The sequence below is a fragment of the Cryptomeria japonica genome, chromosome 7 (assembly GCF_030272615.1).
Source record: "Cryptomeria japonica chromosome 7, Sugi_1.0, whole genome shotgun sequence".
Lineage (NCBI taxonomy): Eukaryota > Viridiplantae > Streptophyta > Pinopsida > Cupressales > Cupressaceae > Cryptomeria > Cryptomeria japonica.
Window position 1 is genome coordinate 183,960,705 of NC_081411.1, and position 72,089 is coordinate 184,032,793.

Here is a 72,089-nt window from a genome sequence, read left to right on the forward strand (position 1 = left end):
ACAAAATTACAAATAATAGCTCCTCTTGAGAAAACTTATTAAATACTAGATCCTTTCGAGCACCAAACTAGAAACAACAATTTGAAGACCAAGGGTCACAACTTAGAAATCTACTTTAAACAATGTGACAAATACAACCAATGGAAGACCAAGAGTCACAACTTAGAATTCTACACAAATGTTGATGAATAATGATGAACAACAAATACCCTAATCGGTACTAAGAGGCGTGGGGTGAATCAGGACATACAAAAACTTCTCAACAACTTATCAAGTTAAAACAATGCTAACCGGTTGTCTTCATCACTGAACTTAACCATGGCAATACTGGTTAAAGACAGCCAGACTTTAGACAGCTAAACCAGTAAAATTGAATATTATAAATAATATTCAACACTTGATAATATTTCACCAATATACTCATGCATGTGTTGTATCAATAATACCATAACCATTAGCTTTGCATGCATATTCACCTAAACAAAGACTACTCAATCATCACATGAAAAATGCACAACTCATGACACACATATTTTTCACTTGGAAACCCAAATGGGAAAAACCATGTTGGGGATGAATACCCACAAGCTTGTTTTGAATTGTTTTGAAGCTCGCAGCTCTGTTAGGAGCCTAGTCCAGTTAAAGAATTCACAATAAGGTTTTGTTAGGAACCGATCCTGTTAAATATCACCAGGTTAAGGGATGGCTATATACCCTATTAAAGATTGAAACCCTGTTAAAGGTTACCTCGCTAGAGGATTTGAAGAACTCAATAATCTTGAGTCACCTGGTTAGAGGATTTGCAATAAGCCTGTTAAAGCTACCCGGTAAAGGGATTTTCCTACTATTGAAATGGTTAGAAGACAACAGGTAAAGCTCTGATCTGATAACAACACTACATGCTAAGGCATATCCTTTTCAGCTCCTCTACTCTGAAATCACACTCTACAGTTTTTCACTCACTGGTCTGGCAAGTATCTCATCACTCGGATACAAACACAACATTTGCCAACATAAACAATAGAAAAAATCATCGACTTTATAGACAACAATTAGGTCAGTAGCATAAACCCTAAACCCTAAACATTTTAGGTTTACAATTACAAGTGGTCTAATCTTGACCATTCAATCACTTTGCATAGAATAAAACAATCTAAATCACAAGTCATTCTGCATCATTCATTCTTCACTGCATATGGAAATCAGTAACCCATCAAGCTCTCTTCACATACCGCTAAGAAGAATGTTCATTCTCGAGGTAGACATTTAATGCAGTCGATCTTCACATGAAAGATCCTCAAGGAAATCCTTCACATGCAAAAAACTAATGTGGCATCTTGATCTCATCCTTATCTCTTAGCTAACTCATCACAGAATGTCACCGGTTGCATTGTACAAGCTAGATTGCGAAACCGGAAACCCTAGAGCTAAGACTACCAATTGGTAGTCACGCTTAATGAAACCCTGACACTGGTCCACTTCATCCCTTCATACCGGTTCACCTACACTTATTGACATCAATGAAAACATAAATTATAATCATACCGGTTCATCATATGCCAACAAAGGTGTCCCTCATGGGAGTTGAACTTGGGTCTCCACATTGAGAACTCAATGCTTTAACCAACTAAGCTCAACCCCTTGGAATTTATTAAGATTCAACTATGAAAACCCCATTTATAAATCATCAAAGAAAGTATTAGAAAATCTATTTGAGGTAAATTATGCCAGCCTTAACTAAAACCACTATCCTATGGATCTTTGTTATATTCAATAATTTGAAGACTTTAATAATGCTATAATAATTTTGGAATTAGGTAAACTTTTAATGTTGTTTTTAGTTGTGTTTGTCCCTAATTATAATTGGATGTGCTTGTCCCTAATCACATTTGTTGGGTGATAATGATTGGATATTTTTATTTTTAATCATATTTATTGATTATGATTGGATGCGTTTGTGTCAATCATAATTTATATGAATAGAAGTGTGTGACCTATTCAAAAGTAATGATAGATAGAAGTGCTTGCTCCCATCCAAAATTTGTGTATGACCTCAAATAGATGTTTTTATCCCTATGTGTGGTTATATAATTATATGTGTTCTTCCCTATCCTTGGATGAATTCTAGTTAGGTCAATTCTATTAAGGAAGTGTAGTGAGGGTAGATCCACTATTGCTTGTGACTAATAGTGTATTTTTTATGAACTAATGAATGTTTCATCAAGTATTATTAGTCCACTTATCCCCATTAGAGAATGATGTAATACTGGAGGTATTTGGAATATCACATCATTTCCATTGGTTTGTTGGTTTGTCATAAAAATATTTTTTGAGGAGTTATTTCTTGTATTATGATTTTTAAACAACTCATCTATTTTCCTATAGTATAGGAGATAAAAATTGAATAATTGAATAAAAGTACAAGATTTCTTAATATGTGTTGGGATGAATCAACACATTTACCTAAACAAAAAATAAACTAGCCTTCTCTGAAATTGGGACCTCAATCACAAGAGCCCAACACCTTAAGGTAATTTCCATTATATCATTGGAACATTGAATCATTTTTAGTGAAGAGTGTAGTTCCAAGAAATAACAATTTCAAGAGGGGCAGAGGAAATCCTAGTAATCTATAACTTCCAAATTAAAGGAGGAAAATGGAGGATTGAAAGAAAGAAAGGGTGAGTGTAGGAGAAGATATGGGTTTGATGATCTTAAGGGCTCCAAATATTTAATATTATAAAAACTATCTTGTTATGCTACTATGTATGATGGATTTATTTCTAATCAATAAATGTAGATGTTTACTTATGAAAGAGAGTGTGGCTTGTAAGTTTTCCAATTGATACCCCTTTTATGAATAAAGGAAAATTAAGGTTATATTGAGTTTTGGGTGAGGTGACCATTATAGATATAGTAAGGATTATAGGATATGAAAATGCTTTCGAAAAGTCATATTTTAAAATTTGAACATGGACATGAATTCCCACCCAATGCTCATGTCCAAACATAAGCACTATTGTTCTTGAGGATTTACATCTTTAAATTATTAGGGAAGACTAGGGTGGAGTTCATGAAACTTCCTTTCCATGTCATATATTTTTGTAATCAAAGAAAATGCCAAAAAGTGATTTGAATAATCTCAAAACATGACCAAGAAGATGGAAACCAAAATGTGTATGTATTTATGAGTTGAAAGTTGTAAAGTAGTTTTTTTAAAAATCTTTACACTTTGATAATCCTTTTTTAATCTTAGACTGCTCGCTGCTGATATCCTAGACCTTCTTATCAAATACAATATCCTAGATGTCCAATTAAATTTTATAAGCATGCAAGTTGCTAGGCCATGAATAGAATTTCCAAGAGGACTTGTTCAATAAGGTAGAAATATGTTTTTTGATTTAGGAGGGTGATGTCACAAATGTGATTGTATTTCTAGGACACAATTACCCTTGTAGTTTTGTCTAAACTACTAGAATACAAGTAGTTAAAATTTGGTCCAAATCATTGGAGATTCAAATAAGATAATTGAGGATTAATTACATGATCACGGTCACTCATAAACAAAAATGTAGACTAAAATAATATATTTATGACAAAGCCAAAGTAAATCTAAAAAAATAAAATAAAATTTTACTTTATATAATTGTTAGTTACAATATTCACCATGTCACATCATGAAAACCCCAACTATGTAATAAAGGAATAAATTAAAAATAGTTATCTATCAAATCATTTTTTTTATAATAATGGTGAAATTTGCATATCCACATTGGTGTCCACTTGTCTTTGGACCATTTTGAGAGAATGTCTTAATGTGCAATTAATATCAAAAAATAATGCACTCTTGTACAAAGTTGCGCTCATTAACCTATGTCACTCATCCCCATTTACACATTCTCCAACATATGGCTTCATCTTATTTATCTCTATACATATTCCCATATATTGAATGTTCATTATGTTTATTATTTCTCACCATTCTTGTAAATCCATTCCATGCATGTAGATCTTATGAGTTCCATGTATAGGCCAATCTTATGGGCGTGGGATGAATCTTGCACCAACAAATCTAATCACCAAAATTTTAAAATTCAAATTCAAATTTTGGTTCACTCTTGCTCGTTTCCTTCCTCTCATGAATTGATTTGGTATGCATTTCATGCAATTTATTAGTATATTAGTATTTAAAATTAATTCACACTCATTCATTTAAATAACAATTACATCCAAGCATTATTGGCATATCATTTATATTTATTAAAGGAAAAAATGTTAAGAGCACTTCAACTAGAGTATTACAAAGAACTGAAATCTACATCATATCTACATGTTTGAAGTTCTTAGTCTATATTATTTTTTTCACAATCATAAAATTGGTTCTACCAAGGGGTTTGACCTATGAGGACACAACCCTTACAATCTAGTGATCTCCACTAGGTGTTTGTAAACACTGCCAATCCTTGACATTCAAAAAAGAACAAAGAAGAAATCAAGAATTAAGAGTGCACATTATACAAATCAAATCTATAAACCACAATTCTTATATATTCCCATAGAAAAGATCTAGAGCCATAGTTTCAACCTTCCATAAAGTTGACAAATTATGTAAATCTCAAGACAAAGTACAAATAGAAAAAAAGAATTCAAATATCGAGACAAGCAAAATTCGGAACATCAAATTCATTATTACTTTATTTTAAACAATCTAAAATATATAACCTACTTTAAACAATGGAACATAAACATTGTTAATTTTGCCATAAAATTCCCCCTAATCCTAAAACTATTATAAAAAGCAGGACAAAGCACTACTAATTTTCTATCATGCTTTAAAACTTAGATTAAAAATTATAATCCAATTTAAATATTGCAAACTTTCTTAAAAATCCTAAACTGTGCACAACCAAAATTAAGTAGCAAAACATTGATAATTTTCCACAATGCACTATACTCCGTTGCACAAAAATATTGCTAATGCCCTAAAATTTATGTAAAATCCATAACCTAACTCAAATAGAAGGGCAACATTGTTAATGAGGAAAAATATAATGAATCAATAAGAAAAATTGAAACTCCTACATAAAAATGTTTAACTCATAACAATCAATTCAAAATACTAAGATTTGTCACTACATCAAAATCGATATGTATTAGTGAATTTCCAAAACAACATCTTCATCTAAACAAGATGAATGCCCAAAAATATAACATCGAATTCAACCAATACATAATAATCACTCAATCCGAAATACCCACTTACTAACTTCTACACAATCTTGTTCTTGAGTAAGAAAAGTCTTCAACTGTTGTCTTGAGACCACAATCTTGAGTGTAAAACCCTTCTCTACATTAACATCCTCTTCTCTTTTCTTGCCTCTACAAATACCAAACATCTGCAGGGACGGTGAAAGATCCAACGTAAGGCTGGTTTTTCATGACATCGATAGTGGAGACTAGAGAGGTTGCGAAGGAAGCAGCCATGTCGCCTATGGCCTTTGATTGATTAGCAGTAGCTTTCTCCATGGCAGAGATATAAGCACCAAGAAACCTTTGATTGGCATCGTCTTGAATCTTCTCAAGCTCGGAAGCAAGGAGAGTGTTTCCATCAGTGTCGTTCACAGAGATTTTCGGCAGCTTCACTCGAAGGTTTTTAGGCTGCGCGCTGGTCTCTGAGAATACTTTAAGCTTCCGAAGGAATTCAGACGAGCGATCAACAAGAAGATGTTGTCGTTTAAAATCCTTTAACGTTGTGTGAACAAAAGAAGAGATTGTTGGGGGATAGTTCTTTGGAGGAACTTCTGGGAGAGCAGCATCCGGTTGAGCTATGGACGTCGGTTGATCAACATGCCCAGAATTTTGAGTGGGAGTTTCGACACAAAAAATGGGAGCCTCGACATTAAGAGCAGGTTGAGCTGCCAAAGATGGAGCTGCCGAAGATGAAGTAGGTTGAGCCGAGATATGTTGAATGTGCGTTGCCACAAGAGGAGTCGTTGTATCGATAGAGGAGTCAGAGAAATCCCAAAGAGCTCGACGGATCTCGTCCAGATTACAGTCGATGTTATTCTGATAATGCAAGCAGGCATTCTGCTCACGGTCCAACAGGTTCGACAACATCTACAACTGATGCTGAATGCCATCAAGGGCGGAAATCTCCGAAGGAACAACAACAGAAGGAATAGCAGAGGTTGCACGTGAATGACCAGCTGCTCCCTTCGGATTGCTATTCCTCAAAATGAGAAACTAAAAGTATGTTGGGCGGGACAGAGATTTAAAATATGTTGGGTGGGAGAGTGGTTTTAAAATAAATGGTACAAAAAGATGAGCCGAAACATCCGTCCCTGCTCATGATTGTGACCCTGAGAGTGGCTGGAAAATGTTAGCTGTGTGCAAATGTTTTTCGTCAATCCCAAAATGACAATATACTTCCATGTTAGCTAAATGGTGGGTCCCATAATGTGTCTAATGACATTATGAAGGGCATGCAATTTTGGAGCCGCATCATAGCATGAGCATGTTTTTTTTGAGCCAGAATAGCTACAACCTTAAAAACCTATGCTATGAGCTATCATGAATATCAAGAAATATGGGTGCAGTTGTTGATGTAAGTGCTTTGTATAATAAATATATATTATTTTACTAGTAATAAGAAAAGATAATTAATTTGAATAGTAATGTCAACGTACAAAATAGTAATTTTTTTCGAGAAAAATTGAATTATTTGCCTACAGAAATTGATATGGAACAATCAAATGATAAATAATTTATTTTTAAAATATTTTTTGTTAAAAATTTTACATGTTGAATTTTGAAAATTAAAAAAACTTATTTTAATTTGAATGATTTTTAAAAATGATTGGTTGATAAGGACAATTAGTAATAACTATTTAAGCAATTTAAAAACATTATGAATGCATAAGTATCCTGCCATGACATGAACTAAAAATAGAAAAAACGATCCACAGACATAATTTTTCCAGAATAGGTTGAGTTTTTGATCCACTAGATTAGCTTGTCCATTTTAGACAAGAGACATCTTCGGTGTAATTCTATTTACTTATCATGAAAAAGAGGTTTTCCAAGAGGATGTCATTTGATGGTCATAGATTAAGAGTTTTTATTCTATAAAAATTATTAGGATATGTTGTTTATTTATTTATTTATATATCGAATTTAAATCATGGTGTATGGCATAATAAAAAAATATACTATTATTTTTACCAATTAATTAATTGAACTATAATATACAATAATCTAAACTTGACTAATAATTGAAAAGTGTAAAGTATTTAAAATAATAATGAAAAAGATTTAACACGAAGATGTTTCACTTTATTCCTTTATATGTAGACAAAAGCACCCTATTATTTAGAGCCTTTCCATTCCTTTAAATATATAATTTAAAGGGGCATAAACATAGGGTAAATTGAAGAAGTAAATTTATTTTGAGTCTTCCCTTACCCTTTGAAATTTGTAAAAAAATAGTTTTCTAGTAGATGGATATCTTCGTTTGTTATGTTTCACATTGTTATATGTATTATATGGCTAATCTTAGGCTACCATCCAATTAAATATGGCGGAGTATATTTGAATTCAAATTTATCCATAATATCTTGAGAGAATATAATTTAAGAGAATAATTTCTTAATATGCTAAATGGAGTAATAATTATAATTGTATTAAGATTGTAGAGTTCTATATATTAAAGTATGATATATAAGAATTTGAATGTACATCTCATGTTTTAATAGAGCTACTCTTGTAATCTTATATCTTCAATTGTCCATGATATTGATGAATAATAGAGAGTGGTGTGAAATGTTATAGATAAAATATATTAATTTTTATAAATTTTTCTTATCCACTAACATAAATTTGTCAATTTATTTCATATTATTAAAAAATTATTCTCAAAAAAATAAATCTATAACTTACACATCAAAATATTTTTTAAATATATTCTTATATCATTACATAATTTATTTCTTTTTAATGTAATATTTTTAACCAATAATTTTACTTTCTTATAATAATATAAATAATAATAATAAATATGTAATAGTTGAAATATTAAATAATATTGCCACCAATATTATTATCTGACATCCTTTTATACAACTGAATTTTAAACTATTAATCAATAATTTGCCACAGAACTTTTTTTTAAGATATAGATCTCTATTACTAAATAAATTTAAAAAACAAAAATAAGTTATTATCTAAACTTTTTTCTCAAACTTAATAGTCACCTATGCCCTTAACACAAACACACCACACTTACTGCTAATGATTGGTGGACGCGTCTATTCTGGCTCCAAAACGGCAGTACGATGTACGGATTGATTATCACGCTGTACGAAAGATCTGTTTTAGAACAGAATAGGTTAAGCCTTGGTATTTAGCCGATAGGCTATATATGATGGCAATAGCCACCGGATTTGTCTACTGCCAGACGTGGGGAAAGAAAAACGTTCATAACTTGCCCCAAAAAAAACTTCCGAAAGCGTGTCGTTTTCCACGAGAATTCTTCTTGGGCTCTTTTACCACGTTGAATAGACGATATGTTCTCAAAATTTTACATCAGCCTTTTTCATTTATTAAAGCAAAAGTATTACGCTCACCTCTCCGCAATTAACAGCTACAGCCGCATAACACCCCATACCCACTTTCCCAGCTTCTCAGAGTGTCGTAATCATAAGTCTAATCATTTATACGATAGACCTTGTCCAACAAAAAAATGTGGAAGTATTCTAATTTGGAATATTTAAAAAATGTGGTCAATTGATCATCCACGATAGACCTTGTCCATTCTTCCCAGCGGTTATATACTCTATTCTGCAGAGCCGTATGTCGTATCATTTAAACACATTACAAAGAAGCGTGTGAGTTGGTGTTGAAGGGATTAGCAGCAGATATTTGCCATGGCAACAGAGTGTGAAGAACTCGGCGGAAGCTTCAATCCTGAGGCGTTCAATGCTGCAGTTACAGTTGCAGTAAAGCATTCATGGATCCATCAAAAACTCTGTCGAAAAACTGAGGGACGCAGCCTTAGAGAAATTCTATCCGAAAGGGAAAGTACTCTTTCCAGAGAAGTTCTCAGTAGTGTTACACCCGGTGGGGAAAATACTCTTCTCCATTTGGCTGCTAGTTTAGGAAATGTAAGATTCGTTCAAGAGTTCCTGGAACTCAACCTTAAACTTGTGGACAATATCGATACCGAAGTCCAGTCTCTGCTTGTGAAGGCTACCAATGCCCAAGGAAATACTGCGTTGCACTTGGCTGCTCAGGGAGGTTTCTCCGACGTCGTTGAGGCTCTACTCCGACAACAAGAAAATGGTGTCAATGTCTGCAACAAGCTTGGAGAAACACCTCTGTTCAAAGCTTACGAGAGCGGGAATTTAAAGACAGTGGAGGCACTGTTCGCCAAATGTCCGTCGAATCTACTCTCGTTTGCCAAAGGCACTGTTTGCAATTTAGACCCAAAGACGGAGGGCAAGAGAACCTGTTTAACAGTTGCAATCAACAGAGGAGATTCAGGTAATTTTGTTTACAATTTAGTCTTTCTTTGCCTGTTCATTTACAATAGTATCTGTTAACTCCTCTGTAGATGTAAGTTATTTTATAAACATCGTCGATAAAGTGGGACATGACATCTCCTAATTGAATGGTTCAAGTTGTAACACCAATTTAACAAACAATTACTTTGAACCTTATTATCATTCTTTTCAGGAAACAAAATTCATTCTCTCTCCAAAATTTTCTTCACTTCAAATGACACGAGCGTGACTGTCTTTCATGTTTCAGGGTTTATACGTTTTATAAAGTTGTTTTAATATGTTCTTTATATTTTACTTCAGCTTTGGTTTCTTTACAGTTGATAGCCTATATATATGTGTTATTTTTTATGTTCTTATTTCAGTTGAGTTTTTTTTCGCACCAAGAAACATAAATTAGCCATTCTTTAAGAACATCTTTCTGACTTGAGGGACTGATTTTGGATGCTTATTTTACAGATCTGGTGCATCATATACTAGAATTAGATAAATCAGGTAAATCAAATTATGCAAGGCAATTAATCCAAGAAAGGGACGAATATGGCAACACAGCTCTGCATATAGCTGTTGGAAGTAACTACAAGGATATAATAAAGAAGCTGATAGATTTTGAACCCAAACTATGCTATTGGGTTAATGACAGCCAAGAAACTCCGCTTTGTGTGGCGGCGAAATTGGGGCATCTGGAAGCAGTAAAAAAGTTGATAAAGAAAAGGCCAGATGCTGTCGAAATACGGAATAGTTGTGGAATGAACGTGCTACATTTAGCTGCCCAAGTTAACCAAGCGCGAATTGTTGATTGGCTGAATGAAAGGGTAGGCTTATCATACTTGGTCAACCAGGGACTTGACAATCCTCCAGAGGAAAAGAGTGGAGGAAATGCAGATCCGTCTGAAAAAAATGATCCTTTTTCAGAGATAAGTAGAGGAGACACACCTCTGCACATTGCAGCAAGGAAGAGAAGCTTGAATGTAAGTTTCTTTCTATTCGAGCATCTAGTTGTTTCCTTGAACCAGCTATTGTGTTGAAGCATACGTTTTGGATTTGTGTAGATTCTTACGTGTATCAATAAAGTCAAATTAATCAAAGTACTTCAACGGGAGATAGGCACTTAAATTTATCAAGGAAACAACTAGCGTTGGAGAAACCATTAAGCATAATTATTTCCAATGGATTATTCAAGTTCTATATACTAATTTCAGTGTGCATTTTGTAGATGGTCAATTCGTTGCTGCGTATAAAGGGGATAAACAAATTTGCCGTTAACAAGGAAGGCTTAACGGCCCTCGATATTGTGAGAGAGAACACAGAGTACCACGAATCCAACAGAATAATTGCAGTGCTGTCTAATTATCCTTCCAAGCGCAAGCCTTTCCTGTACAGCTCTCCAAAGGTTTGCGCACAGAAGTACGAGAATGCCATTCAAATGGTGAACAAAGCATATGATGACAGGCGCAGCACAGAATTAGTGGTGGCAGTGTTGTTAGCCACGATGGCTTTTACGGCGGCTTTCACTGTCCCGGGCAGTTTTGTATCGGACGATGGGAATGGAAATAAGAGTTTAGGCTCGCCGATTCTGCTCGGATTGCGCTCCTTCAAGATTTTTCTCATCTCTGACTGCCTGGCATTCTTTCTGTCGCTCTTCGTGGTACTGATGTGGCAGATGAGTACACCAATCACCACAGGAAATAAGATATTGTTCGTCTGTATTACCAACCTATTGGTTTGTGCCACGTTTGCCTTTACGGCCTATGGCTTCATGGCCGCAGTGTATTCCATGCTTGCCAACGACGCTCCCAAGCTGGCTTGGTTCATTCTTGGGGCGTGCTTGATCATCTGCTTCTGTGGTAATTTCACCTTTTTGTACATGGGTACAAAGTTTTTCGTGACGAAGGCCCGATTTAACCACCTGAATGGTCTAACTCCTCTATTCCCTGACCGTGTGGGGAAGTGGGTATGGAAGAAACTAGAGAGATGGGGGCTTTTAACCTTTCTGCGCCAGTCGGAAAAGAAGTGGCTGGACATCTTTTACTTCTGGCGTACCCAGGACAAACATATAGCTACGATATAGAACACTTAGTGATTAATAAGGTTTGAAAAGGTTGCTTTTACATTTATATGGTATTTCTGTCAAGTTCCCCACGTTAAAACGTCCCGGCTTTGTGCCGCAAGGTGAAGTGTGGATTCTGTGGTGCAGCTTCTTATTAGTCCCTGCCTATGATCTTTTCAATTATGTCTGAAAATATGAATATTTGCAAATGGTTACAAGTGTACTAAATATCTATGTCCGTCTTACACATGCAAACCAGATGCATGCTTCAAGATGTGATGTTTGTGTGTTTCAAGTTGAATATAGATGTATTGTCAACAATATTTTGTAAATTATCTTTTAAATTATAAATAAGTTTTATATTGTATTAAAATAGACTAGTTATGGATTCATGGAAGAACCTCACAATTATTAGGATATTATATAGTTTTTTTAGATATATAAACTTTTAAAAAATTAAATATTCATAAAAATAACACATATCTTACAAACCAATCAATTAGGATAATTTGTCATACAAACATATTTACAAATCTAAAATAATGTTCAATAAATTTGAGATTACATTCGTGAAAGTCAAAATTTGTTTATAAAATTACACATTCAAACATGCCTTTTTATAACAAAATTTAAAAGAACAAAATTTAACCTATCATCTGATTGAGAAATTGTACCAATATAAACAAAGACAACATTTTGATCCTGCATTTTTTATTTTTATTAATAGATAAAAAAATATAATACATTAATATTGAAAAGAAAAAATATTCAAAACAAAAAATACAATTACTTTTTATAATAAATAAATTGTTCCATTCTTAAAGATAAGATATATTGGAGAAAACTGAGACTATAAACCAATTCATTGATACATGAATGTCTTGTATTACTTGTTAAAAATATATTTAATATAACTAAGAACCCCTCCAAAACTATTATTGCGTTATCTACACAATAGACCTTTAATAAAAAATTGAAACAAAATAATAAAAAATCCATGTAAAGACATTTTTCATAAGAGGCATTTTAAAGGTCGAGAAGATCCGTTATGTATGTAATTGCAACCTAATTGTCCTATGAGAAAACTGCGAACAACAAGGTTCTAAAGCCTTCTCAATGAACACATTTTGTTATTATCCTGCAATCAGGGCGTTTCATTAGAAAAGTATCCTTTGAAGCATTGAGGCCATTCTATCATACAGTTCATATGCCTTGTCTATGTTTTCACATTTTGCATATCCTAGACTAGTTAAGTCATTCCATTAGAATAAATTTGTTGGAGGCATTATGTTAAACAGTTTAGGTGCCTTGTGTATGCTTACACATCTTGCATACATGTTTGCCAGAGAAGTTGTAGCTACAACATCTGCAAAATTCCTATATCGTTCATCATGTGATGGGTGATGGGATTGACAATTATTTCAACACTAGTATATTCCAAATCTCTTGCTTTTTAATATGGTTCATCATGATTAGTTAATGTCACTTGAATGTACTATTTATTTGACTTTAAAAAGAAAATCTTATTTCATGAAATCACAGACCCTATGCAGACGGTTTTGATAAGCTGATTCAAATTTTTCTAAAATTTTTAAATTTAAATTGTCCTTAAGGTCATGCTTTGTTTTTGGAAGAGAACTCTTTTTGAAGTAACAAGCGACGTGAACATGATTTCATGGTTCTAGATAATAAGAGTTATATGTTGTTTCTCTTTCGAAAGAAAAGAAAAATGTTGTCATTTTTTCATGTTAAAAATGTCTAGCTAGAAATAATAGTAATCCTCTTTAATTGAACAAAATATTTATTGATGAATGAATAGAATAATACACAGTTCACATAAATAGATAGCAACAATAATCACCCGTCAACAACACCAAAACTCAAAGACAACAAAAGCAAAAACATTGCCTTTAACAAGTACATAACATCACAATAAGAAATACCCATGCGTTTCTATGCTCTCGCATTTTTGCATACGCTTTGATGGATGTCCACACCATGTTCCAAAGCTCCCATTTTGGCACAGGCCAGGAGTACGCACGTAAATGAAAACTATTCGAGTCAAAACCTACATATGGAGATCTTGCGGGCACCAAAAACAGTTTTAAACAATCTAATTTTATGCGAGTAATGGTACATCGAAGGAGAACGCAAAGGGAATGGGTTAAGAGGCCCCACACCAGCCATCTAAATGATCATTGCTTACAAACTGTTGGTTAACTTTACCAATCATTTATTTATAATTTATTAATTTATTAAAAAAAAATCAACTTTAAAAAGGACGTTACTGATTTTTTTTAAAATATGGTAAAACGTTTGTTTTCACTTGTCAATGGGAAATCTACAAGACGACAATCGTATTTGAAGGCACAGAGTTTACTGTAGTTTAGTATTGATGTAAGAGATGCGAGAGAGTTTTGATGGAAAAGGAGCAATACGACAAAATAGAGAGTCATATGGTTAGTCATTGGCAAATGTAATAAATATTTCAAAGTTGGAGAAGAGCCATGCACATGCAGATATTTCACGTGAATAGTTACTTCCTAAACCTTTTCCACAAAAAAAAATAGTCACCTATAATTTGATGACTATGTGATGACTACAACAAGCGAGAAGTTATAATTTGTTAAATTCTAGGTCAGCTTAATGTGGTAAAAAATAAAATTAATAGATTGGAAGCCCTCACTAAAGTGGATTCTATAGCTTGTATTTTGGTAATGAAAGATGTAAATATTAGAGGTTTTGGGTTGCGACTAATGATTTAGCCAAAAATATTGATAAGTGGGAAGGAATGGAGGAGGAACTAAAGCGACTCTATGATAACATTGACCATAAGGAAAATATGAAGGAGAGAATGAAGGCTAACGAAGTGTTGTACAATGACTGTGTCCCTTAAAAGGAAAACAAAGGAAGTAATGGCTTGGACAATGAAATGTTTAAAAATAAGTTGTTATTTCTATCAACCATTGAGGAAGAAATTGACAAGAGGCAAGCAAGAATGAAGTGGTGTTTCCCCTACTATTGGTTTAGAGGCATTGATGTATAGGGTAAAAGTGACTTTGGAGTCCCTTGCTATTTCATCTAGTAAAGGATGAAACAAGAGGTTCTCCTTTGATAAAGTGAAGGCTATGAGATAGGACTTAAATATTGAGAAGCCTCCCACTAGATAGGCCATCGATTTGTGCCTTCGATGGGGGTGGGTTTGTTAGTTTTTTTCTTTGTTTGTCTATAGTCTAGCCTAGTCTTCGGATTTTGTGGTGTATAGTTTTGTGTGCTTGCTAGGTTCTATTCCTTTTTGGCTACTAGTACTTAGGTTTTGAGTTCTCACTCCTCGTGAGTCCCATGGTTTTTATCACTTTTTTAATGTAGTAGTTATGTAATGGTTCGAGCCTCTCCTGGTTGAATCTAATCAAAACATATTCCTTCCACTTGGCATAACCTTATTATAATTCACTCAAAAAATTAGTTTCTCCACTTTGGTTCTATTATCTCCAGTTAAATATTTATTATGATGTGTCATAGCATACATCATAATTTGGCCAACAAGTGTATTACCCTATTATATGTTGGCATTTGGCATAACTAATGCAAATCAGGTGATGCAGTTGAAGTTGGATGATTGCACCGGTAAAGGATAGAAGTCTATTTGTGATGAAGAGATTGAGATTCTATGAATAGATGACATGATTAGTTATTTGTGTTGTTATTGCTGACAACTGATGTTCCTAATATTTCTGTTTGTCATCTAAATGATTTGGTTTACCGAAAGATAGGGTATACCGACAGTGAGCTAAAGTTTGTGAAATAAGACTTTAACCGGTAAAACAAAGTTATTTGATTGGATCGGTTGATTGGCGATGATTGGTGATTTGCGGTTTGGATGGTGAACTTGTATCATGGAAAGGTATCTATGATCGGAACCGAAACATGAGCAAAAGCATGAACAAAAGCATTCAAAACTAATAAAATGATTAATTATTAGAACAAGATTATATGCCATTCTCATGAATAGAATACAATAAAATAAAATGAGTATAAGCTGTCAGTTGAACAAGAAGCATCTTCTTAGCCCCATCTGTAAAAGCAAGAATCGAAGGAATCTGAAAATGTCTTTGCTCAAACCAAAGGAAGGTGTTTTAATTCTATTTTTGACAAGTCCCTGAATTCTGAAGTTAAATTCTTTCTAGGGGAATCATAAGATAGTCTAGAGATGTCATCATGTTTGTTATGGCTTCACCTTTGGTACCCGTATATATATTCTGGACAATATTCCTCCAATTCAAATCACATGATGCATTCACATCACATGAGTTTCAGTTTACAACCAACAATTCTTTCATGGATTCTGCTTCAAAATATACAATTTAAGCATCAGGCATGGATATTTCATTTATTTGTTGCAATTAAGTTCTTATAATCAAATGATTGATTAGTTTAGTTTAAAGATAAAATAAATTTTATAATAAAATTTAAAATAATAAAAATAAATACATTTAGTTAACATTAGTGTTTAATAGATAGTTGTCTAATGTTTTGATCTCATATGTGTGAAAGAAGAATGATGAAATTTTAATTAGGTCATTTAAAAAATTTAGTGTATCGATCTAACACATTGTAAAATTGATCTAAAGTGTTATGGATCAAACCTTTTAATCAGAGTAGAAATGGCATGTTTTGCCTCAATTACTAATGTTTCAAGATGTGTAAAGGCTATCAATATTTTAAAATACCTAGGGAAAACCACTAGATTGCAAGAGTCTTATTCTCCTAGATTGACAACCTTAAATAGATTGAGGTTGGAATTGTGGAAATGATCAAAGATGTCACTCTTCAGTCATCCATCGTGAATAGATTGAGATTACAATTGTAGAAATGATCAAAGATATCACTCTTCAATCATCCACCTTGTCATATGATATTTTGATGTAAAATTATGTTACCTTTAATGATAAAAAATAAAGTGCTTTTAGAATGATTCTCTTCTCAATGCATGTAATTTTGAAATATTAATTGCTTGTAAATCAATTTACATTAAATATCTTTAAATATCACGACATAATGACTAATAATGTGTCAAATAAACTCATAACAAATATAAAATATAAAAGAGTCAATAAAATTTTAACAGCATGGAGAAATATATAAAAGTTCAAAAGCCATTCTGTAAGTCACATTCTAAGGTTTTGAAGAAAATTTAAATCAGAACATTTGCATCCAATCCACGTCAACTTACACGTAAAAAGAAAGCGTGATTCCAACCAAACAGAAGTAGGGAAGTCGAATGTCAGAAGTGAAATCAAGTGTCTCCTTACAAAATTAAAGCATTCTACCGTAACACATCGAGACTCACATTGCCACTGTGGGTGGAATCTCCTCACAACCTCCTTTTGTTCATTTTATTTATCTTTGAACTGAAGCTATCTATTGTCTTTAGCAGTCAGGGCAATATAACCTATTTTCTTCTGAAGACATGGCATAAAACACAAGTCGAATTATTTAGTGATGTTATAAAGTAGCGTGTTGGCTAGCGTTGAAGGCAGCAACACAAATTAGTCTAGGGGACTAATTAGTGAATATCTAAATGAGTTATAGGTGTGTGGATTAATAAGGAGAGGTCATGTGTCTCTAGATGACATGTTTATAATCTGTCCAATGTGTCTAGTAATGAGGCCTATATTTACTAAGGCATATAGCTAATATAATACAAAGGATGCTATGCATTTGCTTTCTATTAGTTACAAGTATGAAGATGTTCTATAAGAACTCTTATCCTCCACTCATTATATCTCATAGAATGCTATAATGATAATTGATCTTTCAAGGTCTAGTTATAATTAATATAGCGCATTGATAATTAATAGAATGATGACATCTACAAGTTTCTAACATAAAGTAGTGAAATTTAGAATTATTTTGGTAGGTTTGTTTATAGAAGATGAAGCTCAAGGTGACCAAGGTTCTTTATTATCATTGAAGGAGTACATTTAGGTAGCTGTTATGGGGATATATTAAGAGGCCATGAATAGAATAGAAAAAAATTAATCTCTTATGCTATTATTCTTATCTACAGGTAGATAGTGGGTTTAATGAAGAGAGAGAGAGTCCATTATCTACAAATTATCTATGTATGTATATATATGTATGTATGTATGTATGTATGTATGCATGTATGTGTATGTGTATGTGTATGTGTATGTGTATGTGTATGTGTATGTGTATGTGTTTGTGTATGTGTATGTGTATGTGTATGTGTATGTGTATGTGTATCTGTGTATGTATTTGCACACACACACACACACGCATACATATATAGATATATGTATATATGCATATGTATATGTATATATGTATGTATATATATTTATATGTGTGTATATATATGTACATATGTGTATGTGTATGTGTATGTGTATGCGTATGTCTATATATATATGTATATACATATACATATACATATACATATACGTATACATATACATATACATATACATATACATATACGTATACATATACATATACATATATACATACACACACACATACATATACATATACATATACACATACATATATTCATGTAGTGCTTTTTGGCCAATCAATTTTATATTTTATTGTAGTTATATTGATTGAAAGTAAGTATATGTGGAAATTCTCCTTACACTAAAATTATAATGAGAGTATGTTACAAATCTCAATATTTTAACAACAATCGAAGGAAGATGTATATATAAACATTAAATAAAAATTATATCATAACATAAGTGTACATGAAGAATATTCCTTTTACAATAAAAACTATGTACTCCAAAATACTCCAATCTATCATTCAATAAATGACATATTCATAATACACTTGTAGAGAAAACCTCCACAAGTTTATAAAAAGCTAAAGACATATCAATTCTATTAGTTTATTAAAATATTTACAAACTCTCACAATTTCCATCCAAATCATCTAATATATAGGAGATATAATACATGAAACAACCCAATAGAAATTAAGAAACCATTACCTATAAATACCCAAAAAGTGGCACCCAAATCCTTAGCTTAGAAATCCAACTCTCAAATCTCAAAATGACCCCACCCACTAGAAATAATATATTCCTTCCAATTTTCATAACATCATTATAATCCTCTCACCAAAATAGTTGTTCCACTTTGATTCATATGTTTCCAACCAAATATTTTTTATGATGTGTCATATCATGCTTATAAATACATTGATCAACACATGTAACACCCCCTTATAGATATTTTATGTGTTCATAATTTTTTACATTTCTTATTTGAAATGACCAACTTTTAGAGGCCATAAATTTTAATATTGAAGTTTGATGGAGCTATTCTTTTTTCTTCAATTGGTAGATCTTGAAGAGACCTACACAACAATACCTACTTAGAAATGGGGCCAAACAACTCAAAATATTGATTTCGGAAAAAAATTTAATGTATAGCCTATTAATTAAATTTTTTATTTTATAACTTGAAATCACACTTTTTATAATTTTAATATTATGAGATATTGGGAATAAAAGTAAAGACACTGCAAAAGGAAATGTGAGCATAATTTTACAAATCTTAAATTAAGTCTTACGGTCAATAAAAATCCATTCATCCAAATAATACTTAATTTGTACAATTACATAATGAGATTATTGAAAAAAAATTATATTAAGAGAAATTAATAACACAATAACAACATCATATAATAGAGTATTTATCATGTAAAAAACATTTTTAGAAAAATAAACACTAACGAAAAGAAGGCATATATTATATTATCTTCAAAACAAGATTATAAAGCAACAATCTTCAATTTTAGAACTGTTTATTCAATTTGATAAAATCTATGCACCTATGAAAATTGCATTTGAATGTTTCCATCTCAAAATCCTAATAGATAGGTTAACGAAGGCCTAAAATATCACCATAATCCATTAAAATGGGTTAAAAGAGGTTCCAAGATACCATGGTAAAATCTGATAGAACTCTACATGTGCTAAATATGACCTATTATAACCTCTTACAACTTATCATAAATGTCTAATAACAAACATTCTATCTTGTGTGTCTAGATTGTCATAGAATACCAACAATAGTAGATTCTCTTTCAACATGTCATAATGGACTAAAAATAGGTCATACAAAGATCCCTCTAACTTGACATAACATCTCAATAATGTCCACACCAACTTGGGCAACATGATTAACTTTCTCAACCATTGATGTTTTCATAGTAAAAAATGCCTCAAGTAAAATATTTTTTTTGGTAAATAACTAATTATCATTACCAATAACATATTAGTTATTTTACTTGTAAAACTAATTACTCCTATCAATAAAACCATCATCCCTTATCAATGCACTTACAAACAACATTAAAAACTATTAAATACAAAGGATTTACGAGGTTGATGCCACCTTAAGCCTAACATTATTCTACATTAACTAATAGATTGTGAATACCTATATAGAAAAACATAAATTAATTTAATACATAAAATAATGCCCATGATTTCCTTGAACTAGTGAACATTTCTAAGCTCATAGGTTTAGTAATAGAATTTACAACATTCTCTTGATTTTCAATCTTCATCAACTCGATATATGTATTTGTAAGAAATTTATGAACAAATTGGTGCTTAACCCCCAAATAATTATTTTGAGCATGATACATAAACTTTTTATCCAAACAAATTACTCTCTAACTATCAAAACTAATCTATATTATTTTACAATAAAATTAATAATCGCACACAATCTCTAAAATGAAACTTCCTCCTTAAACACATGGGGTTAGTCATATAATCTGATTTGGTTGTGGATAAAACAAATATGGGCTGCCTCTTACTTGTTCAAATCACTACACTTAAACAAATAAAAATATATGTATAGTTGGACCTTTGACTATCCAAATCACTAGCCCAATGTATAACAACAAATGAACTAGATATAATACATATGTAAATATATAATAAAATAAGATGCGGTAATTAAACATGGGATATTGATACCATCAATAATGGTTGTTTGGTTACCTTGACACTATGGGAAATAAGTGGTTATGATGTGGCTCTTAATAGCTAGGCACACTAACATCGACATTTATAGTAGTAAGATAGGTATAAGAACCCAATAGGCATCCTAAGTTATGAGCACACGAATGTATAGAAAAGGGGGTGTATCTCTAATGAAAATAGATCAAGAAAAGTAATTGTGCAAGAAAGAATGATTCTCTAAAAGTTAAATTTATAATCGTGAAGGTGGAACTCGTGAAGCCTCTACTATTAAAACTATGCCTTCATACCAGGTTAATGAAGACATAGTGTATAAAGGGGAAGCCATGATTTTCCTAAATACAAAATTTATTTTCATGAAAGAGAAATGCATAAAAGTGTAAGAATCAATTCTCCTAATATGAAAAGTATGTCTATGAAGGCCCTTCTATAGTTTGATTTCTAAGGTTATCAATACCATGTTAGTCCTTCATAACATTAATTCTTCTCTTGGTGGATTGCATGTGTTGAACCTTAATGTTATACTTCGTTGAGCCAAGACACAAAGTTTATATAGTGAATAGCCTTGCATAAGATTTCAATGGAACTTCAGTATACACAAGTGATATTAATCATGCACAATGGATTATTTATTAGATACACCTACCCAAGATATTATTTTTTCACAATGACTCTTACCATAAAATTAAAGATTATCATTTAATATCAAAATAGTCTCTAAAGCTACTAAGGTAGAAAAATTAAAGGTAGTCTAATGTTAGATAACAGTATTTCATTTCAATGCGGATATAAAATATTCAGTGGACTTGGCATATCCGAATGTAATGGTTCAATTTATAACACCAATCTAGCTAGCCAATAGTTTAAATCTCATTATCAAACTATTTACAAAATTATATCATTCTGTGTCTAAATTTTTCTTCACTTCAAATGACGTGAGGATGATTGTGCATCATTTTCCAGTTGTTTTTTTAATTTTTAAAGTTATTTCATTATGTTGTTATTAGTATATTATTTCACCTTTGGTTTCTTTATAGTTGATAGTCTATATATACTACTTTGTTTATGTGTTTTATTATTTTTTGTTTTCAGGGAATTAGAGTTGTTTTCAATTGTTATTTTAGTTTAGATTTGTATCGCTTCAACAAAGGTAGATGAGAAATTCTTTTACTCTTATCCTTTCTTGAAGAATATCTTTATCTAATTTATTGGTTTGTGTTACCTTTGCCTTTATTTCCTATGGCTTCACGACTAAAGTGTATGCCATGCTTTCCAACGAGGCTCACAAATTGGGTTGGGTCATTTTTGGGCCATGCTTATTCCTTTGTTGCTTTTATTATTTTACACTTTTATACATGTCTGCAAGGTTTTGCATGGAGGAGGAAGAATTTATCCACTTGAATGGTTTATTTCCTTTTTTCTTGACAGTTTTTTGGAGTGCGTATGGAAGAAAGTAGAAAGTTGGGGGGTTTTGAACTTCATGTGGTGCCAAAAAGAAAAGTGGCTTGCCATCTTTTACCAAGAATCCTCACCAGAAAGATATGCCTATGAGTATATAAGATAAAGAACAATCGATTATTAAAAAGATTTGAAAAAATTGCTTCTACTAAATCTATGATATTTCAATGTAGCTCCCCACATTAAAAATTCCCAGCTTTATACGACAAGGTAAAGCATGGACACAGTGATGCATCTTCTTATTACTACAAAAATATGTGATAGTGACTAAGTCTTGGTCGAAGTTTTTCCCAATAACCATTTCATGAAATGGAAACAATCTACCCTAGTCAGGGTCTTTTCACACACATTCTTTCCACTGATAAGGGAAAATAGGAAGCATAAAAGGATAGGGAGACTCTTCATATGATAATTCTCTCCAACGTTCTTCAAGTTACATATAACAATTTGTAGAGGAACATGGGAACTTTTGTAGATTATGAGATATGGCTTGTTTTTTTCCTGCACTTATTCCTTTTAGGTTGTCCTTTCTTGAAACCCTAGCGTATTATTTTTGGTATTTAAACTATTTTTAACCTGTAAGTGTCAAACCCTGCTTGCAAGATCACTAGAGCCCCACAACATTTCACGATTTGACATGCACTTAATTTGTATACTTAATTAACCGTGTTCATAATTCAATTATGATTTCATGAATGCCATTCACCATACCATACCATGATGTCCTGTATCTTCTCTAGACCCTATCCGGGCACCAAAATAGGGTAGCACAGGGGCATGGCACCCCTTTCCCTCCTAGAACAAGGGCGTGTTTCCTCTGTGCCCCTAGGATAGGGGTGTGGCTCCCCTGCCCCTCCTAGAACAAGGGTGTGTTGCCCCTATCCCCCTAGAATAGGGGAGTGGCTCCCCTATCCCCACCTCTTAGAGTGGTCTTATGTCAAGTCTGCTCGATCTCCTATGCACAATTTGTCTCTGGGGTTTGTAATTCCTCTTTGTCGGCCTTCAATGGTTGAAAATTAATCCTTGAGGCATGTATAAAAGGAAATTAAATACCCTCATTCATGGATGGATGAAAAACTCATGATAGGGGATAAGGAGCATAAGGAGAAGATATAGGATTTCAAGGTCATCATCAAGCATTCAAGCATATGGACATTTATGGTTACTTTCAAGAAGTAAAGCAATTATCATCAATAAGTTGCAAATCTACAAGGTATACATCTCCATTGTTTACATTCAAGCATTTTCAATTACTTTCTTTCTATGTTGATTCCTCAACCGGGGTTTGACTGAGGCAAACCTCTATCCACAACTCCCCTTTCTTCTCTTTTATGTGTTTAGGTTGGATGTGCACATCTGTAATTGCAAGTTTGGGCTTCATTTGCAGAGACGAAAGAACCCTTTTCATTTCGCGGATTTTGTGGCCGACCATGTACATTCTCGTCATGGTCCTGACAACTTTTCTCCAAATTTGTAGGGTAGATCCACGTCAGTTTAATTAGTTTAGTTCTGAAGTTACAACGCGATCCCGAGTTGGTAGCACCTCATTTCACTCATTTCCTCTCTCTTTTCCACATAGTCAACAAGTCAACTTTCTCATTTACAAAAGAGGGTAAATCATACTTCAATAGTTGCAATCCACTTAGAATTCACATCCTTGTTTCCCTTGGATTTGGATCTAGTAGATTCAAGCCCCTCTTTTAAATGTAAAGTTTCTCCCAAGTGAAAATCATCCTAGTGGCTTCCTTTCTCTCTCCCAGGTGAGGAGTCATTAGGATCCAATTTTCCACTTTACATTTTGGTGAACCCCATGTTTTACACATTAATTTTTATTTCTCATTATTAGATTTGATTAATTGCAATTTCAATTTCAAATTTTTATTTTCAAGTTTGATCTATTCGCAAATTTTAGAGGTTAATTGCATAAAAACCCTAATTTTTTATTTTGTGCAAATTAAGCTTGTGAGGTGTAAAATTTTAATTGCTTGTTACAGATCTGATTTCTATTTCAAAATAGTAATTCAAATCAATCCCTTTGTTCTAAAAATTCAGTGGTTAAATCATAAAACCCTAATTTTTAAGATTCTTCTATTTTTGACCTTTGATTGCAATTTTGACCGATCTACACATCTCCAAATCGGTTGTTTTTTTGGATTCCACATTAAAATCATAATCTCTATCATTCTTGAAAATTTGAAAAAGAGTTGGTCGGACCATGTGCATTCTCACCACAGTCCTCGACTTTTTTCCCGAAATTTTGGAAGACAAAATTGACTATATTTTTTTGCTCAAATCCAGAAAATGAGCGTACTTTATCAATTTTAAAACTCTCTAAGGTCAAACACAAGTTCAAAATTCATCAAATTCATAGCTTAAAATTAATTTTCATAAAAAGGTCGTAATTTTAGATTTGCTTTTCCAGCAAATTCATATTTCATTGAAGAGACTTTTAGTGGCAATTAATAAATTGGATTTACTTTCTCTTTCACATGTGATTACATTAATTTTTGCATATATTTATCATGTGTCAGATAAGATTGTCTTCCATTTCTTGTTACTTCTCTTTCTTCATAACACTTGGTCATATTATGTTGTTAGGATTTCCAATTTATTTTCTTTTCAACTAGATCTCAATGCTTCCATGTATCATTTATGCTACATTATGGTGATATTGTTAACAAAATGCATTTCCTATGTCAATGACCTTAAAGCTTTTGTAGATACTAAACCTAGAGATTCTACCCTTTGTACCTCTCCTAGGGTATCTTGTGGGTATGAGATGAGATCTAATGATTTACCCAATGATCTTTCTACAAGAGAGAAAGCATTGGAAAGTAATATGGATCCACATTCTTCTTCTACACATACCCTTGAGCAAGGGGGGCTATATAAAAACATCAACAATCTTGCATCTTTAGATCCTCCTTATTCTTCTAAGACCTATCTTCAACATCAAAGTCTATGTAGGGAGGATGATGTCATGCATTTTATTCATGACCTTTCCCCTCACATAGAAATCACTAAAAATGAGCTTTTAGATGACAAAGATGTTCCTCCCCAATCTTCCAAAAAGGATAAGCTTGATAAAGGAAAAGAGATTGTCATTTTACATGATACTCCTCCTTCATCTACAAATCCTTTTCTACCTCTTTACAAATCAGAGTTTAAAGAAATTCATGATCTTGTTACTCCATCTAGTCAATTACAACATTCTTATAGTCATGGTTTTCATATAATTACAAAAAAGGTTTTAAAGGACAAGGAATTGGGAAATTTGAGCATGGAATTCATGTCCCTATAAACTCTCCTACACAAACTACTACAAGAGACCTAGGCAGTGGTACCCCTCTTTCTATGGATGAATTCCTTAGACTTCAAAACTTTAAAGACTACCTTCAAAAACAATAAATCAAGAGAGCCCACAAGAATGCCTCTTCTTTAAAGTGTCCTTTTCGTTCATTTCATCAAACCCATGACCATAATGCTGATGATTGCCCTGATTTTCAAAAACCTATTCAAGATGGCATAGAAAGTGGCAAAATTAAAATTATGGATAATAAACACCTTCTAAAAAACCTTCTTCTTCATGGGAAGATGATATTTACCATCCTGATAGATTAGCTGCAAGAATCTATTGGAGGTTGAAATATGACAAGAACATTTCCTTTCCTCCTCAAAATAAAAACAAAAATCTTAAGCAAGTGAAAGGTATTGAATATTGCATTTTTTATGATTTATATTCACACTATATTGGAAAATGTTATGCATTTAAGAAATATTTTCAACTACAATATGATCTTGCACACATTTCTCTCATAGAAGATCTAGCTGTATTTCTTGGTAAAAACATCATGCCTTAGCACTTCTTTTCCCTTCATGTTGCTCTTCACCCTATAGCATAGTTATCCCATTTCATGGGGGCTCTTTATCATTAGTGGTGGTAGTATTTTACGTCAACATACTATGGGGGAGCAACATGATTCAGTCCATTTTTCTTCTTTTTTCTATACATTTATCTCTATCTTTGTGCATTATTCATTATTAGATCTCTTTTCTTGCATAGGGTTATTCTTATGTGAGCATATAGTTGTTCTTTGGTTTCCCTCTTTTCTTGGAGAGGGGCATCTTTAATTATTACTGCACTTCTTCTCTTTCCCTCATTCTCTTGGAAACTTACCTCCTCTATGGTTTCAATTATTCGCAAGTATGATATGCCCCTTAGTAATGAATGATCTCTTGGGAGGTATGTCTCCTTTCCTTGTGAGGATTTGCTCCACTAGGACAACATATCACTTGAAACTAATCACCATCAGAATATGTGTAATTTTTCTCCTTGTTCTCCTCACTTGGGAGGCAAGGATTTTCATTCCTTTCCCTTTCTTTCTTTCTTATTATTTCTTTTAGGGGCTTCATTTTTCATATTTTATTATCAATTATTACAATGCTATGCTTTTATGATTAATCCTTCTTGGGGAATATATGATGTTTTTCCTCCCTTCCTTTCAAAGATTGCCACTTCTTGAGACATGTATTTTACATTTACTAATGTCTCTTCTTGCATGTGTTCATGTAAGTTCATTGCATATTTTCTTATGTTTAATCTCTCTCTAGTAGATTGTGTAAGCTCTTCTCATTGTCCCTTAACTTGGGGGGCAATGATCCTTCTCTCTCTCTCTTTCTCTAGGGATCCGCTTTGCCCTATTAAGTGGATCGTGTGAGTTATATTACTTAATATCATTCCTTGTGCTAAATTGTTTGTTGTTGGCTCAAGGATTCTCTCTTATGCAAGAGGTGTAAGTCCTTGATTACAACCTCTTTTCCACTTTGGTAATGTACATCTATGATAAATTCACCCATCCCTCTTGGGGTTAAACATGAGTCATCCTTCACCAAGAATCTCTTTCACCTAGGAATAGGAGGAAGGATTGCATTATTGCTCTCTCCTTTGATTTGTTCTAGAAGATGTTATATTTGTCTAAGACAACTCCTCTTAGGGGTAGATGTAATTTTTTAACAATGATCTCTTCTTCTCCATAGATCACCTTTACACTTACAGCAAGACATCTCTTGTCAACTATCTTATCCTTGATTGAAGAGTATTCCCTCCCTTTCTTGGATTTATGACATCGTTGTGTAGCGGATATCTTCTTTGTGATGAAGGTAGGTATCCTTGTTATTATTTCTTTAAGATATCAACATCAGCCTATGTTAACATCTTAAGGGGGTGAAACCCACACTGCTCCTTTGTACAATACTTCTCTCATGCATTAAACATTGGGACATTCTTGGAACTAGAGGGAAACCTCCTAGAGAAAGATGTCGTCACTTTTTGTACAGTGGGTCATTCTTGGAACCAGAGCATGATGTCTTAGAGAGAGATGTCTTCACTTCTTCTTGTCTTGTACAGTGAAATATTCTTGGAACTAGAGGGAAGTTTCTTAGAGAAAGATATCATCATTTTTCTCTGGAATAGTGGGTCATTCTCAGAATCAGAGCATGGTCTCTTAGAAGGAGATGAAGCCACTTTTCTCTTATGTGGGGTGACTATTCTAAGAAGTAGAGTTTGGTCTCTTAGATTGAGATATCACACATTTCTTGACACTTGTACTATACATTCTATATAAGTTGTAGCATACTCAGGCATAGAATCCTATGAGGCACTTCGAATCTCACTTGCACACACATGCATGAGGTTGAGTGGAACTAACGGTGTTCTCATTCTCTCTCTTTACATGGATCACCTAGGAAATCTCTAGGGGTGAGATTCTCCATGTCCTTCTCTCCATGGATCACCTATTTTTAGGGGTAACATGTCCATGGTTTCTTTCTTCTTCGCTTTTCTTCTCATGGATCACCAAAGTGTGCATTCATGTTCTCTCTCTTCTTCCTCTCATGAAATCATAGTTTTACTATTGATAGCTCATGGATGATGCCAATTTTTCTCTTTTATGTGATTTCTTGTGTTTATGTGATGGCATTTGTCTTTGTGTCCTGATTAGTTGTTGAGACATTTGAGCTTGATATCTCTTCAACTAGTTAGTTTGTCTTATTCTTGTCATGTGTCTTTTTGTGCTTTGTCCTTGATTTTGTGTGGCTTGTGACTTTTTATTTTGTGTGCTCTTGCATATGTTGGCGTGATTTGAGACCCTATGATATGGGGCTTTTTTCTCCTTAATATTAGTAGTGTCTTATACTCCTTGTGGAATTTCTCCTTGTCTCTCATCTTCATCTCTCTCTCTTTTCTTCTACTTTACCAACAGTAGTGGCGTAATCCATACTCCTACTAAAGTGGGAGCTAAATGTAGTCTCATAAAATTATGAACCAATAAATTTTAACCACATTGTGGGTCTTCACCTCGGCGATGGCATCTCCTTCCCTAACCAAGACATATTTCTGTATTTCCACCCCTTCACTCTTTCTCCTTCATGTCTTGTATTTTCTCTAGACCCTGTCCGGGCCTCAAAATAGGGTAGGACAAGGGTGTTGTTCCCCTATCCCCCTAGTACAGGGGCATGGTGCCCCTGTCCCCACCTCTTAGGGTGGTCCTATGTCACATCTACCCAATCTCCTATGCACAATTTGTCTTCGGGGTTTGTAATTCCTCTTTGTTGGCTTGCAATGGTTGAAAATTAATCCTTGAGGTATGTACAAAATAGAATTTAATGCCCTCATTCATGGATGGATGAAAAATGCATGTTGGGGGATAAGGAGCATAAGGAGAAGATACAATATTTCATGGTCATCATCAAGCATTCAAGCATTCAAGTCTTCTTCATTCATCCATTGGAGCAACATTACAACATTCATTTGCAAGCATGTGTGTGTGTTAAGGTTTTATCATGTTACATGCTATTTCATACAACATTTGTGGTTACATTCAAGAAGAAAAGCAATTATCATCAACAAGTTGCAGATCTACAAGGTATACATCTCCATTGTTTACATTCAAGCATTTGCAATTACTTTCTTTCTAGGTTGATTCCTCAACTGGGGTTTGATTGAGGCAAACCCCTATCCAAAACCCCCCTTTCTTCTCTTTTTTGTGTTTAGGTTGTAAGTGCGCAACTTTAATTGTAGGTTTGGGCTTCATTTGCAGAGATGAAAGAACCCTTTTCATTTCATGGATTTTGTGGTGGACCATGTACATTCCCGCCATGGTCCTGACAAATTTTCTCTAAATTTGTAGGGCATATCCACGTTAGTTTAATTAGTTCAAATCCAAAGTTACAACGCAATCCCAAACTGGTAGCACTTCATTTCACTCATTTACTCTCTTTTCCACATAGTCAACAAGTCAACTTTCTCATTTATAAAAGAGGGTAAATCATACCTCAACACTTTCAATCCACTCAGAATTCACATCCTTGTTTCCCTTGGATTTGGATCTAGAAGATTCAAGCCCCTCTTTTGAATGTAGAGTTTCTCCCAAGTGAAAATCATCCTAGTGGCTTCCTTTCTCTCTCTTAGGTGGGGAGTCACTAGGATCCAATTTTCCACTTTACAGATACAAAGATGAATACAAAACAATTTTGGTGTCTGGATGTATTTAAAGTGGTCCATCTAGTTACTGTGCCAACAATTATAGAGTCATAACTATTAAGGGTTAAAACAAAAAAAATATATACAAAAATACAGTTTATTTTATGCACTAGATAAGCATTCTAATAGTAATGAAATGTTGATTTATTTTTGTTTGTTGATCCTTAGTTTTAGATATAAATATAGACCACTAATTGTGAACAAAGGTATTAAAGAAAATAATTATATATTAGCACTACACTAAACAAACTCTTCAATATTTCTTTTTATTAATTATCTATCTCTCTGTGTAAAAATGTGTAGACAATTTAGATGGTGTAATAATATGATACACAAATTATTTTGAATGGACCATAGTGACCTAGCTGCAACTTCATCATATTTGAACTTGTATTATTCTTTCTAGACTTTTTTATATGTGCCATATGGCATGATGCTAGATAATACTATTTTATATTTGTGTAGTAATGAAAAAATAGTATACTTTGCACTTTGAATTGTACAAACTATATAGGTTGCACGTACAAGCAATAGAAGATTTGTAAAACCTATATAGGTTGCCAATTGGTTAGTGTCAAACTATCATCTTCCTAGTTCTTTGGGATTTGTCCATATGCTTGGAAAAACAGCAATCCAACAAATGTAGCAATTGTTTTGTTTCCTTTTTTCTACTATCAACACAAGGAAAGGAATTAGATACCAGACAATGAATCAAAATTACACTAGTTGTAGGCATATTTACATGTTTATCATTTTGTTTTTCATTATCCTTGTGTTTTTTTGCATTTAGTTTCGAGAGTCATGGGCATATGTAGATTTTAGGTATTTAGATTAAAATTTATCGTGATGGCAACTATTTTGTTTCTTTTTTCTACGGTTTGATTAGTACACATTCTCAACTTATTGGATAGAGAAAAAACCGTCTGGGTCCAGGAAACAAATGAATAATTCAAACTATATAGGCTTCTTGTTGGTTAATGATAAATAGTCCAATAAAAAATAGTAGCCCAAAAAATTTAGCAACTATTTTGTTTCCTTTTATCTACAATTTGCATATGAACCATATAATCTAGTTTTAGAGATTTGTTTCTTCCTCTCAGGTTTTTCATGCTTCTAAGTTGCACTTTAAATTTTCCAAACTATATAGGCTACCAACACAGGAAAAAGGGGATTGGTACAAACTATATAGGCTACTAGTTGGTTAACCACAAACTAAGGTGTATATGTATGGCCAATTTGGGGTTTTTTTCATATTCTTGGTATTGTTCTGTAGAATTATCCTTTCTCTTACCAATCACAATAACAAGGAGAATCAAAAATCATTTGTTGAGATTTTAATTATTTTTGTAATGTCATTCCCATACCAGTAAGTAAATGGCTTTCCTGGTTTCACATACATTGAAATTCAAACACATTGACAAACGAAGCATGCTAATGTAAAGTATCTTTTTAAAGGTAGTGGTTTATTGTTTTTTATTAAGGGTAAACATGTTTTGAGAGGACTAGAAACCCCATACAACAGGTTTTGAGGGAACCCAAAACCCTTATATTTTATTAAGATTTGGAACCCACAGTACAACGTTGCTAAAAGAAAATAACATCAACATACAAACAACCAAACTACAAACTAGACATAAAATCATCCCTAACACATAAACAAGGGTTTTACAAGGCTCCCTTAACCTATAGATGTTTCCATGGGTTTATCTAGGCACCCATCACCTTCAACAACACTAGATTACAGTAGATCAACATATACTCACAATTTGGACTAATGGGGTTTTGCAAGGCTCCCCTAACCTTCATCATGTGATTTAAACTGGCTTTCAAAACCAACAAATGAAGGTTTTACCAGGCTCCCTTAACCTGTAACACAATATTAAACTTGCCAACATCACAACTAACTCTTAACCAAAAACCACAGCTGGCCAATCTGGGCCCTTTAAAATTGCTAGCATCTAGCTTACCTATGGGAAAAATAGGGCTCCCACAACCAGCAAACACGAGAAAGAAAAATAACCTGAAAGCACTAGCAACAACCATCCCTCCTGTGGGTTTTACCAGGCTTCCACACCTTAAAACCGAAAAACCAACCGATTGATTCCAAACAGAACCAGGAGGGATTTGAAAGGGTCCCTCAACCCACAAAAAAATCAAGGTACTAGGGACATAGAGGACCCAAACCTTGCCATGAAGAAACACATGAGAGAAATGAAAGGCAACTTCAACTAGCAGCAACATCATTTGAAAGGCCTCCTTAGACAATCTCCCCACTTCAATAGGGAAGAGGTCCACCTCGATAGGACAAGAGAGAAGGTGGAATGTCAGCCCTAAGAACCCTCTAGTAGTAAGCTGAAACCCAACCACTCTAAATCATCAAATCTTCACCTCAATAGGAGAAAGGGATAGCTTAGACAGGCAAGAAAAAGAACAGCCCAGAAGCCCAAACATTTCAATCATAGACCAACATAGAAAAAGTCCCTCCACCTCAATAGGAGGACAACCTAGATCAGAATAAAACCCAAGACACCGGATCTTCCAAAAAGAAAACCTTAGAAGCACCAGGTCCAGCCCCAAGGACACAATGTGTCCCAAAGAGAGAAGGGTAACCAGAAAACCACAAAGCAGAACCTAGAAAAACCACATGGGTCCCAAACAAGAGGAACACACCCAGAGCCTATGGTTCCCACCAGAGTAGCCCAATAAACTCAAAGCTCATCCAAGCCTTTCTCCCCAAGCACATCAAAGCATCCAACCCCTTCACACTCATCACTGGCCACTCCCAGATCATCCTCATCACGGAACAGGGCATAGTCTGCCAAAAGAAAAAGGCAATGATCACCAGTCTCCATAACATCATCGTCCCCACCATCCTCCTCATCACCTACATCCTCATCCTTCATTGAACCCATAGTTCGATCACTCCCTCCTACATGCCCGCTCTGGTTCCTACCCATTTCAAATGCATTATTTTATTGTTGTTACTACTGCTAGAGAAATATTTATTCTCTTTTAGTGTACCAACATTCAAAATGCCTTAAAGCTTTAGCTTTACCCTAGTCTATCTAATTCTCATGCTTTAGATTGGATCAAACTTTCTCTTATTTATTCAGGTAGCTATTTACTCCCTTGTTATATTTTATTTTAATTTCCTATAAGTTATGGATTAGTAACTTTTGTTTCTATTGATTATTGGGTTGGTACTTATGCTAGGCATTTGTGACACATATCAAGATTTTTAAAGTATCGCTAGCATAAGGAAGGGCTAGATGAATGGTTGTATCACTTGCAGATCACAATGCTACTAGAGAGATGCAATTTTAAATAAGTAATATACAAAGTATTGGGGCTCCCTCAAAATAATTTATAGAAAATATACGAGCATTTCATATCATAACAGATTGAGCCTACACGAATATACTATATAATCTCTTGCAACCTTGAATCAACTTTGTCATGCTAAAACAAGATGCTCTTTATTTTTTTAATTGATTCTAAAGTAATAAATTTTTTTAATTTGAAGTAGTTTTATAATCTATGATATTTACAAATTGAGTCTTATTTTGTTTTTTTGAGTCTTCATTTATTATGCATTTATTACTTACTAGCACAAGTGAAGTGGATAACTTCAATTGTCATGTTGTTGGTTGTAGATACAAAGATCATCCAGGCATACTAAGACCACAATTACCATTCCTATTGACTAGACTAATGTATAAATAACTTATCTAATGTCAACTAAAGAACTTCATCTTCATACTTGCTAAAATTCTACCCTTGGTCAAATATAGAAATGAGATTTAAATATATAAATGCATCTTATTTATGCCTTTTATAAACCAGGTTTTTCAATGAAAATTATTTCAAAATTAATACATTCCAAAACTTATAATACACCCAACTAAACCTATCAACTCATTATTCCACAACAAAAGAACACAACTATTAGTGTTAAAAGTGTACAAAACATTTATATGCATGTTACATATGCAAATCAGATACTTACATGCTTCAAGGTCGTGATATTTGTATGTTTCAAGTTGAATATCAAATTTATTGTCAATAAATACTCTTAAATTATTTTTTTGGTATTTTATATTATTTTATATTTGCAAATGTAATTTTGTTTTTGGGTTATTTTAGGATAATCTAAATTAAATATAAAAAATAGATATAAATTAGTTTGAATTTATTAATTATAGGTAGATAATAAAATTGAGATAATTATATCTATCATATTTGAAAATAAATGAGGCGTATAAGAGCATGTAGTCTCTTGATTGAATAATGTGGTTTCTTGAGGAAGATTTTACGTTATTTTACCTTTGTACATTGAAAATGTAATTTCACTTCCTTAAAGATTACCTCAAGTTCTATGTAAATTTTATTACCAATAAAGGTTAAACATAAAATTGTGGCTCAAATTTATTGTGATAAAATCTTTATATACTTATGGGCTTGACCATACGTAGTGATTTGTTTTCCTTTTAACTTCCCTCTAGGTGAAAATCAGTTTGTTAGGCTCTTCTTAAAGATACTAACACTATTTTAAAATAACTTGAAAGGTTTTCATCGTGTCTTACAAAAACAAGTTTTCTATGTTGTATTTTTGTTGATGTATTTATTGTGGTTTATTCAACAAACCTTGTATTGTAGCCCACCTTTTTTAAGTAACATATCACCAAATATTTTATCTTTTCAATTTTTAAATTGTAACATAGAATTGTAATTTCCTATATGTATGGGAAGATGTACTATGATAAAATTTGAATTAGGGAAATCTAAATTTTTTTGTTAATTGATTCTATACATTACAAATTGATCTTGATATCATTGAACTAATCTTTTAAATAAATTTGAAATGACTAACTTTAGGTATTCTCACTTACCTTTTTACCAACCACTAATGTTTGAGGTTGTGTAAAGACTAGTAGTATTTTAATACCCATTGGGGTAGTCACTACATTTGAAGAATGTTATTCTCCTAGGTTGAACACCTTTACTAGTCTAGATTTATGATTACTGAAATGAGCAAAATATCACTCTTGAATCAATGCAAATGTCGTAGGATAATTTGATATAGATTATGTTTCTTTTAATACTTGAAATCAAAGTGATCCTAGAATGTTTCTCTTTTTAGTTTATATGATTTTTAAAAGTGAACTATTTGCAGCTTAATTCACATTAATACCTTTAAATGCTAAAGATAGAACTAATCATGTATATAATGTATCAAACAAACTTGTAACAAGTAAGAAATAAAAATAAATATACAAATATTAAATTTTAAATTTTAAAGATTAATTCTACATGCCATAAAAATTATTCTCATGCATTATATGATTAATATAAAACATAAAAATACTATCAAAATTATATGCAATTAAATCTAATTTTATATAAAATATATAATTACCTTGAAGGCATATTACACTCACATAATGGATGCAAAAACCTCAGGTGACAAAAACTAGAAGCATTAAATTTGACATCCTTGTTGGATGTTATTCTCCCTTATTGGTTTTATTTTTTTTCATCCACCAATATAATAAAATATTAGTTATGTAATTTAAATAGTTTTTTTGTTTTTGTCAAGAGTTTAATAGAAAAAAATAAAACAATAATAATAATTTTTACAAAAGGTTTTTTCATTTTTCTACAGATTTTAATGGAATATAGAAATATAATAACAAGATTATATTAAAACTTAATAACATAATCATATTTTTATTAATTTTTTTTTTATTACAATATCATAAAATAGTATTATTTAATATTAATTATAATATAATATTTTTTTAAGTAGAATAATGAAAAAATATGATATCTTTTGGTACACTTTATTTATATTCCTCTAAAAATAAGTATATTAGTTTATTACTATATAATTATATTAAACCATTAAACCAAATATAAATGAGAATTGGATGAGAGAATTATATATAAGTGTAATAACAAGTCATGTTAAAGTCAAATATAAGCTTTTATATAATTTAAAAATTGTAAATTTAAGGGGTTGTTTGTTGCTAGTCTTTTGAGAGTATTGTCCAAGGATTCATCTTGTTAATGGAATCTCATTTTTAAGTCATATTTTTCCACATCTTTTTGACAAGTATATTTTTGTTATTTATTTATGTCTTTGAATTAAGGTTATCCATCATCTTTTGTATGCATATCATAAAACTATAGGTCAAATTATTAGTTCCTTTCAACAGGAAATATAGCAAAAGGTTGAGCATTAAGTCATGATTAAAATTTAGTAGCTACAACTAATAAGAGATCATATTTTTGTTTTTTTTCATTTTAGTACTATGTTCAATCTAAGAGACATGTAAATTTTTTAAACTTGGAAATTTAAGAAAAATAGTTTCATGAAATTTTATTCGACTGAATTTGATGGTAATAGATTGTTAGACGAAAAATGGGAATTGCAAGAGGAGATAACGCATGTTTCACAAGGTCTCTAGTAGAGTGTTACAGATTGTAGATTTAGTAGAACAACATTGAAAGAAAAGAACATAGGCTTTGGCATTAAGAGGTGGAAATTAAGTGGTGTACGTGGCACCTTGCAAGATGATTTACATAGCCAACCTATTGCATGAGTGTCTCTTTGTACACCAATTTGACAGGTATCTCAACTTCTTACTACGACTATCCTACATTTAAAAAACCCTAATGGAGAATTATTTTTTTGAATTTGTTTTGTAGATGTGATTTTGTGCATGAAGAGTATCAGGGTAGAAAGATTTTATGCAAGGAGAGGATTAGTATCCTGGTCTGTGGCCATCTACTAAAATTTTTCCCATCTCTCTCTCAAATTATACCTTCTTTACAATTAATTAGCCCCTTAAACACCAATAGAAATGGTTCTTTATGGAACTTGATATTCTCTGAACCTATCCTTAAGCAACACCACACTATCCACAATTTTCCACATTAAGGGTAGAAGAAAAAGGTGCAAATGAACAGGGCAATCCAACATTTGAACAGGGCGAGTCTTCCGTGAAAAGATTTGGATTTCCTTATTTCATGATAAATTTGAGATTTATTTCATGTTAACCTATCTAATGGCATGCATGTTGAAATTTATTGTTCCTGAGCCCAAACAACCCCTAACAGATAAGTCTCCCCACCTACCTATCAAGAGATAGCTGGAGCAAGACAACCTGGAGAAGATTTGGTTGGGATCTCCATCCCAATAGCCCATGATGTGAACTCCTCCCAAGGAAGGGTGTACAACAGTGCAACAATTGAAGGTCCTTAAGAGCAACATTGAAGACCCTACCAAGCTATGGCATCTTAGGTATTGATAGTTGGGTTATTTTGGTTTGAGTTTATTGTCTACGAAAAGAATGGTAGTTGGTTTACCATGTATAGAAGAGCCTAGTAGAAGGTCTGAGGCTTGAATTTTGGGTAATCTAAACATACGCTGCCCTTTCAAAAAGGCAACTCAAGAAGGGCAAGAGCACCATTGGAGCCGGTGCATGCTGATTTAGTAGGACCTATGAAGACCATATCTATTGGTAGAAGCCAGTATTTTATGACCTTAATTGATGATTTTAGTCATAGGACATTTTATTTTTTGAGGCACGAATCTGAAGATTTTGATAAGTTTTTGTTGTTTAAAGCCCAAGTTGAAAAGGAGAGTGGACACTACATAAAATTCCTAAGGTTAGATCATGGAGGAGAGTATACCTTCAATTCTTTTGTGAATTTTTGCAAGGAAAATGGCATAAAGAAGGAGCTAACAGCTGCTTATACTCCATAGCAAAATGGGGTGGCTGAGAGAAAGAATAGGACCATTGTTGAATTGACAAGGAGCATGCTTAAGGCAAAGGGATTGCCAAATAACTATTCGGGTGAGGCTGTAGCAACAATATTATATTTAATAAATAGAAGTCCAACCAAGGTGGTTCTTCCTGAATTGTTTCCTTTTCCTTAAATAGTTTTTGAAAGATGAAATTTTTCATTCGTTCATTTTTTTTAATGTGACTTAGTGTTTTTCTGAAAGTAAAACTTTTTGTCCCTTCACTAACTAGAGCTTCTTTCCACCATAAATCAGTAAGATCCACTTACTCTGCTTTCCTTAGCCACATTTTTCTAACTTGAAATATATTTTTCCTTGCCCTATATCTTCAATAATTTCCAAACTACTAGATAATAATTAGATAATGGAACTAGAAAAATATTTGATTCCAATCCAATATGAGTATCCAAACAATCCAAGTAAACTAATTCTAATGAGACCCCTATCTTTTTTAGTCATCTTGTCTAAATATACTTTCATGTAGCAATAATATTATAGATAGATATTATGACCTATATATCTTAGTCTACAAGAACATCCTACATCATAAGCTTCCACAAATGAAATTTCATGCTTGATAACTTCATCCTTTATGTGATTCCTATCTCCTCTTATATTAAAACTAAAACCCTTTCTATGTAAGATACCACTTAAGTGAGGATTACTATAAAATCCCTCTACCCAACACCTAGAATCTAAAATAACCATCTCTAATACCAAATTAATAGAATGAATGTATACAAAAACAATTCCTACTATTAAATTGTAAGATTTTGTGTAAATTTTGATCTTTTAATAATTATATGAAAAAGAAACATGTAATCATAAAATAAATAGTATACTATAACATAAGTGTACACGAGGAAAACTATTTTAGAAGAAATATCCCACATTGTAAGGAAACCTAATGCATTATTAAATAAAAATATAGCTAAAATATATTAGCAAATAAAGCCTTCATAGGAGTCTCACAAAACTAGAGATCTAGAGGAATTCTAATAGCTTAATAATATATTCAAACTCTCATAAGATTCATATAAATAATATACTATGTAGGAGATACAGCAAATAAAATCATAAAATGTTCATTAGAAAACCATGAGCTAAAACCACCCAAAAGTGTTTCCCAGATCCTTAATCCAATACTTAAATCTCAAGTTAAGTCCACAAGTTAAAAGTAACATATTCTTTCCACCTATCATGACCTCATTATAATCCACTCACCAAATTGGGTGTTTTATTTAATTTAATTATCTCCAACTAAATATACCTTATGTTTCACATCATAACACTCCATAATCTTGTCAACAAGTGTAACTCTTGCTCATAGATTTTTAATGTCTTCAACATGTTTTAATTTTTTGTGTGCAAAATATCCAAATTTAAGAGGACAAAAATTCTTGATTCAAGAGAATTATTTGACCCCTTTTCTAAATTATAGGGCTGAAAGAGATCTATACAAAAACATCACAAAAAGAAGCATGAAATAAAAGGAAATACTTATTTTGGATAAAACTAACTTTTTAGTCTATAAATTATTATTTTATATTTTATCATTAAAATCACAATCCTTTGTTTATGTGGCCTGGTAGGTTGATTTTCAATATAAACAAAGGAAGGATGTGAAGTAGCAAAATTTTGATGTGGGGTGGACAAAGGATAATTTTTATGGGGCTATTGAAGGTAACTACAAACCAAGTGATGCATGGTGCACTATTGTATTTCACACCAATTTCTGATGGATGTTTGTTGAAATTTCAACAAACTTTTTTCGGATTACCGACGAAACACCCATACAAATTTCATCACAAAAATTTTGTCAGAAAAGTAATGAACCTAAATTCATTGAAACCTCGACCAAGCATCGTCAGACAATGCCATGAAAAATGGAACCAGTTTTTGTTGGAAAATCGACGAAAAATAATATATTTTAGTCATCAATTTGGTAGTATACTAATATATTTAGTGGTTAGTTTATTCATTGATTCTTGTTAACTAGTCATTTACTTAGTCATTGTAGTCATTTATTTAGTCATTGTAATAATTAATTGTCATTTAAATACCAATTTATTTATGTCTATTGGTAGTATATTTAGTCATTTGTATCAAAACAATTAAGATATAGTGACTATTATTCATAAGTTTGGATTTCATGTAGATATTAAATGTTGGTTAAATTCATTTTAATTATCAATATTGCAATATTGTTACTAAAAGGTCCACTATTATTAAATTTAGAGTTTAAAAAAAAATAGTTTAATGTGAAGTTACATTTATTTCCATATGAATGTTTATACTATCAAACTCACAAATAAATTATGTATATTAATTTTTTTATGACTAAACTATTTTAGTTTTATATAATATAAATACATAAACTATTTAACACACACACACACACACACACACACACACACACATATAGTGTGTGTGTGTGTTATCACTTATATATTATTTTATATAAAATAATTAAAATGTTTTTAAAAATTAAAATAAATATATTTTTTTTTAAATATTAAAAAATTAAGAGGTGCGCCCCCCCTGCATGGGAGCTTGTAGACCTGGATCTATGGCACCCCATGTAAGGGGGTGTGGCAACCCCCCTAGGGACTATGGAACCCCCCTACATGGGGGGTGGCATCTCTCAGAGTTGCGACACCCCATGTAAGGTGGTGTTGTAGTCCAACTGGGGACTGCGACACCCCCTTACATGGGGGGTCATCTCTCAGAGTTGCGACTCCCCATGTAAGGGGATGTCACAACCCCTTGGGGACTGTGACACCCTCTTAAATGGGGGGTTGCAGCTCTTAGAGCTACGACAAGCTTTGCCATTTATTAAAAAAAAAAAAAAAAAACTTTAAAAAAATGATAAATATCAAAATAAAAATCTCTACAAACAATAAAATGGAGATTTTAATTTTCCATGTATCAAATGGTCACTATTTTTTCCAAATCTACACCTAGAAACAAAAGAAAAATAATATTACATCTAGGGTTTTATTGAGAAAACAAGAGGGAAATAAAAAAAAATCTCAAAAGAAAATTGGTGCAAACCCCAAAAAAATAAAATGAATATTTTGATCTCCCAAAAAATGCATATGGCCGCCACTCTTTCCCAAAATAGATATCTACAAACAATATAAGAGAAAAATTAGATCTAGGGTTTTGAGAAAACAAAAGGGAAAGAAAAAAAATATCAAAATAAAATTGGTGCAAATCCAAAACAAATAAAATAGAGATTTTGTTCTCCCACAAATGTATATGACCACCACTCCTTCCCAAACTGCAAATCTACAAACAATATAAGAAAAAAATTAGAGCTTTGATTCCATAGCTTGTTTGATGAAGCACTTTTGAGAAACCTGCAACAATAACTTTAATGGAGGAGGCTAGGGTTAGAAAGCTTGAGAAAATGTTCAAATGCGAGAATAGGGTTGCTTTCCATCTTAATATATGTTAGGGTTTTCCTTTGAATCCCTAAGATCCAATAGTAGAGATTAAAATAATCTAATGAATGAGATTCTTTGCACAACCCAATAGGATTGTAGCTGAAAGATTTTTATGGAAATTAAAATAATTAATTATAACTAGCATCATAGTGTGGGACCATGATGTTAGGTACCCATAACTTGATGTAACTTAAATATATATTATATTAAAAATATATATTTATACACACACACATATATATATACACATAAATATATATATAAATATAATATATATTTATTATTAATATTTATTTATTTATATTAAAATGTACATATACATATATATACACATATAAATATATATATATATATATAAATATAATATATATATTCATTAATAATATATATTTATTTATATTAACATATATATATATATATATATATGTATATATGTATACATATATGTATATATGTATACATATATGTATATATGTATACATATATGTATATATGTATACATATATGTATATGTTTGTATATATGTATATACATGTATATGTATATATATATACATACATATATACATATACATATATGTATATGTATATATGTATGTATATATATGTATATTTAATATATGTATATATATATATATGTATGTATGCATGTATATATATGTATATGTACATGTACATATATATGTATATGTTTATGTGTGTGTGTGTATGTATATGTATGTATATATGTATGTATATATGTATATATGTATATACATACATATATACACACACACATACACACACATAGATATATATATGTGTGTGTGTGTGTGTGTGTGTGTGTGTGTGTGCGTGCGCGCGCACGCGTGTACATACATATATACATATAACTATTGTCCAAGCATAAATCTAATGTTTAGTTGTGTATTTTATTTGATGATCAAATGTGTCATTTATAAATCATCAAGCTCACTTTTATTTATCAAAAAAAAAATTGTCGATATTTTGATGAACACGTTCATAAAAATTTCGACAAACATTCGTCGAAAATATTTTCATCGAAATTCTCACGAAGGTCGGGCATAAATTTGAAAAAAATTGAAAATTTCACATTAAATATCACAGGTATTCGACGATACATCTAATTATGCATGTTTCGTCAGAAATTTTTGTCGGATTTTTCAGTCAAATGAGTTAGTGGTGCATGGTGAGGAATTATGAGGGTTGAATTCCTTAGATTGTCAGAGATAGATTTGGGATTGATTTTAATAATGAAATAAAATTCTATTCTTTCCTATTGGGGATTCAGGTAGGTAGATCTTTGCATTGATATAAATTTCATCTAGAAGGTGATTCCCAAATAGTGGTCAAATAAACCTTGAAATGTTAGATCCTAAGCTAGATTTTGGCCAGAGTGCTTACTTATGTATTCAAGGAAATGAAATTATTTAATTAATTCACTTTCACCAACATGTATCATGAATGAAATGAGACGATGATCAAGGTTGCTAAGGTAGTAGTCAATTTGGGTATGGAGATGTAGATTGTCACTTCATTAGAGGACTAGTGGCATGTCACCACTTTTTCTCATAATTCCTTGTAAATCCTATGCTTTTAGATGTGATGAAATTCATTATGAAATTTTGTGAAGGAGTTGGAGGAGGACATGAATTATCAAAAAAATGTGTGTGGGGTGGATTTTTAAGTATCTAGTAAATGGTAGCTGCCACATTGAAACACGTAGTGCACTCAATAGGTAATATGGACACCTCCATATGTTTTCTTTCTAAGAAGAGCTAGATGTTGTTTTATAGAGATGTCTCTGAGTAGAGGATGATGGAGATTTTTAAGTCACAAGCAGGGGTTGTGTTACATGTTATTTGTTTGGTGTTGGGTAATAAATATTTGGGTGGTAATATGTGCTATAGAGTAAATTTTATATATCCTCCACATTCTTTGTAATGCTTTTGGAGGATGGTGAGTTAGATAAGATGGTGCAGGAGTTGCTAGGAAGCGATGGTGTGGCAGTTTGAAGGGCTACCTATTTTGTGTCATCCCTATGTAGGGCCTAATTTATGTTGGCCACATGCGATTGAAGTCGAATGAAGAAAATGATGACTTGTTGCAATTTTTTAACGTGTGGGGTTTGGGAATGGACACCTAGTCAAGTCACAACCAACCTAAGACCTAGATAAGCTTCATGAAAGGTTTTGTGGAAAGGAACAATGGTTAGGGATACTTATTAGGCCTACACCCTAGTGGAGGATACAAATGAGAATGATAATTTTATGATCAAATATGAACCCAGTTGAAAGTGGTCAGCTATTGAATTACCTTGTCTTTCATTTTTTGGCTATGAAGGTGATATATTTTTTGTATATTTTTGGTAATATAGTACATTAGGACATGCCACAACTATTTAGTACAACTAGCTTTAGTAGAAATGGTTAGGGGAATTGAGTTGGTTAAAGTTAATTAATTATATAGTATAATATAATATATGTAATATGTAGCAACTACTACTTCAGTAGATAGATCCATTTTTAGTTGGGCCTGGTTGGGGTTGGGGTTGGGGTTGGGTGTGTAGGTGTATGTGGAGTTATTGAATATGCCTAGACTAGGTCTACTATGAATGTAATCTTTTTTTACATCAATATATGGGTGTGTCCCCTAAAGAACTATATTAATCTATCATAAAAAAACATTAAGTTCACAATTTAAAATTTTTTAACACGAGTAGAAAAATTGAGACAAATTTTCTAGTAATGATTGTTATAATTTCCATGTTTGATGTTTTCATGGAAATATAATTAATTAATTCAACTTAGTCCACTTTGTATGATACTTTCAATATGATCCCCATGTGCAAAATTTTGAATGTTTTGTTTTTTTCTTTGCACTTGTGTCTTTTGTATGTGCCAATGGGTTTTACATGAATTTAATTCAAATTTGAGTGGGTGTCACTATAATTTGGTTGATGATACAATGAAGTTAATTTGTGACTTGGTAGAAGATGATAATTATAGCAATCATATAACACCTAAACCTTACATCTAGAGAATAAACACGTTGACTCATCTATTATAATATGAAATAGATAAATTAGTATTATTAGAGAATTCCTATATGCCTTTGCTCTCACTATATTCTAGTGTGTCAATTTTGTATTTTAGACTTTAGGTCAATCTAAGTATGTCCATGGATTTCAAATGATTTTTATGGAACTTATCTCTTGTCTTTAGTAGACTATTTTATACCCTAATTATTATATGTGATTAGTTAACTTTGATATATATTATGAAACTATTATAAATATTTATCAATGATACTTTTCACTATCATATGTGGGATATGCGTGCTTATTCATAGATTATTCTAGTATGACCATTTATTATTTTTTATGATATATTTAGGCATGCCTATGAATATTAAATAAGAATATTTTAACAAAATGTATCACAAATTTTATAAGGGTAAAAGCACAAACCTATGTCACACTTTTATAAAGGAAGTGACCAACACAACTAAAACTGCTTAACTTAGATTGCGTAAAAGTGACATTTATAAATTGAATTTTAAAATGATGTAAATCAGTGAAATGTAAAAATATTAATGAAATTTATGTTTGTCATTTAAAAAAAATTATTATTATTATTTTTTTTATATATTCAAAGACAAATTTTTAATTGTTGAAAAATGGTGAAAATCAGGAGTTTTGGTCAGTGTCACAAAAACAAATGAAAAAAAAACTTAATTTTTCCTAATTTTAATTTTCCAAATAGATGACACATATATGCAGTGCTAAAAAATAAAATAAAATTTTTATGTATATTTTTCTTCTAATAAAATTTTGAAGTCCAACATAGCTGAATTTTGTATTTTCGTTTAGTTTCACCTTTTGTCTATTAAATTTATCATTATAAAAAAAAAAACTATACCCTTTTGGAGAAGATTCTCTTATCTAGTGAAAAATATATTTTAAAATTTTTTTTAATATCATTTAATTTTTTTTCTTAATTTCAAATCAACCTCTATTCCAACTTAAAAAATCTACTTGGAATATTTAAAAAATAAAATATATTAAAATTAATAAAAGTAAAAAAACAATTATATGTCCAGATTCCTAACTTCAAGCTCCACAAAAAGGGTATTTTTTTATTTTTGTGAAAAAATATTTTTCCTGAATAATTTAATACAATAGAAGTTAAATGTTTTTGAAATGTAGAAGAAATAGTGATTTGGTTGCCACATCATATGACACATAGACAACTTTGTTTGAACTAAGTTCAATTGAACTTATTGCTTTGAAAATAGGTTTTGTCGAACTAATTTTGGTTGAATTTATTGTGTCATTTAGGTACCATGCGACCACCACATAGTTTTGGTTGAACCTAGTTTGGCCAAACTTATTCAGTTGGCCTCAAGTGTGACACAACATTGTGCTTTAGCCCATAATTGATCTTTTATTGATATATTATTATTTTAAAACTAAATCTTGAATATATCACCTAATGATAAAAGAACTATTTGTGGATACTTATTTTTATTAAAAAAAGTGGAATATGCTTGTGTTGTGACATATCCGTAGAGAAACACCAAAAGCACGTGATTGATGCAAAACCAACGAAAAAAACCCTTGCCAAAACACAACAAAAACCCAACAAGGCAAATAAAGAGCTAGCAACTAAACTTAAAGACTAACAAAATAGAGAAGAACCTAAACAACTACCAAACATAGAACAACCACCCAAGACAAGCACAAAGACATGGTATACTACATGGGGGTGCCCTTTTGTTGCCAATCCTAGCACAAACTAAGCACTTTATTAGAAAAGGACACTTTTTTGCTTGACCAAATCCCAGAGCTAAACGAGACCAATGCGGAATCAGAGATGGCTTTAAACAAAGATGCTATGGGGCAAGAACCCATAGCCAAGGACTCCATGAATTTTCTTTTCTTTGCCCTTTTACTTTCCATATTGTCTTGGATAGCCTTTATGGAGGAATTGTGCTTACTAGACACATTCATGCAAGCAAGGTTAACCTCCTCAATTTTCTTTTTGAGGGCCTCTTAGGATTTCTTGACCTCTTTCAGCTTGAGCTTGGTCCCTGCAATCTTTATCTTGGAGTCCATATCATGAATCTTTATGCCTGCCTTGTCCCACTGCCCCATGAAGCCAACAAGGTCATTGGTAGTTTTCCAAACTTTTTCCTCATCCAAATCATCCATCCAAGTCTTATCTTTGGCTTATGTCTTAGTTGTCAGCTCTAGCTAGTTGATCTTTTTGATGGCCACATTCATCTATGCAAAGAGCCATTTTAACAGGTTATCCTATTTTCACATGTCCTCATGCAAGTCCTTCATAATTTTAGTAAGAAAGTTCTATGATAGAGCTTGAGGTTTTGATATTAGTAGAGGTGGGAGGGTTTATGAGGGAAGGGCTATTGTTAGCACCAGTTTTAGCAAGGGACCAATCTGACCTTATGGTATACAAAGAGTTAAAATCATCCAAGGAGAGAGAATCAAAGCCAAAATCATCAACAATCTCCACATTCTATTGCATCTCAGGAAAGGTATCCACATCTCTCTCCTTTTTAGTGGTAGAAATGGCCTTAAATTTGGCCATTCTCATAGGGTTTCTCCTTATGGGCATTTTAGAACTTGAATGAGACACTTCTCCAAAATTAGGAGTAAGAATAAGATCTACATACAAACTAGGATCATAAGTGAACCCAATCTCAATAGAAGGGACCCCACTAGAGGGGGATAAAGCTAGGTTGAAATCATACAATCTATGAATGTGGTCCTGATGGAGATGGGGTTTACCCTTAACAATGGCTTTAGAGACAAACAGAGACAAAGAGGACATAATCCAGAAGGGAAAATTCATGAGGAAAATCTATAGATGGAACCTCCTTTTCCTACTATCTAGGATGAAGTAATTTTGTAGACATTTTTTCTTTGACTAAATCTAAATAAATTTAAAAATATAAACTGTTTCAAATTAGTGTGATTTTAGTTCTCTTACTAATTATCCATAACCCACCACTTCAAATTGAAATATTAATGAAAGATAATGTTAAAATTTTTTTTAAAGGGCTAATTTAATTCTTGTTCTCCATGAAAATCATATGTAGTATAATTTGGAGTTTCATATAATATTGAGGAATGAAAACTACTTACATCCTTGGTTTCTTAAAAGCTCTAGCATATTTTCTTAAGGGGGATTCTTTCATCTTATATTAGAAACTCCATATACTTTCTGTCTAGTGAAAAACATTTTTGGTAGTGTTAAACACATGTTCTTAGAGGTTAATTGTGTTGATTTTATTTTGCATAAGCTATTTTACCTAAAAAATTTAAGAAAAACCTCCTAGGTCCTATCAAGCTTAAAGTGAATAGAATTCACCCTCTCTTGTTAATTGATCCTTAAGCACCTATATTTATATCATAATCTTTCATAGGTGTCGATATTAATATATATTATTTATCCTTGTGAACTATTCAATTGAGAACCAATAGGTATATTGACAAAAGGAAAGAGTTTTCATTAAGCTAGAAAACCTAGATAAAGATATATTGACAAAAGGAAAGAGTTTTCATTAAGCTAGAAAACCTAGATAAAGATATAATTATTGAGTATAAAAAAAAAATGTAAAGCATAATCACATATAAAATTAATATGTTGAAATAATAAGAAATATTAGATCTGAAAAATTCTTGATGAGGGAGAAACCCTATGGGAAAAGTAGGGCATATAAGAGTAGATAGGTTAGCAAAAAATAAAAAGAAATAACCAGTTCCTTTAATAAAATCACTTTAATTAATTAGAAAGTAAATTAACCTAATTTAGAGTAGTGGTCTATCATGTCAAAAATCTTTGAAATCTAAAAACAATGTAAACAAATAGATTTATCTAATTATGGTTGCTTATATATTGATGTCTATTGTTTTAATCATGCATTTTGAACCATTAATCTATTGATAAGATTTTTTGAGTGTTGCAAGAAGAATGGTGAAATCCAATTTGAATTCTCATGTTTTGATAGATTTATCCCACATGTTATGCATTTGTCTTGCCATATAGATTTGGGTTGTGATGTGTGAATTTGAATTGGTTTATTGTGAAATTCTATGCCTATTGCACATTAATTATTAATTTATTATGATATGGTGTAAGGATAAAAACTTGTAGAAATTTTCTAACCACAATAGTGCTACATTTGTAGCTTGACCCTCTTAACTAAACTAGTTTTATGATCATGGAAAATATTGAACACAAAACTCTCCAATCTTGCAAATGTCTTAGAGTGATTCGATGTAGAATTAGGTTATTTTCAATACTTCAAAGTAAAATGTCTATAAAATGTTTCTATTCTCAATTTATAGAATTTTCAAATATGAATTTCTTGTAATTTAATGCACAACGAATACATTTTAAATTGCATGTCATGACAATTACTCACATGAAACATTTACCAAGTGGGCTCATAAGAGTAAAAAATAAGTACAAATTAGAAATTTTAGAACCTAATGTTTTGAATTTTAGGGATCAATTTTTCATGGGACAAGATTAGGGAATTCATAGTGTTGTTAGAAGCTCTTTCATGTCCAATATGCCATGAGATTGACATGGGACATGAAAGTACTACTATCAAAGTTGTAGGTAAATGTATGAGCATAAATGCAATATAATAGATATAGAATAAGTGTATAGAAATAAGGATGGGTAAATATGATATGATGTGGAATGTGTGAAAATATGTGTAAGTGAATAAGAGTGATATATAAGAAAACAAGCCCAACTTTACAAAAATATTATATTGTTTATTGATATGAAATTTAGATTAAACTATAACCCATCTCATAAATAGACTTAAAATTGGCTGTTGGACCATTGTGTTAAATGGTAGGAGGTTCCACATTTATCAGCTCGCTAAATTATCTGAATTTAAAAAATAAAATTAAAAATAAATAAAAATTTGATTTTTTATATTACACTGTTACTTACATAAAATATATTATATAATAAAATTTAACAAATTTTAAAATTTAATATCCTAAACTAATCTTATATTTGATTTTACCTAAAAGAAAACTTAAATTTCAAACTAAATAAAAGTAATTGAAGTCTTGAGGTGTAAAATTATGCCATGCTTGCCAAAGATGCTCTCTTGGGTTATTCTTGGGGCGTGCTTGTTCATATGCTGCTGTGGTAATTTCACTTTTTATTACCTGGCTGCAAAGTTTTCCGTGAAGAAGGCCAGTTTTAACCATCTGAATGGTCTGCTTTCTTTTCTTACTGACCGTGTGGCGGAGTACGTGTGGATTGCAGTAGTGTGAAACTAGAAAGATGGGGGATTTTGAACAGGATGCGCTGGTTCAGAGTAAATAAGATAAAGAACAACCGCTGATTAATAAGGTTTGAAAAAGTTGCTTCTACGAAATTATGATAGTTTCTGTCAAAATCCCCACGTAACACTAGTGCCTTGAGGTGAAACGTGGATTGCAGTAGTGTAGATTCTCATTTCTACATGCTATATTGATCGTATTAATATGAATTCTTCCATTTTATTAAAAGTTAATGTACAATACATTTATATAAGCATTGCACATGCAAATCAGATACTTGCATGCCTCGATGCGGTGTTATTTCAATGTTTTAGATGTATTATCAAACAGTATAATGACATCTTAAGTACATTTATATGAAAGGTGTCAAAAAAATTTGATATTTTTATGCATTTAATATATTTATATTAATATTATTATTTAAATAAATATAATAAAGATGATTAAATTTATATAATATTACGTAATCTAATAATTAAATGTTCAAAACTAATTGTATTGTTTATTCATACTAAATTTATTAAATTTCTCATTCACATAAATGAATAGAATTTATTTATGTGGATTTAATCTTATTACTAAGAAAAAATGAGTCTAATTTCTCACCAAATTAAATATATGCAAACCTTTCATTAAAATTAATATATAATTACAAAATAAAAATATTAAATTTTATTTATAAGTTATATTTTAGATTTTACTTTTTTAACCTAACAAATAATTTAAAAAATAATATGTTGGAAGTATCAAAATACTATTCATAAGTTTGATTCTACTTTTTTTTTTTTTTTTCCTTGTTGGCTATAGTGTTATTTTATTTAACATTTTTCTATTAACACGTTCACACCATTACACTCCACCCTATACTGCCATCGTAGTTATGCTTCTTTGCATTATTATTTTTGGTTGGATTTTATATGGTTTTATATTTGCAAATGTGGAAAATAAATCTTTTTAAAGTTAATTTAAGCTAATCTCACTAAATCTATAAAATAGATATAAATTAATTTGAATTCATTAATGATAGGTAGGTAATAGACATTGAGATAATTACATTTATTATATCTAGAAATAAATGAGGTGCATAACAATATTTAGCCTCTTTAATGAATAATGTGGATTCTTGATGAAGTATTTGATTATTTTGTCTTTGAACTTTAGAAATGCAATCTCTCTTCACTAAAATGTTTCAAGTTCTATGTTAATCTTCAATTTAATAAATGTCAAATGTAGATTGTGAGTCAAATTTATTGTCATAAACTCTTTATATACATATGGGCTTCACCATACTAAATGATTTATTTGCTTTTTTATATTCTCTTTGTGTGAAACTTATTTTGCTCTTTGTTGGAAACTTGTATTGTGTTGTTGTTGATGTCAAAATTGTTGATGTTGTCCTTGATGCTGTTTAGTTGTACAAATTTGTAGATGGTTTGGAAATGAGTGTTCAGATGTTGTTTTGTGATTTGTCGGTGATATTGAATATGTATGACGTGTTTCGAAAAGGATGGTGTAGTGGAAGTTTCAATATGTAGGTAATAGTATTTATATGTAGGAAAAAGTATATATATGCATTCCTCCAGTTCTTGATGTTCATCACCTATGGTTTTGGATATAATATCTACATTCTATGGATGTTGCACTATCATTATTTTAGGTTCTCAATTGCTCAGATGATGTAGCTGGCTATGGTGGCTTGTTGATAGTGAGGTTGTCTATTGGGACTAGCCTAGAGAATGGTCTTCTTTTCTCCTCTATCTTGATTCAAGTTTCAACTTGGTGGACATGTTTATATGGTTTTTCTAGTGTTTTGGTTCATTATTTAAATTTTGGTTTGATCAACAAGTAAAGTTATTGTGTCCTATGTTCAATGATATCAGCTATGTTGGTCTTTGGCTAATTCAAGTTGTGTATCTTATTTGGATCACAAATTTTTGGTCTAGATATGGTTTGGAGGTTGTGTTAGGATATTGATATGGCTCTCAAAATGGCATGTGTAGATCCACATTGGGTTTTTTGTATTAGCTGACGCATTTGGGTCAACTGGTTAATGTGTTTCATTGTTGTTCTATACATTATAGTTGACACTAAATTTGGTGGATGTTGTAGCGTATGTGGTTATTTGGAATTAACTTTGGAAGATGTGATGTTTTTGGGTTCCCTTTATTAGCTAGAGTGGAGTGCATTATGTAGTTTTTATCTTGGTGGTTGACTATTATAATTAATATTTATTTTGTCTATGGCCAACCTATTTGAGGGTTTCATTATATAACCTTGTATAAATAGATGTGCAAATGTATGGGTTTAAGTATCAAATGTGTGTGGATTGATGTGAATTGGATGTGAATGATATGCAACTAGTAGAAGTGCACATTTTAGTTTGTGATGATGATTATCATATCTTTAATGCAATAGTATGTTCAGATAGTGAATGAAGTTGATGTTGGTTTTTGTGATATTGTTTTCTTGACATAGTGGTTCAAAGACAATTTCATGATTATGGGATCTTGTTCATTACAATTCATTATTCTTATAACTAGGAATTTAGAAATCATCAAAGCAAGTAGCAAATTGGACTAGCTCAATCACGAAAACTAAAATGCAGTGATAACAATCCTAAAAACATTCAATCAAAACATGAAAACAAGACATTCAAGACGAAATTTAAGAAAACCAAATGCAGGTGTCTCCTTCATGTGGCTCCATTGTCCTTCTTTCTCCTTCAAATAGCTTTTGTTTTGTCGATCTCACCTTCAAGTGCATAAACATGAGATGAAAGCAAAATTGACAAGACAAGACGATAGCATAAGGGTACTAGAAGCATGATTGACTCAACCAGGGGCCTTGATTGAAGAAATTCATCCAATTTATAGAAAAATTGGAGAAAAGATCAGATTAGCATGAATGTGATTTGAATGGAAATTCAAATCAAGAATGACAATTATGACAAATTATGACAAATTTGCACTTTCTATGCAAGATTGATTGATTGTCAATTATGACAAATTACTATGTCAAAATTGATTGATTGTCAATTATGACAAATTATGAGAACTTGAAATGTCATTCCCATGAAATTAGGAGAAATAGGAGAAATTAAATGAATTAGAAATTAGGAAATTAGAAAAAATGAGGAAATTAGGAATTAGGAAAATTAGAAAATGAGGAAATTAGGAATTAAGTGAATTAATTAACAATTTTTCATTTATTAATTAATTCACAAAGAGGGAGAAATTAGTTAGCCAATTAAATAAACATTTAATTGTGACAAGAAGACTTAGGATAAATAAATAAATTATTTAACCTAGAGGGAGAAATGACAAACAAGGTTAAATGAATAAATCATGAAACCCTAGAAGATGAATTAGAAATGCAAGGATGACAATTAGGTCCTGATTGAAGGATCGATTTGATCATGATTTTGACTTGATAAAAGACCAATGCTGATAAATGATTTGATTGAGAAATGCACCAATTGATGAAGAACAATGACTAATTGATCCAAATTGACATTATTGAGAAAGATGATGATTGATGACAAATCGATCGCAAAATGACAAAATTGACAAGAGGACAAGGATCGATGAAATAGATTGCAAAATGACAAGATTGAAAATGACCACGATCGATGACAAATCGATCGCAAGATGACAAGATTGATAAGAGGACAAAACCCTAATTAGGATTGATGATGTCCAAAATGATGACAAATGAATACGCACATTGATGCGACAAGATAAGATCGACCAAAATCATGACTGAAGATTGTTATTGACAAGACCAAATTTGAAAGCGAGATAAATGAAGAATTCAGAAGAAGGACTCGATGCTCACAAATGATAAAAACCAAGTGCGCAACATAGGAGAAATGTTAATGTGATGCAAAAACCCTAAAATAAGGCAATGCGCAAATGTTAAAGTATGACTCCGCAAGCGTTGACCATTTTTAGATGTCTACATTTTGCCCCTTTTTGAGACAATGCGATTTTAAGTGCTGTTTCAAAGAACAATAATGAAAATGCCCCAGATACTGATAATGACATATGCATGCCCCCTCGAGAAATTGGCCGGAGATATCCAGAAAAGAGGCCAATTGATCGATAAGAATGATAGAAGATGATAGGTTCAAACGGACTGACAATCGGAGATCGGATACACAAAGGACAAGCAATTGATGGTGCAAAAGACCACGACCAGCATAAGATGGAGAGAGTGCACGTCCATCTATGCACTGACAAAGATCTATAAATGAGACAAAGAGAGTGAAAATTGCTCATTTGCACTAGCCAAAGAGGAGAATTTGTTGCTCTAGAAAAGGACACTTGTAGAGAGATGGTGAACATTCCAATGGTAGATCACCTTAGAGAACGTGTACGCATGTATAGATGATTGGATGATGTGGGAGCAGCGGTATGTGTCTCAAAAACCCATATTGTCAATTTTATGAATTTTGATCGCTTGCGGGACATTGTGGGGCCCATAGGGAATGCAGAAACTATCTTCTATGCCTGTGTGAGCACATCCTACACTTGTGTAGGGTACATAGGTGCAAGTTGATGCAACACAGGTGTAGGATACAGCACACAGGCACAGTTGTTCATTGGGAACTCAATTTTGGTCAAAAATAGCATGCGAATGATCCAAAAAGGGGGGATAAGGGTAGGATAGGTCAAAATAGATTAGAAACACCCTGATTTGGACATGAAACAAGGAAATGCAACCCGTAGGAGCAAACCCTAAAATTGACAAAATGTGCCCCAATTGTGATGCAGAGTCGACAGTATCCATTGATCACGCGGGAGAACCGACTAGACTGCTTCATGTTACGACATAGACTCAGGAGCATAGATAGAGATACATTAGTAGGACTTGGGATATACTATATTACATTCATGCCCGAGATTAGGGCAAACACAGAACTACTTACTGCATTGGTAGAGCGATGGCATTCAGAGACCTCCTCATTCCATCTGGCGACTGGAGAGGAGACTGTGACACTAGAGGATGTAGGGCATATCCTCCGCATTCTGATTCATGGGGAGATGATAGAGTATGACCCAATGACAGGGAGAGACACGTTGTGTAGATTATTTGAGTGCGACATAGATGATCTGGATATCATAGAGAGGGAGATTGGCTGGGAGACCATGGCATCAGAGTATGATCGGCGATATGTGGTGATAGCAGTGGTGATAGCATGTCTACAAACAGGGGATAGACGAGGTCATGTATTCCTTATTGGATGGGGAAGAATACTAGAGTGGATGGTGATAGAAGGGATGGTGTACACATGGGGACCATGTGTGCTTGCTATGCTATATTTTCAGTTGCATCAGATAGCATATCAGGGAGTGCAAACTTTGAGCTATGGAGTCACACTATTACAAGTATGGGCATTTGAGCACATAGCCATATGTCAACCAATTGCAGAGAGACAGGTAGTACCACATCGACCATATGTGTACTGCTATGGAGGAGCACTGAGATAGGGTCCTTTTGGATATATATTATATTGGCGACATGAGCTAGACAAACTGAGAGAGTTCACATGGAGGCCATATCTTGATTGCCTGGGATGGTCAGATGATAGTGATGAGCTATCGTATTGCAGATAGGAAAGATACTTGATTGGGTTACCAGTGAATTGCTAGAGAGTGATTGAGATGTACCTACCAGAGAGAGTCAAATGACAGTTTGGAGAGAGGCAGGATGTACCTAGAGGGACTGCACACTTTGCCCGATCTCATAGAGAGAGGAGTCAGTGGGGGAGGATGATTCAGCCACACATAGCATATGCTGACTTCACATAGCTACAGTAGAGACAGTGGGATTGGAGATCAGATGTGGTGGATGTCGAGATGACAGAGGAGTATGAGCAATGGTTTGCAGGACGATGGCCAGTGCCATTGATAGATCCTGATATTCTAGTACCTAGGAGATAGGAGGACTTACCACTCACTGGAGAGGAGGGAGATGATGAGGATAGAGATGAGGATGAGGAGGATGAGGGTGGTGATGAGGATGAGGGGGATGATGAGGATGGAGATGATGAGGATGAAGATTATGAGCCAGACTTAGCCGATTAGGAGTCATTGCAAGATATACCCATAGAGCCGGAGACAACTAGCATAGAGGAGATGGAGATATGCAGGGCTACCATAGCGAGTCAGCATGATCATATTACAACATTAGAGAGACAAAATTCTATCTTGAGGACAGAGCAGGATCAGTTCAGAGTGGAGATAGCTAGACTTACAACGGCTCGAGATACAGCAATAGCTCAGGCACAATGAGAAGAACAAAGAGTCACTGAGTATATTGGGTCAATTAGGGATGCTAGTGCATGGGAGATGGCACAGATGTTGGTAGAGACTAGAGAGGAGATATGCCATTGGAGGACATTATATGAGAGTGCAGTTCCACTAGAGCAGAGAGTAGCATCATATCGGGCATGATCAAGGACAGAGAGCAGGCCACGCTCTCGGAGGTCATTGAGAAGCATGGGGGTGAGTGGACCTATGAGACCACCACAGCCAGGACCAAGGACAAGAGGGACATCATCCTTGAGACATGGCAGGGATGAGGAGGACAGAGGGAGCACCTAGTGATAGAGGCACGTGCTCCTTATGACAGACAGTTGACATTATGTAGTGTGATATTATGTAGTCAGCCTGTGGGCCATACTTAGGATAGGTAGTCCAATTTTGTACTCTGATATTATTTTGACATATGATATGATATGCATCGATATGATGGGATGCAATGTGTTATGACTTATGTTACTATCCACCACTGATGTACCATTGTGGAACATGTATGGATATATTTTTTTATGTGTTTTTGATGCATTTATAATATGAAATGGATAAAATGCTTGATGTGATGCTTGATGTAATGCAAATGTACTAACCAAATGGATGCAGGATGCAGCATATGTGTTTTTTTTTATGTAGATCAGAGAACTGGACTGAACTGATTGCCCAGACTGACGGAAGAAATGTTAGTAAGAAGAAATGAGACAGAGGATAGTTAGAGGCAAAGAAAAACTTGCTTTCACTAATGCACTTTGTAGGTGAGAACCTTTATTTAATGTAGCAAAATGGATGCGTAGCTTCATGGCATTGAAGGCCAGAGCTGAAATGCAACCCTTCTTGCAAAAGACAGACACATCGCACACAAGGAATGAGTGAAGCATCCTAGGGTGCATACATCAAGGGTCGAGGTATGTGCGGTGTTCAAAAAGCGAACGTACTTATCACAGACACCCAATGATATAGTTCCCCCAGTTTGTGACAAACATTCCACAAACAACAATCACAACAAAAAAGAAAGGAACCATGAACCATCCCGGTCACTCTAAATCACTCAGTGACATCATCAAGCAACATAGGAACATGATCAAAGATAAATCAATAAATGATAAGACTCGCCAATTCAAACAAGTCAAACAAACATCTTGATCTTCATTGTCAAAAGTTGAAAATGTTGATAGGACGATCATGCTGTCTGGTTTCAGAGCATGCGGTACCCTGTCTAAGACAGGACATAGTCTGGTTTCGAGTATACCACACCCTGTATAAGACCCATGATAGTAGTGACAAAGTCAAATGGTATTGATGCTGACGTTCGAATGATATGACAATTGTTATCAGTTTGAATGTCTGGTTTGATTGAAAAGTTTATCTATTAACGCATGATTCCATTAAAGCACAGTGTTGGATTGATTGTCGTTGGATGTATGCTCAGTGATCTGTCTAAGCACAAAGGGATCATTTATTGCAAAATGCTTGTTTTTGGATTTTAATGTTTTGAAAATTTTTTGTTTGTTTTTTCAGCACTTTATTTGACTTTTTTTTTTGGATTATTTCAGGACTTTATTTGATGTTTTTGGATTATTTCAGGACTTTATTTGATTTTTTTGGATTTTTTTCAGGACATTTTTCAATTTTTATGATTATTTCAGGACATTATTTGATTTTTATGATTTTGCCCCCAGTGTCTAGCAAGGCAAGGAATATGACAAGTGAATAAATAGGCTTGCTGAAATGTTGGTGGATAGAGGGAAGACAAAGGCTTTTTATCATGGAGACAATACGGATGCAATTTTCAAGGGCTATTGCATGATGGGACAAGAGTGAACTCACAAAGCTGGTTCCCACTTTTTGGTACATCCTGATTTTTGCTGAAATCATACGTTTTTTGGAAAATATAATTATTTAAGCTTTAAGAGGTCCCATTTGAAGTAATTAATTGAAGAGAGTTAGATCAAAGGCTCTTAGATCAAAATTTCTTGGATAGAACCTCTCTACTTCTAAATCATACTTGCAATGGAGTCTCCTTTGCATCTATCAAATGCTGATAAAAAACCAATTTTACATTAGCTTTTGAGGGGTCAAACGAATTCATTTAGAAGTTTTGTTTTCTTGAGGATTTAGTCCTTATTATAAGCTTTCCAAATAGTATAGTTTTTAATATATTTAAGTTTATTAATATATTTTTATTTAATTTTTTATGAATGTAGGTTTTTCACCGAACATGAACTTCTTTGTTCAATGCATTAGGAAAAATAACAAACTAATTCAAAAACATTCTGAAAAATATCTATGCCCTAGGTATTGAGGTCTTCTTTCTAACAAAAAAAATAAAACTTAATTTTTATATATATAGAGCAAGTTATGTGTTCAAACGTACACCTATATCTAAATTATAATTAGTTAGACTTCAAAACTTAATAAAATAAAAAATATTCAACATATCACTATCAAACCAACTACATGCCCTGGGTATTGATGTTGCAAACCAAAATTTAAAAGAGATAAGTTTTTATCATTTATAGAAAAAAATTTATACGTTTTGGGATGCACATCACTCTTAAAAAATTTTGTTTCCTGTAAAAAACTACTTTTGAGGGAGATGGAAAAATCAATAAAATTTTATTCAAAAAAATTTGAAAAAAATATATTTGGAATCTACAAAAAGGATGTTACAAATCACTAGTTTACATCATCTTCAAATTCTTAACGATTTAAAAGTTATAGGTGTCGGAAAGTGAAGGTTTTTTGCAAAATGTTCATCTAAGTGTCAAAGTTGGTCAAAAAGTGGGAACCAGTATTGTGAGTTCACCCACAAGAGATTGGATATGGCAATGTAAAGCAGTGACATGGCATGAGGGACATGTCAAGAGGTTTTTGAAACTATGTTTAAATTTTGCGTCCTTATGTCATATCAAGATCAAGGGACAGAAAGAGTGTATGGATAGTGATAAGATATGGATAGGATAAGCAAGACCAAGAATGGATAAGGGACATAGACTGAAGGTCGAGATTGGCTAAGGGATAGTGGCAGAAAGTTGCAATAAGCTAGGGAATATGGATGAAAAGTTATAATAAGCAAATGGATAAAGACCAAAAGCTATGATGGACTAAAAGCTACAAACAAGATACATGATGCTCATGAAGATCCTCAGCCTTGTCAAGATCAAAGGTGGAAAGAGGAAATGGACATGAGGGACAATAGGATAATGGAGGAGTATGACATGGTATGATAGGATAATGAAGGGCAATAGGATATGAAGGAGGAAACCTGCCCCCAAGTGTGGTGTGCAAGAAGTTCATAGATTATGCATGATGCTTGTTTGCCAGGTTTTCATCATGGTACTTGCCCAAGGCACCTGTTTGCCAGGTTTTCACCAATGGACGAATTATTTTTGCTGTACTTTTTTTTTTTTTTTTTGGATAGTAGCCTTGAAAAAAAAAAGGACCATGACCTTTAAAAGTATGCTCAAAGACGTTGGTAGGATAAGGACATGGAAAAAGAGATGAAATTAAGACAAGGATTTATGCAAAGGATTGGACCAAAGGGATCGAAGGATGGAAAATATGAATTGGATAATGGATATGGTATTGGAAGAACTGTGCTTGAGTGGATAGAAATGTTGGCAAGATTGACATTGGCACACACCTTGAGGGGTGATGGACTGATGGAGGAAAGATGTATCTCAGATTGTGAGATTTGGATGGAGGAATAGCTTGGGATTTGTGGACATAAGGACCCAAAATGGAAGAAGGAGGTGGTGGAGGAATAGACTTGGAAAGTTTAGATGGAAGAATAGCAATTTTGGATGCCAAGTTGGATATTTCTTTAAGCTTTTGTGCTTCAAGGAGCCACTTAGGGATCCACATGGTTTTTGATTTTTCATGCTTTTGTGGTTCCTTGGAGTGCATTGCTTGCACAAGGGATTTAGGAACCCATATATATTTTGACTTTGCTTTATTTTGCTCCGTGGGCCTTTGTGGCCTTTTGGATTTTTCCTTTTCTTTATAGATCATATTGTTCTTTGTTTTGACATGTCGATTATATTGGACATGTTGATCCTTGAATACATGCGGATTGCTAGACCTATGGCGTTTATACTTGGGATCCAAATTGCTTGGAGGAGGAAAGGAATGCATGGATGGATATGAATGAAATGGACTTCTTTTTGATTGATGAAATTTACTCAAAGATGTGTGCCTTTGCTGACCTTGCATAAAGGATGAAGGGATATGTTTGGATTTTGAAGGGATGTTGGATTTAGTAGGGGTACCCACGTCTTGAGAGTGAGTTGTGTAGACATGACCCTTAACATTTTCTTTCATAGTGAGGATTTCTTTCTTATGGAGATCTTCTCCTTTGCCTTTATGAATATCTTGACTTGTAGGATACTCTTTTCTTTGGGAAGAAGACGCGAGTCCATTATGAGGTGGATATGATATGAGAGAAATGATGAGATCTTGAAGCGGATCGGATTGCACCAAAGTGGAAGAACCCATTATGCATGTCAAGGGTTCACGAACATCTTGCACTGACACGTTATAATCATGAAGGGGATTAGGATCATGAGGGGGACTAGGATTGTGTAGTGGACATGGTTCAATGAAAGGCTCTTCAAGAGATGGAATGGGAGAAATAATGGGATCATCAAAAGAAATGCGATCTTGGAGTGGATATGTTGGATTAGGACATGGAGATGGAGGAACAAGTGAATCTTGTGGAGGATCTAAAGGAATAATTTGATCTTGACAAGGAGGAAGATCATTGGAATCCTCTTTAAAGGTGCTTTGCTCTTGACTTTTAATGGGATCATCGGAAAGGATGGAAGGGATATCTTGATCTTTCTTAGGAAGTGGAATGTCAATGGGATTTGAAAGGACATTTTTTTCATGAAATGGAAGGGGATCGTTTGGGATTGGATGGACTGGGATATCTTGATCTTGCTCAAGGAATGGAGTGTCAATAGGACTTTGGATAGGATGGATAAGAATAGGGGAATCATCATGAGTGTCTGGGAACATGGGGTCCTGGTCAACAATTGGATAGGATGATAAGGTTTCAAGATCTTGATCTTCACCTATTTCAAGACATGCTTCTTCATGCTCTAAATTATCCTCTTGACATGGGGTTGGACTTTGGATATGCATGGAAGATTCTGACAAGGGCTCAATGTTTTGGGATGAAGGAAATGCACTTTGAACATTTGTGATGGATTCTGACAAGGAATCAATGCTTGAACATGAGGAAGAGGGACTTTGAATGGGGTCCTGTAAAATAGGTAATGGCAATAAAGTGCATGGTGGCATTGGGTCTTGTATTTCTAAAACATGACAAGGATGTGCATCATGAATTGGATTATCTTGGCAATCAATTATGGATAGCCCTTGGATAATTTCATCCTTGGGTGTATTGTTTGATGAGGACAATATGGAAGGTTCTTGTGAAACTTCTAAAGGTGTAGGGATAGATGCCACTAGAGAGTCAATTTGTTTGTGGGGAGATGAGGCATTGCTAGACATAAGTGTATTATCTTGATCTTCCTCAAAGAACTCACTTGGTAATTTCCTTAAGATCGTTGCAATAAAGCCACCTTTCTTTCGAGGTTTTGATATAGTTGAATCTGGAATTTGAACTTGTTTGGCAAGGAGTTGGTTTTGATCTAATGTCATGTTTTGATATTGGACTTGGTTCAATTGTTCTAACATGTTTGAAACTTGGGTTGGTATGTGCTGCAACCTTTGTTTTTGAATGTTTGGTTGTGGTTGTTGACATTGATATGTTGATTGAACTTGTTGATATTCCACCATTGGTTGAACTATTTGTGGACATTGTATAGTTGGTTGGACATATTGTTGAAATTGGACCATTGGTTGTATTGGTTGAACAATTGGTTGAACCATTGGTTGTATTGGTTGAAAATATGATTGATAGTAAACACCTTCTTGTTCTTGTTGTGGAGACACATAATGTTGAAATTGATGTTGTCTCTTTTCTTGAAATTGTTTCATCATCTCTATTTGGGAGAGGAGAGCTGGTATGTCTAATCATTCAAGAAGAGATCTTGCATCAATTAGCACAATCTTTGGATTTCGACCTATAAATTTTTGAAACATTTTGGACATCTATGATCTATTCTTCTCAATGTTTGTCATTCTTTGTTCCAAAATCTCATTTTCTTGAGCTAGTTTCTCCTCTAGTTTTTGTATTTGGAGACTTGTTTCATCATAAAGAGTTTGATCGATATTGCCTTGTTGTTTGGTTGGATATAATTATGATTGCATTGGATTAAAATTCGATTGCATTTTCGGTTGATATGTCAAACTTTGTTGCATCATTGGTGCTTGAAACCTTGTTTCAATAGACATGTCACTATGCAATGTTTTTGGGATTTTTGATTTTAAAAGGATGATGTATGATATGCAACTAAATGCAAACTAAATAGACAAAAATGCAATCTATGGCAAGAATGCAACCTATGTTTTTGTTGTTTTTTCAAGATTTTGACAAACTCATGAATGCAATTCTAAAAATGAGACCCTTAGGAAATTGAAATGATGTCTAGACCTCAAAGGACAAAAGGATCAAGTGACAAAAGGACAAAATGACAATGTCTCCCCTATATGCTTAGATACTAAGCTAGGTTTGACCAAAATGACAGTGATGACAAAAAGACAAAGGTTTGATAAGGTCTAGACTTCCTAACAATAACTTAGGGTTTATCAAAGATTTGCATTACTCAAGTATGACAAAACCTAGTTTTGACACTATATGCAAAGGGACAATTACTATGCAAATGACCCTAATATGATATGATAATGACCTAAGCTCAATGAAGAGACCTAGGATATGCTAATGCAAATGTATGACAATGTCATCCTAAGACAAAACCTAAGGTTGAATTATGAAATGGTATTATTCTAATGCAAGAGGACATATGCAAATGGATGACCCTTATTGATATGCAAAGGAGTATGACCTAGGTGAAACCTAACCTTGGTACTTGACAATGACTTCGCAAAACCTAAGATGAACCTAAATCTAAGTGACATGAATGTTGAGACAAGATTTTGGAAAATGTTTGACAACCATGTTTGAAGGTGTTTTGAACTTTGTTGAATGAAATACTCTTGTGTTTAACCTTGTTTTGAATCAATTTGTCTTGTTTTTGAAATAAGACACAACTCAACTTTTGACAAGCAAAGAAGACAAGATATTTTAACTTAGACTCAAGACAATCATGCACATTCACACATTTCTTATGGTAGGCAAGGATAGTAGGTACTTGAGAGGTAGACTCATTATGAGATTCAAGGAGAATACATAGATGCTTGACCCCACGGGCTCCCCTCCATGGCACTCACTTCTCAGGGCAGCCAAGCATCAGTCCCCATGGAAATCTCCCCATGGAAAACTTAGTATCTCTTCCAAGTATCTGACCTCATCCTTCTCAAGTAGCTAGAAGGATTTTTGGCCTCTAAATAGAAGGTGTTTAGTAAGGATTTATGTTAAGCATTACTCCTTGGTGTCACACAAGCATGATTGAGACATTAAGCCCACCAAGATACCAAACAAATGTAGTCATGCAAGCACGATTTAGACCTTGAGGCCGTACTTAGATGTTGATATGAGAAAGAGTCCAAGGGTCATCACTTCCCAATTAACTACAATTCCCACGTAACCCTTCCTTCAAAGCTTTCGCCCATCAATTATTTATTTATAGTGAGTTAGAATGCCAAGGTATTCTAGCTGTACTCACTTTGGGTCATTCCCTTCTCACAATTCTCACTTGCTTGCAAAAGAAAGAAAATGGTCAGGAAGGCAGGCCCTCTAAAGGTAATAAACAATCTGAGCCATGAGAATGGTATCGAAGATATGGATTTCTGATCACCCTAAGAAGGATGAGAGCATACTCTCCTACTCCAATGTCAAACTCGAGAATCAAAGCAAACACACATTCATTCCATCCTACTCCTACTTAGCAATCATACTAGGTGCCTAATTATGAATTACAAACACAAAGTTTAGTTGGAGTATAAGGCAACCTGCAAAATAACCAAGTCAGAAGTTTAATTTGTTTAGTCTTTGACTAGCAAACCTGCATAAAATGTGTTAGTAGTTTCATTTTTTTGTCTTTGTCATGTGTAATGCCAAGGTGCTGCACAAAGAATCAGTACCAAAGAAACTAAAAAGCAGAAACAAAATGCAAAACTAAACAATTTGCAAGTTAAAAAAAACACTGCTTTTTACCTCTGTTTCTGGCCTTACACAGGCACAGAATGTCTCACACAGGTGCAGAATGTAGTAACACAGGCACAGAATGTAGTAACACAGGTGTAGATCCCTTTGACATAGGTGCAAAAGTCCTTGACATAGGCACAGATTGCTTGACACAGGCACAGATTGCTCCTACACAAGCACAAAAGTTCTCAGAAAGCCCTGCATTACCCTATTTCTTGGGTTTTTTACCTGCAAATCATCTCAAAAGAACTCAAAATCATGTTTAGGGGGTTAGTTCACATCGGGTTAACCAATTAATGTAACTAGGAATTCGGAAATCATCAAAGCAAGTAGCAAATTGGACTAGCTCAATCACAAAAACTAAAATGCAATGATAACAATCCTAAAAACATTCAATCAAAACATGAAAACAAGACATTCAAGATGAAATTTAAGCAAACCAAATGCAGATGTCTCCTTCATGTGGCTCCACTGTCCTTCTTTCTCCTTCAAATAGCTTTTGTTTTGTGGATCTCACCTTCAAGTGCATAAGCATGAGATGAAAGCAAAATTGACAAGACAAGACAATAGCATAAGGGTACTAGAAGCGTGATTGATTCGACCAGGGGCCTTGATTGAAGAAATTCATCCAATTTATAGAAAAATTGGAGAAAAGATCAGATTAGCATGAATGTGATTCGAATGGAAATTCAAATCAAGAATGACAATTATGACAAATTTGCACTTTCTATGCAAGATTGATTGATTGTCAATTATGACAAATTACTATGTCAAAATTGATTGATTGTCAATTATGACAAATTATGAGAACTTGAAATGTCATTCCCATGAAATTAGGAGAAATAGGAGAAATTAAATGAATTAGAAATTAGGAAATTAGAAAAATGAGGAAATTAGGAATTAGGAAAATTAGAAAATGAGGAAATCAGGAATTAAGTGAATTAATTAACAATTTTTCATTTATTAATTAATTCACAAAGAGGGAGAAATTAGTTAGCCAATTAAATAAACATTTAATTGTGACAAGAAGACTTAGGATAAATAAATAAATTATTTAACCTAGAGGGAGAAATGACAAACAAGGTTAAATGAATAAATCATGAAACCCTAGAAGATGAATTAGAAATGCAAGGATGACAATTAGGTCCTGATTGAAGGATCGATTTGATCATGATTTTGACTTGATAAAAGACCAATGCTGATAAATGATTTGATTGAGAAGTGCGCCAATTGATGAGGAACAATGAATAATTGATCGAAATTGACATGATTGAGAAAGACGATGATCGATGACGAATTGATCACAAAATGACAAAATTGACAAGAGGACAAGGATCGATGAAATAGATTGCAAAATGACAAGATTGAAAATGACCACGATCGATGACAAATCGATCGCAAGATGACAAGATTGATAAGAGGACAAAACCCTAATTAGGATTGACGATGTCCAAAATGATGACAAATGAATACGCACATTGATGCGACAGGATAAGATCGACCAAAATCATGACTGAAGATTGTTATTGACAAGGCCAAATTCGAAAGCAAGATAAATGAAGAATGTAGAAGAAGGACTCGATGATGGCAAATGATAAAAACCAAGTGCGCAACATAGGAGAAATGTTTATGTGATGCAAAAACCCTAAAATAAGGCAATGCACAAATGTTAAAGTATGACTCTGCAAGCGTTGACCATTTTTAGACATCTACAATTCCATATACTTGTTGGAATGCATTGAGTCCTTTGGAAGCCTATGCAACTTTTTGTATCTTACCTTGAGATTGTGTGTCTCAATATTGTAATTCCTTTGTATCTTTCCCTAAGATTGTGCACCTTAGTTTTGGAAGACCATTCAGGTGTATTTTGCTCCATTACATTGAGCATAAAACATTGTAATCAATTATTCATTGTGAGTGTGATTCTCACCATAGTTTTTCCCTCATTGGTTTTCCATGTAATTCTTGTGCTCTTGTTTGTGTTGTGCTTTGTGATTTCATGTTTTATAATTGCAAAGATACTTATGAAGTTTAAAGTATTATTAGGAATTTTTTTAAGGTTTGAATTGATTCACCCACCCTCTCAGTCTTGTGGTGTTTCCAACACTATGCTATTCTCAAATATCTAGAGACTAACATTATTTTAAAATAACTTGAACGGCTATCATTGTGTCATAAAGTGACAATTTTTACTACATACATCCCTATAAACTATACAATGATTTAATTTAATAAGAAATGATTCCTTTTAGTTAAACATATTTAAATGTTTCATTATTAATATTTCTTTAATAATTTACAATGAGAGAGGCTACTTGAGACATGAGACATGTGAAATAATCCAAAATTAAATGCTTATGAATATAGTACTACATAACACATAATCATGTAAACTTGTGTTTACTTGGCTCTAGTGAGGAAATTAAAGAGGGTTAATTTGTGAAATTTGAATTCAATAAATTCAAAATATGAGGGCTAAATCCACAACCATGGGGTATATTATGTGACTATAGAAATGATCCTAGAGAATAAAATAATTAGATATAGGCCCAAATAACATCTAGATGAGAATATGTGGGAAAAAGTTTCATAAATTCCCAAATAAGGGGAATGTACAAGAGTATGCACATATAGATTTTGGTAAGTATTCATGGTAATAAGTGTATATAGTGATGGATAGAAAGATAGGGGAATGAGCCTAGCTCCATGCAAGATTGCACTGTTGTAGATATATCCATGTATGGATACATTTCCTAAAAATGTGCACAATACTATATAGTAAATGACATGGATATGCTAATTTCATCATTGTATTTACCTCATAATTTTTATTGTGTTTGGATACTAATCAAACATGCATCTCAAAGATCATAATAGTCACCAACATGCATGTAAAATAAATATTTAGATATTAAAGGATATAAAAGTGGATGGATCCATATAAAGCAATGGACCCTACAAATACATGGTCATACAAGTATATTCTTTAAAAATGCACTCCTCATGAGAACCTACAAAATAAAAGAAAAATATCTTATGGGAAAGTTCTATCTTAGAAGTGAAATTTGAGAATGGAATAGGATATTTATCAATTAATTTGGAAACTTTAATGTACTAAATAAATTTAAATGATTTTTTAATATCAAAAACCAATAATTATTTGTTCGATATGTTGTTCATTTAGCGTCATGACACATTAAGATAAAGGTATTATATGATATCAATATGTCTAGTCATGATGATGATTACTTGTAGTACTTGTCATTGCTTAAAGGTGCACCATAAAATTTATACTCCTAATATGTATGATCCCTTGAATTATTTGTATACTTGGGATGTAAGGTATTGAAGGACGGAAAGAAATCATACCTGAAAATAAATATAATTTTGAGATAAATATGTGATCATGTAGTTATGTAAAGTAATAACAATAACAAATGTGTTTTATAATAGGTATGTAAGTATATTAAATAATAAGATGTGGTACTTAAACATGGGATATAGCTAGTATCAAGAATGGTAGACTGGTTACTTTGACATCATGGGAAATAAAATGTTATGATGTGGCTTTTACTAGGTAGGAACACTAATGTTGGAATGTATAGTGGATAGGTACATGAACCCAATTAGAATCATACGCCATGAGCACACATGGAGTTAGATAAGGTGTTGTATCACTAGTGGGAAGAGGTCATGAAAAGTAATCATGCAAGAAGGTATAATTCTCTAAATGTAAAATTTATAACTATGAAGGTGGAACTCATGATACCTCTACTATTAAAACTATGTCAATGAAGGTATAATGTATAAATGGGAAGGCATGATTTACACAAATGCAAAATCTATTTTCATAAAGGAAAAATGTATTAAATTTTAAGAATGATTATCCTAATATAATAAGTATGTCTATGAAGGTTCTTGTGTTTTAATTTCCAAGGTTACGAATACTATGTTAGCTCTTCATCACATTAATTCTTCTCTTGGAGGGTTGTATGTATTGAACCTTAATGTTATAGGTTGCAAAGTTTTTCTAGAGATTACCCTAACATAGAATTTCAACAGAATTGTTGGTATATATAGATGATATTATTTATGCATATTGAATTATTTATTAGATAAACCTAACCAAGATATTATTTTTATGCAATTCGTCTTACCATAAAATTAAAGATTATCATTTAGCATCAAACTAGCCTCTAAGAAAGCTACTAAGGTAGAAAAATTGAAGGTAGTCTAAAGTTAGAAATTATAGAAATACTCACAATTGGGCTAAAGGACGATAGACAAGGGAACCTCTTTAGTAAACAAAGGAGACTTAGGTTATTGTCTTTCTAGAATTTAAATTTTTTTTTGCCTACTCATTTATAATAGTATCTACTAACTTCTATGTGGATATAAAATATTTTGTTAATTGTTACACTTAGACTTGGTATCTCCCAATTTAATAATTCAAGTTGTAACACCAATCTAACTAGACAATAGTTTTAATTTCATTATCAAACTTTTCACAAAAATTATATCATTTAATGTCCAAATTTATCCTCACTTAAAATGACATGAGGATGATTGTCTATCATGTTTCAGTTGTTTTTAGTTTTTAAAGTTGTTTTATTACATTATTCTTAGTATATTACATCACATTTGATATCTTTACAGTTGATAGTCTATATTAGCTACTTTATTTGTATGTACAAACATAAAACCACCTCTAGGATATGGATGGTTTAATATCTTTTCTAATAGAATATATCCATAACTAGGTACAATAGCTCCACATCCAAAGGGAGCACATAAAAGAACAAATTAAGAGGATGAGGGAGATGGTAAATAATCATATGGTACACCTATCAGGGATAATGTGAGAAGAAAAAATAAATAAAGATATTCAAATCCCTAGTAGTCTAAATGTGGTAGAAGTCACAATAATATAGGTTTAAGGGAACATCTCCACAATGGAGCAAGCAAAAGTAGATTGGGAAAAGTCACTAAATCATATAAAAGAAACACATAAGCATTTCCTTCCCAACTAAGAATCATGTCTCAAGGAAAAGACATCATCTTAAAAGGGTGATTATGTTAGTAGATCAAGGTATAAAGATGATCTTAGTGTAGGATACCACAAATGGTTTGCGAAGTATAGAGAAGTCACTAGATGCATTTAGGAGTCATATCCCTCAATGAGAAATAACATATATAATAAATGTAAATTATATGCATAAGATATAGATAGATGTATGATTGATACAAGAGATATAAGACCAATGACTAGAAGCTACATATTATTATGAAGATATAATATAATATAATATAAGTATCTATAAGGATTCATATACGTGCATGTTATGGATGAACAAATTATTATTATTTTGTTAGTGTAGTATAAATTTTATACTCTTCTATGTAAATTTCTGCAAATGCTTGTTTCCCTTATTATGCCATTTGGGATATAAACTAACTACATATGCAGTCATGGGGTATAGATCTTCATTTGTACCTTCCTATTTCTCTAGCTAGCATTGGTTTCATTACAAAGAGCCTAGATAGAATAGTAAAGAAAGTACTTCTTTTTGCTCTAGCTAAAATTGGTTCTATTGCAAAGAAACTAGATAGAATAGTAAAGAATTATAAAGCATAGGAGGGAAAGGAAATTGACAAAAAAATAATTTGTGTCAAACCCTAAGTGCCACCTTTCTGGTAGGGCGGAAGGAAATTAGAAAATGACAAATGGAAAGGGGTCTGATCTGAAGATATCTTTAAAAATATGCAATTGCTGAAATTTTAAATAAATTTAGGCTTTATGGAAACTAATGAAATTCCAAAGTAGAATACTATGGGTAAAGGAGAGAGAAAAATTGCAAGAGAAACTAGATAATTGATTAATAAAAATGGATAAGAGTGTTAGAGAAATGAAAGGAAAACAAAACTAGGAAAGAGAGAAAATATATTGCAAAAGAGGAAAAGAAAGAGAGAAGAAAGAGAGAGAATAAGTTGGAAAAATGGTGCAATAAATTTTAAATAAGATAGGTGAGCATCCCAAGAAGGGTAATGTTGAGCATGTCAATGTGTGTGCAAAAAAAATATGAAAGGGTAAAGAAAAGAGTCTGAAGCCAACAATACCACAAACAAGCAAAATGAAGATGTAGTAGAAAATAATCTTAATCTTGGGAAGATATTAGTTAAGTATGAACCTATACCATTTACAATTAAGATTTGCCTCTACAATTAAAGTGATATGATGAATAGACATCACTCCTTGACTAGGATTCATCCGTTAAGGCATATGCATTAGATACAAATAAAACAATAAAAGGAGAAACAAGAGAAAATTTAGACAAGGATTGTGGACAATTTATAGTGTGGGCACTTAATGATATAATATTTCCACAATCCATAGAATTATTTATAAGTAGAATTCTAGATAAGATCATGTCCAAGGTTTTAGATCAAAAAAATTGCACACCATCTTATCTATAAATCTACTTACAAAGAGTGTGGACACCTATTGAGTGAAGAAATTATAAAATCAAGAGTCACATTGTTGACTAGAGAAATCCAAGTGTGAGCTTAAATTATGGAATCAACTTGCAAGAGGAGAAAACAACAAGCAAGCACAAACATGAAAAATTATGTTAGAATTAAAAATCCCAAATAGAAACTAAACTAGCTTCAAAATCAAGAACTCCAAGCATGTCTCATGTTCCTCTAACTCCAAGGATCCTTCAAATCAAGGTGTCTCTCAGCTTGGAAGAGCACTTGATCTCTAGGATGACTACCTAAAGAAAAAGAGATAAGTATGATTCTTAGATCTAAATGGAATGCAACTAAGATATTAGCGATATGCTAAATGGATATGAAACAACCTAAATAAATGAATAAACAGAAGCAGAAACTTAGTAATCTAATTTATTTACTTTTTTTTTGTTTTTGAACCAGAAAAATAAATGAATAATTAGAAACAAAATCCAATTACTAAGTATTGGGTGTGATACTTGTAAAATAGACACGACGGGTACCTAAAATGTGAGCTCTAAATTATGGAATCAACCTGCAAGAGGAGAAAACAACAAACAAGAACACACATGAAACATTATGTTAGACTTAGAAATGCCAAATAGAAACTAAAATAGCTTCAAAATAAAGAACTCCAAGTGCTTCTTATGTTCCTCTATCTCCAAGGATCCTTCAAATCAAGGTGGCTCCCAGCTTGGAAGAGCACTTGATCTCTAGTATGACTACCTAAAGTATGAGAGATAAGTATGATTCTAAGATCTAAGTGGAATGCAACTAAGATCTTAGTGATATGATAAATGGATATGAAACTATATATGTTACCAAGATGAGAAGATTAGTATTTAAGCTAGCATGATATACTAAAACACGATGAAATATATGCTATAATGCAACTAAGATGATCTAACAATGCTAAGAGAATACAATATTGCTCCTTAGTAACCTGCACAAAATAATTTAGTTATAAAATGGATGCATATGAAGATGGATATTGGATATGAGACAAGGGCTCATCTTATAGAGTTGAAGATTTAGGAATGAATGAGCAAGATTGATTACCAATCAAGGGTCGAGATTGAAGGAGGAATGTGGTCCCAAGTTGGAAGGCTTAGCCTTTTGACAAATGTCACAAGGGGTAGAGGGTGAGGATCAATGTGGTCCCACATGTGTGGTCCCAGATTTGCATGTTTATGAGTGGGATGAAAAGTCAATATGGTCCCACAAGTGTGGTCCCACCTTCGGAGAAGAGGGATATGTTCTCACACATATGTGAGAAACCTAGGAATAAAAAAAATGGATTAATTAGGATAATGAAGGGATTTGATAGGTTCTAGAAGGATTATCAAGAGGCAAGTGGGATATGTAGGATTTTTCAAGTGGGTGAGAGAAAATAGGATTTTTAGTTAACTAAAATCATTTAATTTATCTAAAAAGGCGCAACTTGCATTTGTAGGATTTTGCAAGTGGGGGATTTACAAATAAAATTTGATTTATTTAAATGGAAAGGGGATTTTAGTTAAATGTAGTTTTAATTTAAATGGGAAAGGAGATAAATGGATTTTTTTAATTAAATGTGAATTTAATTAAAATGGCTAGGGGAGGGAGGGTGGTATTTAATTAAATGGCTTAGATAGAAGAAGGGGATATTAATTAAATCTTAGTTTTATTAAAAAGGTCAATTAGAAGAATAGGGATATTAATTAAATCTTAGTGTAAATAATAGGTGATTAAATGATAAATAAATGAATAAAATCCATTTAATTAGTTATGTTAGTTTTAGGTGTCTACGCCAAGAAGTAGCATCAATACTAATTTTC

The 72,089-nt window shown here is 32.7% G+C and overlaps 1 protein-coding gene across 1 annotated transcript; it reads left to right on the top strand.

The window, feature by feature from the left end:
* Nucleotides 1-8,921: 8,921 nt before the first annotated feature.
* Nucleotides 8,922-11,625, top strand: LOC131056338 (ankyrin repeat-containing protein At5g02620-like). The gene is made up of 3 exons (XM_059208395.1): nucleotides 8,922-9,537; nucleotides 10,014-10,525; nucleotides 10,771-11,625. The coding sequence occupies exons 1-3, from the start codon at nucleotides 8,922-8,924 to the stop codon at nucleotides 11,623-11,625; spliced, it is 1,983 nt and encodes a 660-aa protein (XP_059064378.1).
* The last annotated feature ends 60,464 nt before the right edge of the window (nucleotides 11,626-72,089 follow it).

Excerpts from the sequence above, each read along its gene's own strand:
- LOC131056338 (XM_059208395.1), top strand. The coding sequence starts at position 8,922 with ATGGCAACAGAGTGTGAAGAACTCGGCGGAAGCTTCAATCCTGAGGCG. Across the intron at positions 9,538-10,013 it reads AATCAACAGAGGAGATTCAG|ATCTGGTGCATCATATACTA; the intron begins GTAATTTTGTTT and ends CTTATTTTACAG. Across the intron at positions 10,526-10,770 it reads CAAGGAAGAGAAGCTTGAAT|ATGGTCAATTCGTTGCTGCG; the intron begins GTAAGTTTCTTT and ends TGCATTTTGTAG.